This window comes from Sardina pilchardus, chromosome 1 (assembly GCF_963854185.1).
Source record: "Sardina pilchardus chromosome 1, fSarPil1.1, whole genome shotgun sequence".
NCBI lineage: Eukaryota > Metazoa > Chordata > Actinopteri > Clupeiformes > Clupeidae > Sardina > Sardina pilchardus.
The window spans coordinates 12,040,035-12,112,123 of NC_084994.1; the positions used below are offsets into that span (position 1 = coordinate 12,040,035).

Here is a 72,089-nt window from a genome sequence, read left to right on the forward strand (position 1 = left end):
TGGTGACAACTCAGACCAAACAGAATGGGTAAACAGAATGTCTGCGGGGTACTGCTGTTTTCGAAGAAATGGTAGTTTTGTAGCAAGATGTAGGCTGGGCCTCTGACCTGTCAGCTCAAAGGCAACAAACTGATCTCACAGTAAATGGCAGAGGTTGTCTATAATCAGCACAGCACAACACAGCAAGATCTCAAGTGATCTTGTACATATGATCATCAGTTTATCGTACCAAAGCATATGTCAGTGTAAATGACCACTATTGAGTAATGTATGCTGTTAATGAAATAATTCATGAAATAATTATGGGTGGTTGATACTAATGTGCTAATGTTAATGCTTTGTGTAAATGTTTAAAAAAAACTTATTTGCAAATATCTTGTATTTTGTATGTGCCTATAATTTGTATGTGATTGACCGGATTGACCAGAAATGCTGTACACCTGTGACGTTGACGTTTGTCCTTTTGGTGCCGCCGTAGTTTGCACAAGGGGAAGAGGAGCTTTTAAAAGGTAGCTGGCGGGTGTGAATGGTACGCAGCTGTGTTTGGGCCTACATGATTTTACCAGATATGTTTGTTTCACTGATGAATTGAAATAACTTGACGCCCGTTTCATGACGGAAGAAAGGACTATTGTAATTGCATTCCTTGGTGAGCGCAGCGAGGTATGATACGTTTTCATTCTTAATTGTTTGCACATACGTATGATCCATTTTGCTGTGTATTTATTAATGTTTGCAGTCCTAAATGTTTTAATATATTGACGTTTGCATTCGTGGAAATGAGTGTGTGAAATGTTTTGTATGTATGTTTTCAATGCAGTTTTCACGGTGCTAAGGTGACGATCGATGGATTAAACGTCATGCTTGTTTGGCGAACTAAATAAAGAACACCTTTATGCATCAGTCGAGACTCTCTAGCTGCGTTTCCATTACCCATTAAATTGCGCAAATTAAGAGTTGCGAAAAGAAATGTGCTTAATGGAAACACACACATTTCGAAAAAACTCACATGTTTCGATAAAAAGTTTTTGCGCTCGGGTGAGGTGGTATTTCGAGCGTATCGAAATTTGTATATTTCGCAAAACTGCAATGGAAACACTTTTTTCGCATCTGACGAGTCACGTGATCCAACAACAGGATGTTAGGAGGAACGAAATCGACGAAGAAGACTGCCGACAGGAAGTGGCACCGGGAGAATAATGTAAAACAATATTTTTTTTTTCATTAAAAGTGGCTCGTGTCATTCTAAAATGTTGAATCCACAGCTGTGAACTTGCCGACAACACTTTCTCAAAAACGCTGCATAGGCTACGCAACCGCTCAACTAGTTTTGTTTACCCATAGCAACAACGTTGCTATGCTTTACTGGTTTAACGTGATGAGAACGGTGCTGAAAGAAATCTAGATTCTAGTTTTAGAAACTAATCAACTGGGCTGATCTACGAAATATTCCACTGACATGGCTGTGACATGATTTAAGCATAGGCCTACTAGCCTACAACAAACTCCTGTGAAATATGTCATTTTTAATTTTATGTTTCTGCCCCACCAAAACGTAGCTACTCCTCCGCTGATGGCTTATAGCCTAATGACTGATAATCAGCGTGCCGTGGTGGCAATTTGAATGCATTTAGTGTAGGCTAAATCCCTATGGCTAAATCTGGGTAATGTTGATAACCAGTTTAACCACCATGTCTCCTAATGACTTACAGCACGCGAGAATACACGAGATTTTAATTTAGTTAGCCGAATGTAATGGAAACACCGCAATTGCGAAAATTGTGATATTCGACATTAAGACAATATCGACAAAGTTTTTGCGCATATTTGTAATGGAAACGCAGCTTCTTTCTTGGATCCAAGGGCTGCTATAGTGAAAACTCGACGCAACATCTGAGTCATCTGCCATGCTTCACGCCGTCTTCGTTCTGGAGGTTGCCATCGTTTGTTCCACGCATCCAGGCAAGGTCGTAAATTGGTGGAACGTTTAGCAGAGACTACAGATGCGGTGAGAGACTTTGGTTACGACAAAACAAAACAAAACAAAAAAAAAAGAGGAAAGAAAACGAACTGTTTGCCTACATGTCCACATCCTGATTGATACTAACTGGTTCTCATGTTTGTGAATGAACTGTGAAATATGAGAGGCTTACACATATGAAATGTTTAATGGTTTATTTTTACTTTTAGAGCTTAACTTGTGAAATGTGATGAAATTGTATGGTAACAAGTGTTACATCTCGAAATTTAGCCACTATAATTCTTCTTAAGCTGTCTTGAATATTTAAAATGTTCTTGGTAGCTTAGGCTACTTCATTGCTGTTTGAGTAGGCCGATCTTATAAGTGAACAGTGTTGGGTTATAGGCTACTGCCATCTTATAGCCACTGCTTTCTGAATCACTCTAAGCTAGGCCTTAATTAGTGATACAAACATGTCTGTGTCAGGAGAAAAGGAAAAGTCCACTGAGGAGAAAGATCTACCCAGAGGAAAAAATTGTTTCTCATTTGTATCTCTTCTGTTGCTCAGGAGCCAAAATTGAGATTCTCATTTAAGGATCATTTTAGGATCATTGAAGTATCATTTTTGTCTCAGTTCTTTCTCCTAAAATGGCCTTAGGAGAAATAGGTGAGACATATATTAATGAGACAAGAAGGAGCCACAAAAGAGATATTCGTTTGAGACACAGGAGAAATAGGGGAGACCTAGTGGAGATCTCCTATATGTTTGAGTGTAGTCTCATTTATAACTTGTTTCTCCTTTGGAGAAATAGGGGAGACCTAGTGGAGATCTCCTATATGTTTGAGTGTAGTCTCATTTATAACTTGTTTCTCCTTTGGAGAAATAATAGAGCAAATGAGGAGACATTGCTATGAGACACTATTGAGAAGGAGGAGTTACAATTGAGAAATCAGTTTGGGGATCAGAAAAATAGACCATTCCGTAGCATTTAAAACTTTTATTTAATGAACTATATACTACAGACACTTTTGACACTTTAAGGTGCAGACATTACAAAAAGCAATCATAAACATTTAACTAATAAATAATGACATACAGTCAAGCCCAAATGTATTGGAACACAAGCTAAAGTTGACAATATAAAATCATCTTTTGGAAATTGCTCTTAATGCTTTAAATGAAAAAATGAGGAAATATTCAACCTTTAAGGACATACATTTTCTTTGTGAATTAATAATGTATCGTAAATAAATAAATTGTTCCTTAAAATACAGGGGATATAAGTATTGGAATGCCTATGTTAACCTATGTGTTAAATTTCCATAGAGGTTAGCAGATTTGTATTTGTTTTATTTTTAAAATGCCAGTTATTTCATGTATCCAGGACACTATGTCCCCTTGGACTCTGGAATTAAAATCACCCCACATCAACACACACCCTTCACCATACCAAGAGATTAGCATGGTTTTATTTCAGTTAGCCTATTAGCTGGTTTGAATTGCATTGAGCTCAATGAGAATGAAACCAGCCAATAGGCTAACTGAAATAAATAAACTGCATGGCTCCCATGGGCCATCGTCTCCTTGTTCCCTGAGAGCCCTTAGAATCAAAATTATTTAAAGGAACACTTCACCGTTTTTTTTTTTAAATTAAACTATATTACTCCCTTAATTAAGATGAGTTGATACATACCTCTCACGTTTCAATGCGTGCACTCACTGGCTCTGGCGCGCGGCGCATCTTTGATAGCATTTAGCTAGCCCAATGCATTCATTAGGATCCAAACAGAGATGAAGTTAGAAGCGACCAAACACCTCCATGTTTTCCCTATCAAAATACAGTTACACGAGTAGTCACACGACCAAGTATGGTGAAACAAAATAAAACGTGGTGCATTTGTAAGCAGGTAAGAGGGATAACTATATTGTGTGGCGCAATAATATCCTGCACTTTCAGTTTCACTTTGGAGTGAGGATATTACTGCGCAGAGTCTAAGTGCTCCCAATGTTATTGCGCCACACGATATAGTTATCCCTCTAACCTGCTTACAAATGCACCACATTTTATTTCGTCTCACCATACTTGGTTGTGTGGCTACTCGTGTAACTGTATTTTAATAGGAAAAACATGGAGGTGTTTGGTCGCTTCTAACTTCATCTGTGTTTGGATCCTAATGAATGCATTGGGCTAGCTTAGTGCTATCAAAGTTGCGCCGCGCGCCAGAGCCAGTGAGTGCACGCATTGAAACGTGAGAGGTATGTATCAACTCGTCTTAGTTAAGGGAATAATGTAGTTTAATATGAAAAAACGGTTAAGTGTTCCTTTAATCCCAATGTAGGTAAAACCAAATGAGAATTTGTTCCATCATTATTGTAAAGATACTGTATGCATGGCAATCTAAACATCAAATCAAAACAACACACCTGTCTATATTGACTGTCTGCAGGCAAACTTGAGGCAACATCCTCATGTGTTCAAGATCGAAACTGATGTTTCAGGGGTGGAGCGATGGAGCAGCATATTGAGAAAAGACTCCTTGTTTCCTTTCTGTTTTAGCCATGTGGGAACAGAGACGTCTGCTTGACCTCAGTGGTTTAAACAGTCCATGGTCAGGGTGTGAAATGTCTTTTGGAAATAGTTTTGGGCCGTTGTTGTACTTTTCTGGTATAGATATCCTGCAGGGTAGGGAGAGGTGCTCTGATGGTACCCTTCGCAGTAAATGTCAAGTGTCTGTGAAAGAGAAAGGAAGCATACATTACAATTGACCCTGTCCATGAATATAATCAATGCAAACTACTCTGCTTGTGTGTGACACATAAAAGCAAACCCACACAAGCAGTCAGGCACAATAGTTATAAGTAATGCAGATGTGAACAACATATACTTGTATTAGAAACTTTGGGAGTGCACTTAGATATGTTCGGTATTTATTTATTTAGTTTAATAGAGAGGCCATTTGAAAGTGACCCTACACTTCTGCGCAGTAGTACTGTATGTCTGTGTGTTATCATACCTAATCGTAGCTTTGCCTGCAGATCATCCCCCATGAGTCTTGCAATAGCAGCCACTGGCTTCAGGCTGGGGCTTCTGGATGGCACCTTTAAAAAAAAATAATAATAATAAAAAAAGATTGCCTTACAATTAGTTATTGTTGATTAATCTGTAAAATCATAGAATTAAAAAAAATAAGCAAGGTAAGTCTATCAGATGTACAAATATAAACGATAATTACCTTATGGAGGCACCCTTGCCACAATCACCATCCATATTAATTATTGATATCAGTTTATTTCTGAGGGCTCTGTCAATAAAAATAAGAATAAACAAAATGATGCATGCTGTACAACAAACTGAATTGGTAAAACATGGCTAATCGCAAATTCAAGACTACTTTTAAGTAACTGCAATAATCATGATTACTTTCTGGATTAATGTATTGCATAGCACTTATGACAAACAAATTAGAGCATGCTCAATAACATACCCTATAGTCCACACCCACCACGTTGAGGGCAGCAGCCATGGTTACCATCAAGGAACAGGGAGTGTCATCAGGGTAGACCGACTTTGCCCTGGACAGTTCATAGAGCCCACTACAAAGTCATAACAGACACATGAAAGGAGGGGATAAACTAACCGTTACAGACACAAATACATGCACACATATTAGTGTTATATGCGTATGTGTGTCTATCTGGTGAGTGAACTCACTTGTGGGCTTGGAACTTCTTCCATATGGACGTGACACACATTTGGAACATTTCAAAATGCACACAGTGGTCTCAGTGGAATCAAGAGTCCAACTTGGGTTCTTGAATCCTTGATTTCTGCCTTCAGAAAAATTCCCTACTTCCATAAATTGAGAGGAAATATCTTCTCCAAACAGTAGCTGGAAGACCTGCAGCACCTACAATCACCATGACACAGACAAAACAAGAGTTAAGTCAAAACATGATCATCTGAAATAATAATACAGTGGCCAAATGTTTTAAAGATCATTTAATCGTGAAAAATGTTCTAATATACACGTCTAAATTTACTGGTTGATGTCGAAAATGCATTGTTTCACCTCTTGGAATTGTTGATTCATTAACTTGAAAAAAAGGAAAATATATCAAAATGTAATTGTGGATATTCATTAATTTAGGACCTTTCCTTACCTGATCAGAAGAGTCCATCAAACTTCATCCAGTACACCACTTGTTTCCTTGATAACCTTTATGGAAAAAAAAAATAAGGACGTTGACACATTAAAGAAAACGCCAAACGGCAAGCTAAAACCTGACCAGCGGTTATAGGCCAGCCAATCTAGCGTTTGACCCATAACTAATTGCAATAGTAATCATTCCAAGTTTTTTGTGATCCCTAGGTATATCTAATTAACATATTAAAAATCTACCTATTTATATTTAGTGGAACATAGTTTTTTTTTCAAGGTTAAAGGCAGCTATTTCCAATGCATTTTGCCATTGGGATTTACTACAGGTGAAATGGGTAAAATGTTAAACTAAAGATATCAACTTGAAACTTTCACAGTTGTTTACTCACATTATGGCAACGATTTTTGTATTGCAAGTTTTCTGAAATGTGATGCTTAGATATGCAAATGAGACCAGTTTTACTTCAATATGCAATAATTTGCATATATTTCTAGAACACTAAATCTGAACAATAGGTACAGTCAGCGTCAAAATAATTGCTGCATTTTGCTTATATATTGGATACCAAAAGCCAAAATACAATGGGAATATTAGATATCACTTCATATCACCTCAGAAATGAGGATGTCAAGTCAAGTCAAAATCAATGCGTTTCAATGGAAGTACATTATAGAACAAATGATTGTCAATGATATGGTATGATGGAAGTATCTCAATGCATCCCAAGTCACTTGATATGTTGTCTAAAGGTCAATATCTTCCTTATGTGACTTGGCATGCATTGAGATACTTCCATCATACCATATCATTGACAATCATTTGTTCTTTACTGTACTTCCATTGAAACGCATTGATTTTGACTTGACTTGATTTCCTCATTTTTGAGGTGATATGAAGTGTTATCTAATATTCCCTTTGCATAGGCTTTTGGCATCCAACATATAAGCAAAATGCAGCAATTATTTTGAAGCTGACTGTACCTATTGTTCAGATTTAGTTTTCTAGAAATATATGCAAATTATTGCATATTTAAAGGTTGGGTACGGAATTAGCAAAACGGACGGCAGAGTTTGAACATATACAACCTCAAGTCCCGCCCTCCATGCACGAGCGACAATTCAAATGCGCAGCGCGAGAGCGAGCCAGGCTAAATGAAATGCCATCCTGGCGTCTACAGCACTATGAGCTCTAGTCTCCATACAATCACTCACATCAACTTCCCCAATTACATTCTTTATTCACCTCCAAAGGGTTGTAGTACATATGGATCAGTAGCCATAGGTGTGTATATTTGAACAGAATCTGGTTTGTTCTTACCAGGGCGATTATCTCCTGAAATATCCGAGTTTAGTGCTGCCCCGTTGGTTCGCCTATTCCAGTGTTTCTTAACTGGTGGGTCGCGACCCAAAAGTGGGTCGCGGAGGTGTCCTGGGTGGGTCGCGAAGGGATGTTGAAAAATGTATGTATATTTTTTCATGCAACCACTTAACGTTGACGCCACGGAGATAGGCTACCATGGACTGGAGTTGATAAACGAATATTTCCTCCCCTCCGTTTTCAACATTTTAACATTTAACATTGTGCACACTTGTCAGTTTTCAGAAAAGTTTTCGTTGACACCCGTGTTCATGCCGTCAAGAGCATGCCAAATCTTAGTGGTGTAACAAGAAGTTCGAGCCGACGTTAGCTAATCAGAATTCCGAAAATATCAATAACATCAAAGAATCACTTCCTTGTTTCATTTCAACTGTATTTGCAAATGCAAAAAACGTAAAGGGTTGGCACCAACATTAGATTATATTTTGCAACTGCTACTCGGAATGCATCCATGATCACCAAAGCCAAATGAAAATGTAAACATTGGCCACACTTTTTGCGCAGATGCAAGTAGCCTACTTAGTTTTTCTCAGTTCACATTCATACGCGAAAAGAGTCCACGAATCTCCACTTTTCTCGGAGACCGCCGTTTGTGTGTAGGCTACACGGAAGGCACAAACGAAGGGAAAAGTCTCTGTTTTTCAAGATACCAGTGAATGTGAGAACGGGGCCTGAGTCTCTGATCAGATCTAAAAAACATCTCCAGTTCTCTCATTAATGCTCCTAAAACATATATAGGTCTAATTTGCACATTGTTCTCTGTTCTTTTCATTGTAAACTTGGCCTATAGGCCCCTCATGTTATTTGCTGTGTTCACATCCAGTTACAGTGTGATGTCAAATCTAAATGGATCTAAATGTTTAAATGTTTGTTTTGTAAATCTAAATGTTTGTATTTTGTCGATTGTAATATTTTTTGAGAAATAAAATATGTTCTTGAATATATATTTTAAAAAGTGGGTCGCGACCTAGTAACCATAGGGAATTGTGGGTCCCTTGGCCAAACCAGTTAAGAACCACTGGCCTATTCCACCGTAGCTCCAAGCTGTTAAGTTTCGATTTCATGTTTACAGCACTCTTCGTGTCATGGTAAAATTTAATTTTTGCTACATAGCTTATTTATTGCGTGGGTGATTGAGTTTCCGTAGGTATCCGCTGCCTTAGTTAGTTTGTATAGAAATGAAGTGACACATACAACAATAGGGGAACATGGACGTGCAGCAGCAGGCAGTTGGTTTCGTTTCAGCACTGACTCGCGGTCACCAGCTTTCGAAAGGGTCGCGCGCGGTGGGGAGGGGGAGTAGGAAGAGGAGTAAGACGTTAGATTGACGAACGAGCTGTGAAATGATGGTATGGGGTGAGGAATTCTATTGGCTGGAGTTTTTCGAGCCCTGCCCGTTCCGCAGATGATTGACGTGTTTAATTTCCATTTCAGTGCTTCCAACTTAGTGGCTATAAGTGGGTTAGGAATAGGTTTTCAAGTGATTTTGCAAAAATGGCCAAAAAAGCTCATTCCATACCCTACCTTTAAGTAAAACTGGTCTCATTTGCATATCTAAACATCACATTTCAGAAAACTTGCAATACAAAAAATCGTTGCCTTAATGTGAGTAAACAACTGAGAAAGTTTCAAGTTGATATCTATAGTTTAAAATGTTACCCATTAAATCCCAATGGCAAAATGCATTGGAAATTGCTACCTTTGACCTTGAAGAAACGTATGTTCCATTAAATATAAATGGGTAGATTTTTTTAAGTGATGCAGGAGGGTATAAGGATCAATAAAAAGTATGAAACATTACTATTACTTTTGCAATTAGTTTCATTTTTGGCCCTTTATTGAGCTAGATTGACTGGCCTATTATATTCCCCACGAAATTCAAATTAAGGTAGCACTAGCACTAGCAGTTAGATGGTGGGGGCGAATGCTAACTTTCAACAGAAAAGTTTGTTGCCTTTTAAACAGATTGACGGTGAGCTAACCACTAACGTTACAGTTACACTACACAGCAGGCAAGCTTCGTCGACCTACACGTCTCTTACAGAAAAGTAAAACATGACCAACACTTGTATTCACGAATTCAATCCCACTATTTAACAGAAAAAGAGTTTGGTCAGCTTTGATATCGTGTGCTAAAAGTTGCTAGTGCGCTAACCTAACGTTAACGTTAGCTATCATTAAACTAGCTGCTAGTTCTAACGTTAGCACGATAGCTAACGATACTGCGGGTATTCCCCAACCTAGTACATCCTCAGCACGAACGTTAAGTTTAAACATGGACGACGGGAATGTTTCTTAAAAAGTTACAAATGCTGGCCAACTATTTAGACAAACTACATCTTACATTTATTATCTTACCTTGGCTTTCAAACAGTCAAACAGCCGTCGTCAGGCAGCCATTGTTCTCGGGCAACTTCGGACTTCCAGGGAGAGACGTCTGCCGACGTAATGACGTCAGATGGGTACCCGAAGGACTGAACCAAGAGCCTGACTGGCTTCGGTTTCACCCTCTCTGAACGAGATTATAAACACCGTTCATGCAGTAAAAATAAACTCTGGACCAACAAAAGAATGGACACTGACAAGTGTCAACTTAAGCCTACCTTACATTGACAGACTTAGCAAAGATTTGGAAAAGATTTTTGAAAGACTAGGCCAGTCTCAGATTAGGATTTTGCAAAGACTGTGGGTCACATTTACTAGACTGCTAGGCCTAGATTCATTCAAATTATTTCCATCGCGCACTACATCAACAGGAACTCATGCGATACCCTACTCATATCAAACTATCGCGTTTCTGCAGCACTGTTTCATGTGTGACATCCCTAATAGTTATAGGGCTGTTCTGTCACAAGAATAGCCGACTAATAGTTTATAAGAAATGAAATAACAAATAATCATATAGGCTACAGCTGTCGCTTATTTTGCCCCTTCCTGTGGTGTTGGAGAGAGGTCACTATTGATTTTTAATGTTCATGTCACTATTTGCATGAGCCACGACTAAAAAGACTTCCGATAATATCAAACATGTTAAACTAGAAAAAGACTACCTCCAACGTACTTTTAATAAAGAGACATGTAGATCTAATTCATTAATAAACGTAGTTTTGCGGAACGTAGCCAAACAAGAAAACATGATATTTGCAGGTGTGTGGTTTGGATATTCAAAACCTTCCATGCTAACCTTCCATTAGGTCCTTGCTAACCATTGTGTGACACTCTTATATTATTTAATAACTCAAAAGCACCAAAATCATACATTGGCCTACATGTGTAGTAGTCTAATTACACTGTTCGTCGTGTGCAGCAAATACAACACCTGACATTGTAGACAAATCAAAGAACCTCCTTCCGTATTTGTTTGGGTATTGAATTTATGTGAGTCTATGTCTCTGCTCTGTGTGTGTGTGTGTGTGTGTGTGTGTGTGTGTGTGTGTGTGTGTGTGTGTGTGTGTGTGTGTGTGTGTGTGTGTGTGTGTGTGTGTGTGTGTGTGTGTGTGTGTGTGTGTGTGTGTGTGTGTGTGTGTGTGTGTGTGTGCAACGTGATTCTGTGAGACCAGGCTGGTGTGTGTGTGTCTACATGTGTTTGTGTGTGGTGTGTAGCTGTGTGCCTTTCTATGTCTATTGTATAAATGTCTGTGTCTGTGTCTGCTTGTGTGTGTGTGTGTGTGTGTGTGTGTGTGTGTGTGTGTGTGTGTGTGTGTGTGTGTGTGCGTGTGCGTGTGCGTGTGTGTGCGTATGAGTGTGGATGTGCGTATGAGTGTGTGTGTCTTTGTCTTTGGTGTTTGGGTGTAGCTTTGCTGTGCGTGTCTGTCTACATGTACAGTGCCTATAGAAAGTAATCATACCCTTTTGAAACAGTTGCTTTTCTTGGCTTACAGCCTGAAATCAAAACCCTTTAAATTTCAGTGGAATCAGTGGAAAAAGATTTTTTAAAAATCGGTTTTGATTTCAGGCTTTAAGACAAAGTGAGTATTTCAAAAGGGTATGATGACTTTCTATAGGCACTGTATGTGTTTGTGTCTCTGTTTGCATGTGTGTGTGTGTGTGTGTGTGTGTGTGTGTGTGTGTGTGTGTGTGTGTATTGCAGCTGTGCCAGGCCCGGCTAATCAGGAGATTTGTGAGGATTCCCGGTGGGCCGTTAACGTTTTGGGCCGGTATGAATATGTGAGCTTAAATATATTGTTTCTGAAGTTCATTTGCTGCGCCCTCGCAGCACCTCTGCAGCCTGGGCTGTGCGGTCTCGGCCCCTTACTCGCAGTTTCCCAAATATGAACAAAGTAGCACTCACAAATATGTTTCGGAAGTCGCAACTAAGTCTATTTTTGCAATCATTTACGGAAGTGAATGAGCGGCCCCTTCTCCAGTGCCACAACCATGACCATGAATGTGTGCAAGGGAGATGTGTAGGCTAATAATAATCAATTTGACTGTAAGATAATAACCCCAAATCTCAAAAGCCCTCGAAGATAAAATATCATTAAATCATTGTATTGGGTCCTCCTCATATGGAATATCTAGCACTCAGTTTCAGTGAGCAAATAGCCCTGTTAAGAGAAACCAGAGGAGCGTTCAAATCCCGCAGACACAGGACAGAAAGTGCACATTTACAGTGGTAGCCTAGCAGCTATTGTGCCTTACTCGGGTACTGTATAGGCCTATGCTATATGCAGAAATAAAATGGCCTTGGAATTGGAATTGGTGTGTTGAAGTCATACTTTTTCTCCTGAAATGTATGAATGAAATATTACCATTCCACCCAATGTATAGTCTGCCAAAGTTGTCAAAAATCTTTTATTAGCTCAGGGTAGGCCATTCCTATATAAACTCCTATCCCATCTCTCTTATAGTAGTAGGCATGTGATGTAGTGTACTTGAATGACCCACGCCCCTCAAGGGCCGCTAAAACTTGACATTTCACAGTAAAATTAAGTGTCCCACTCTGGCCCTGAGCTGTGCTGTGTGTGTGTGTGTGTGTGGCTTGCAGTTGTGTGCCTGTCTGTATTTGGGTATTGTGTTTATAGAGACTCATTTCTAATTTGAAACAAATAGGTTTGGATGAGCATGAGAGGGCTGGACAAAACAATGATTTAAAAAAAAAAAAAAAAAGATTAATCTAACAATTTTATTTTTTAGTTTGATTTCAGTTATTGATAATTTCTCCTTTAATTAACATGACAATCTATTCTGGCTAATTTAGCCTATCTAGGACTGTGTAGCCTAATACATGTTTAAGAGTCATTGCATGAGAAAACCAGGCAGAGGTGGGAAGATGGGGGTCGGCCAAATTGGCTCATACTTTGTATATGTGATAAGTATGTGGAACTATGAACAGCCATATACTTAAAACCCTCCAGCTGTTTTTTATTATGGAGTTCTGGGACCCCTCTCAGAGACCCTCAAAAATCCAACAATTCATGGCTGAAAATGACTGAAATTGCCATTTCTACCCTGATTATCCTGATAAAGATATGAACATAAGCTTTATATTTCCATAGAGCCTAGGTAGCATAGTTTTAAAGACCAAAAGGTGCACCGAGGGGTTATCTACACCACTGAAAGCAGAATTTTCCTCCCTCTAAATTTCGGTCATTTTTAAGAAGCATTATCTCGTATTCACAGTGGCTTTGGTGGATGGTTTTACTGTTGCTGGAGAAAGGAACATCTACTGATTCAAAAACAATTGTCGTCTAATTGGGCCACACATAATGTGTGCCGTGCCAGGAGGGTCTTTAGCAGGATTTGTCGTGTTTTGGCCTATGATAAACCATATTCAGATCGCCATCACATGGCCATACCATGGCATTACATCACAAACAGATGTAATGCCAGATGTTTGCGATGTAATGGCATGGTATGGCCACTCGGTGGCGATCTGAATAGTCTAGTTTCAAATGTATGACAACCAAGAACAACAATGCATGCAGAGGTCTGCACTCTTTGAGTGCTTTTCTAGTTAATTAAAGCTTTCTTTAACAATTTGTCATACAGTGACACAAAAATTGACCATAAATTACCCTATATTGAGATATTATTACCCGGTTTATTATACTCCAAAACCCGAAAAAAAAACCTGTAAAGACCCTCCTGTCACGGCGCACATTATGTGTGGCCCAATTAGACGACAATTGTTTTTGAATCAGAAGATGTTCCTCTGTCCAGCAACAGTAAAACCATCCACCAAAGCCACTGCAAATGTGAGATAATGCCTCCTAAAAATGACCAATTTTAGAGGGATGAAAATTCTGCTTTCAGTGGTGCAGATAACCCCCTAGTGCACCTTTTGGTCTTTAAAACTATTCTACCTAAGCTCTATGGAAACTTAAAGCTCATGTTCATATCTTTATCAGGATAATCAGGGTAGAAATGGCAATTTCAGTCATTTTCAGCCATGAATTGTTGGATTTTTGAGGTTCTCTGAGAGGGGCCCCAGAACTCCACAACAAAAAAGAGTTTGAGGGTTTTAAGTATATGGCTGTTCATAGTTCCACATACTTATCACATATACAAAGTATGAGCCGATTTGGCCGACCCCTATCTTCCTACCTCCTGCTGGTTTTGCCTGGTTTTCTCGTGCAGTGACTCTTAAAGTGCACACAAACACACACATACTTATGTCGACAGACACACACAGCACAGTTACACACGAACACACACACGTGGATAGACACACACAGCACAGCTACACACACATGTACAGAGTGTATAATAACACTGGTAAAAAAATCTTTTGGTAAGAAATGTGTTGAGGAATCTTTTATGGAACCGATTGAGCCAAATCTGAGATTTACCAAATAGATATAGATGAGAATTGCTTGAGTTTACAAAGAGACCTCTCTGGCGCCTCAGCCTGAGTAAAGAATGAGTCATATAAATGAGACAAAACTGAGCATTATTTAAAACATAGCTGAGATCTCATTAGTAGATTAAAGGGAGTCTACACTGAGCCTAACACGAGATTTACCAAAGAGACTTAAATGAGAATTTCTTGAGTTTACAAGGAGAGCTCTCTGGTGACTCAGCCTGAGTAAAATATGAGACATACAACATGGACAAAACTGAGCATTATTTGAGACCTATTTGAGATCTCATTTATAAATCAAAGGGAGTCTACACTGAGATAACATAACTCTTTGGCTCCCGAGACAAACCTGAGAAGCGTGAGACAAAGGCAATAATCTCATTTTTGTATCATTGTGATCTCATTATTGTCTAGGAGAAACAAATGAGAAACAAAAGAGATCTCATTCTAAGAATTTCTTTCCTCTGGGTAAGCCCTGATGAACCTTCAACAGATGAGAAATCTATAGGCCCAAAAGAAACAGCCTCTCGTGAACGAAAGCTTACAGAAAAAGGTAAACAAATGCGCAAAGAGGAAGCTAAAAAACACACAAAGGCATTCTTGAGAGCTTATGAATCTTGGAAGCAGATAGCACGAGAAGTTAGAACTAAGCTTAAGAAATTCTGTTTGAAGGAAGATCTTGATAAAATAAACCAATATATTCAGAGTGGATATGACCAAGTAAATCAAAGTTATCAACCAATTCAGCGTAATTCTCTTAGCACGCCAGAGATTCTGCAGAAATTGGATGCTTGTAACACACTGACATCAGACATATGTGACCTAGTGAGTAAACGGTTGGATGTAGGCCTAGTTCAAGAGACCTTTAAAGAAGAAGCTGAAAAGGAAAGAGTGCGAATGATTTTAAGTCGTGAAGAATATAAATCTGTCTTTGGTGGAACAAGCACTGAAACCGTTATTTCAGAAGATAATCTGTCAAACACAAGCTCTAAGGCCTCTAGCAAGCGGGCAGATGCGGAAGCAGATCTTGCAGCCAAAGTAGAACAGGCAAAGTCTATTGAAGAGATACAAGTTCAACATGCCAAACTTATTAAGCTGCAAAGTGAATGGAAACTCCATGAGTCACAAATGTTGATCGAGATGAAGCAGAAACAGGCAGAAGTGGAGCTGAAGCTAGAAGAGGAAAAAACGAAGCTAAGAATGTTGCAAGCAAGCATGGACGTGAAGGTGGCTGCAGCTCGAGTTCGAATTTACACTAAACTAGAAGGTGATGTGGAGAACATGGTGGGAGAACCTAATACAGCATCTCTTGTCAGAACCACTCCGGCTACGTATTCAAACAGACAACTAGATACAGGAGCCCCTCTGTTCCAATCGCAATCATCTTCTCAGAGTGTAACAGCCAATTTGGCTGAAGCAATCGCAAGTTCATTAAGTCTAAATCGCCTGCCTGTTCCTGAACCAACCATGTTTGCTGGTGATCCTTTGACATTTGTTGATTTCTTGATGTCGTTCACGACTCTAATTGACAGGAAACATATCTCTGCTAGTGAAAAAATGCTCTACTTGAAAAGCTACCTTTCAGGAGAGGCACGGAAAGCTGTGGAAGGATTCTTTTACCGGAGCTCTGAGGATGCATATGAAGGTGCTTGGGCAGTTTTAAAGGACAGGTATGGAAATCCATTCATCGTGCAGAAAGCGTTTCGAGACAAGCTGATGAAATGGCCTAAGATTAGTCCTAATGATTCTCTGGCACTCAGAGACTTTGCAGACTTTTTACAGAGCTGTGTAGAAGCTATGCCCCATGTCAAAGGATTGGCCATTTTAAATGATTGTGAGGAAAACCATAAACTCTTGAGAAAATTACCAGACTAGATTGTACGCAAATGGAGCCGAGTCGTAGTAGAGCAGCTTGATGCATCTGGGGAATATCCAATCTTTGAACACTTTACTAAGTTTGTGATGAAGGAAGCTCGTATAGCCTGTAATCCCATCACCTCTTCCTTCTTGAGCTCCAGCTCAGTAGATGAAAAGCTCCCCAAGAGGGCAAAGGCCCTCAGTACAAGTGCCCAAACAAAACATCAGGCATTTAACTCAGAAAGCTCACCTCCCTTTAAGCCAAAGCTGCCATGCCCTGTCTGTAATGATGAGCTGCACGGCATCGCTAGGTGCCCAGTCTTTGCTGCTAAGTCTATGGGAGATAAAAAGGCGTTCATACATCAAAATTATCTATGCTTCGGATGTTTGCGTAAGGGACACATAACTAAAGACTGTAGAACACGCCATGTTTGTGGAGTGTGTAACCGGCGTCATCCAACCTGTTTACATGAGGAGAGAGAGAAGACGTCCGGTGACAGGGGGAGAAGTCTCATTACTGGTTCCACCGAAGGACAAGTAAATCAGGAAGTCCGCAAAGTTTTGTCCCACACAGTAACTCTGAATTCTTCTGCTACTTCAAGCATCGTCCCGGTTTTCTTGTCGTCAATGAAAGAACCTCAGAAGGAAATTCTTACCTATGCTCTCCTTGATACACAGAGTGATTCATCCTTTGTCCTGGAAGATCTTGTCAGAGAGCTGGATGTAGTTACTCAACCATTGCAATTGAAGCTTAGCACAATGACCGCTGTAGACACAGTTATAGCCAGTCAAAGCGTGGGTGGTTTGCTCATTCGAAGCTTTCATTCTGAAAATTGCATACAGTTACGGCAAGCATACACGCGCGACTTTATTCCTGTTGATAAGTCTTGCATACCAACCAGGACCTCAGCGTTGCAGTGGCCTCACCTTAAACATCTTGCAAATAACTTACCATCTCTTCAAGACTGTGAGGTGGGACTGTTAATTGGCTATGATTGTCCTTCAGCTTTAGCTCCCCTTGAGGTCATCACTGGTGGTGAAAATGAACCATTCGCACAGAAGACCGAGCTGGGATGGAGTATCATAGGAGCAGCTAATCCTCACATGGATAGGCAGGGAAGTCAAAGCTTCGTACACAGAGTTGCAGTGAGAGAGATGCCAGTCCCGTCAGCCGTTGACATCTTGAAGGTTTTGGAGTCTTTGTTGACTTCAATGAGCGGAATTCTGAGGGTAAAAGTGTCTCACAAGATGATGTGCGCTTCATACAGATTCTTAGTGAAAACATCCAGCAGAAAGAGGACGGTCACTTGGAGATGCCTCTCCCATTTAAAGGCTGTAATCCCCCGTCATTGCCTAACAATAAGAAGTTGGCCATAATTCGCCTGCAGCACTTAAAGAGGAAGCTCAAGGCAAATCAACAGTTTTATGATCATTACAAGGCGTTCATGGAGGACGTGATCAACAAAGGGGACGCAGAGCCAGCCCCAGAGGTATCTGTCAGAGAGGTTGTTTGGTACATACCCCACCATGGTGTGTACCACCCGAAGAAACCTGGCAAATTGAGAGTTGTATTCGACTGTTCGGCTAAATTTTGTAGCATATCGTTGAATGATACTTTGCTGACAGGCCCCGATATGATCAATTCCTTGGTGGGAGTTCTCTGTCGTTTCAGAAAAGAGAAGGTGGCAGTCATCTGCGATATTGAAAGGATGTTCCATCAGTTCCTCGTTACACCTGAAAATCGCCGCTACTTGAGGTTTCTATGGTGGGAGCATGGAGACCTTGATTGTGAGCCTAAGGAATATCAGATGGCTGTCCATCTCTTCGGCGCCGCTTCCTCTCCAGGGTGCGCTAACTTTGGTCTGAAGTATCTTGCACAGCAATACAAGGCACAGTACCCCTCTGCAGCAGCATTTGTTGAAAATAGTTTCTATGTCGATGATGGGCTAGTGAGTGTTCCAACAGTTAAGGAGGCCTCTGAACTGATAGTTGAAGCACAAGAGTTGTGTAAAAGAGGGGGCCTACGACTCCACAAATTCAATTCGAATGAAAGTGAGGCTCTTCATTGTCTTGAGGCATCCGAAAGGGCTTCGAGGGTCGGACATCTTGCCCTCAATCCTGATTCAGCATCAGTAGAACATGCACTGGGTATTCAGTGGCTGATTGAAGATGACCGTTTTAGCTTTGATATAAACCTGAAAGACCGACCAGACACACGGCGTGGCATTCTATCAGTCATAGCTTCATTGTATGATCCTCTGGGCTTTGTAGCTCCATTTGTCCTGAGTGGAAAGTGCATTCTGCAAGAACTATGTCGTCGGAGCATTGGATGGGATGATCTACTCCCTGAGGACTTGCTTCCACGGTGGGAGGAATGGAAGACTGGTCTCCGAGGTCTTAAAGGAGTCTGGATCCCAAGATGTTATTTCCCACAAGACTTTGGCAAGGTTGTGAGGGTAGAATTGCACCACTTTGCAGACGCTAGTAGTGTAGGCTATGGTGCATGCTCTTATCTTAGATATAAGGATGTTCGGAACAAAATTCATTGCAGTTTTGTCATGGCGAAGGCTAGGGTTGCGCCATCAAAGATTACAAGCATTCCCCGTTTAGAACTTTCAGCTGCTGTGGTTGCAGCTAGATTGAGCAGCCTGCTGAAGTCAGAACTAAATATGAAGATTGACGAGGAATTCTTCTGGACAGATTCTCAAGTCACTCTAGCATACATAAACAATGAAGCAAGGAGATTCCACATCTTTGTGGCAAATCGTGTTCAGCTTATACGAGAGTACACCAATCCAAACCAGTGGCATCACGTCGATACTACAGAAAATCCAGCTGATCACGCCTCTAGGGGGCTCCATGCATCAGACATTTTAGCATCAACCTGGCTATCGGGTCCTGAATTTTTGTGGAAGGAAGAGATCAATCCGGAACCTACTTTGTCACCTGACCTATTGGTTGGTGACCCAGAGGTTAAAACTATTCAGACCTTCGCAATAAGAGTGATTGATTGTACAAACATGCTTGATCGTCTGTCTAGGTTATCCTCTTGGACAACACTTCTGAAGGTAGTGGCAAGAATTAAGAGACTGGCGTTTGGGCGAAAGTGTCAAACTGATGTTGTGACTGTCAAAGAGCGTGAGAGTGCTGCCAACATAGTGATCAACCTAGTCCAACAGCAAGCATTCAGCCGAGAAATAAAGGCACTTGAAAGGGGTGAAAGTCTTCCCTGTTCTAGTCCCCTTTTTAGTCTTGATCCCATTCTTAAAGACGGCATGCTTTGTGTTGGTGGAAGATTGAAACATTCATCACTTAGTGAAGAATTTCGGCACCCTTGCATTCTACCAAAAGACGGTCATATCACCCAGCTTGTCTTGTCACACTATCATTCTCAAGTATGCCATCAAGGTCGCAGTCAAACTCAAATGGAGCTTAGAGCGAATGGATTCTGGATCATCAGTTGCAGCAAGTTGGTGGCGAAACTGATACACATGTGTGTTCCGTGCAGGAAGCTGAGGCGTCCAGTAGAAGAACAGCGTATGGCCGAGCTTCCTAAAGAGCGTGTTGAAGCATCTGCACCGTTTACATATTGCGGAATGGACTGCTTTGGACCGTTTATCATTAAAAGGGGTAGAAAAGAGTACAAAAGGTATGGCTTGATATTTACCTGTTTCTATTCCCGAACTGTACATATTGAAATGTTAGAAGATCTATCCACCGACTCCTTTATCAATGCCTTACGGTGCCTCATCAGCCTAAGAGGAGTAGTGCGCCAACTGTACAGCGACCAAGGCAGGAACTTCATAGGAGCTAAGAATGAATTGAAAGAAGCACTCAAACGGTGTGACAACCAAATGTTTCTGTCTGAGCATCAATGTGAGTTTGTCTTCAACGCCCCGTCAGCAAGCCATGCTGGTGGAGTTTGGGAACGCCAAATACGCACTGTTCGAAGTGTGTTGGACGCTACTTTGTCTCAAAGTTTAGGCAGGCTTGATGATCCCTCCCTTAGGACACTCTTTTATGAGGCCATGGCCATTGTTAATAGCCGCCCATTGACAGTAGATGGAATAAATGATCCCAACTCTCTTGAACCTTTAACACCTAATCACCTAATCCTAATGAAATCAAAGATTGCTCTTCCACCTCCTGGAAAGTTTGAGCGAGATGATGTGTACTGTACAAAGCGATGGCACCGAGTTCAATATTTGATTGAGCAATTTTGGAGTCGGTGGAAGAGGGAGTACCTCCATAACATTTCCACACGACAGAAGTGGCACGTGGCCCGACGCAATCTCGAAGTGAATGATGTGGTCATTGTAAAGGAAGACATCCTCCCAAGAAACCAGTGGCAGTTGGGACGAGTTGTGGAAACCTTTATGGATAGTGATGGCTTAGTGCGAAAGGTGAAAATACGAGTCGGAGTGCAGAAATCAGGAAAGCATCAGTTTCCATCTAAACCTTCTGTCATAGAGAGGCCCGTTCAAAAGTTAGTGCTGCTTCTTGAAAATGAATGGCCATAAAATATACATTTACATATATACATGCATAGACATATACACCCATCATATTAGCATAACTATGCTTATTTTGCACAATGGTCCAATGTTGGAATAGTAAATGGTCTTTTTTAGAGATCTTAAGAATCATGTATGATTTATTTGGTGTTTTTTCATGACATGATTGGTGGGAGTGTAAATGACCACTATTGAGTAATGTATGCTGTTAATGAAATAATTCATGAAATAATTATGGGTGGTTGATACTAATGTGCTAATGTTAATGCTTTGTGTAAATGTTTAAAAAACTTATTTGCAAATATCTTGTATTTTGTATGTGCCTATAATTTGTATGTGATTGACCGGATTGACCAGAAATGCTGTACACCTGTGACGTTGACGTTTGTCCTTTTGGTGCCGCCGTAGTTTGCACAAGGGGAAGAGGAGCTTTTAAAAGGTAGCTGGCGGGTGTGAATGGTACGCAGCTGTGTTTGGGCCTACATGATTTTACCAGATATGTTTGTTTCACTGATGAATTGAAATAACTTGACGCCCGTTTCATGACGGAAGAAAGGACTATTGTAATTGCATTCCTTGGTGAGCGCAGCGAGGTACGATACGTTTTCATTCTTAATTGTTTTCACATACGTGTGATCCATTTTGCTGTGTATTTATTAATGTTTGCAGTCCTAAATGTTTTAATATATTGACGTTTGCATTCGTGGAAATGAGTGTGTGAAATGTTTTGTATGTATGTTTTCAATGCAGTTTTCACGGTGCTAAGGTGACGATGGATTAAACGTCATGCTTGTTTGGCGAACTAAATAAAGAACACCTTTATGCATCAGTCGAGACTCTCTTTCTTGGATCCAAGGGCTGCTACAGTCAGTATGACAACAATAAGGGGGAAACAGGATTACAGTATTATTTTTTCTTAACACCACTGCATATGTTCAAAACTGTAGGTAAGCTGTAAATTGGTGGTGATTTGGACACCCTCAATATGCATGATCAACAGTAATGGCATGACTGTCCACTTGGTCCAATTCCATAATTAACCTGTTGAGGAGTGAATTCTTTAATGGCCTATGCAGACTACACGATTTCAGCCCAATTTGGCCACGATTGTCCATTGTCGTGTCCGAATATTCAAATTTGGGAACAACGCTCGAAGGGGCAGAAAAGTCCCTGAGGGTAATTGCTGCATCATAGTATGGAACTTTTTTTGAAAACATTCTGATTGGATATTTGTGATTGTACTCCTCAACAGGTTAATGAAAATGCTGAACAAAAAAAGTCCCCTGTATATATAGGGGCCATTTTCCAAATGAAGTTGCACTTAAGATTGTCTTTTCTTTGTTTCTTTTCACCATTCTTACAATCTCGAGACAATTAATTCATTCTTTCACTTCATTTAACACTAGAAGCGCCGCGCCGTTCTGACCCACTTATACCTAGAAGCGCCGCGCCCCGGTCATTTGACCGCTTTGACGACCTACTAGAAGCGCCGTGCTGTTGTGAACTACTTAAAGCGCGGCGAGGCGGTCAAATGACCGCTGAGTCCTTAGACTGGGAGGCTTTTACTTACACATAATCAGTGCTTAATTTGAGCCGGAACAAGCCGGAACAAGATCCGGAACCTCCAACGTTGGATCCGGCAGCTATTCAAGGCTTAATTTGGGATCCGGAACCTGGCCTTACTTTCCTTCTCAAACTATGTTGAAATCGCATCTTTCACAGCCCAATTAAAAAAATTTCCCGGAGGAAAAACCCCCTGACCCCCGGGAAATGAAAGGGTCAGCCGAGGTATAGCCCCTTTATCTTTTGAACACCTATAGCGACGCGCCTGGTGCTGTCGCATTTGTAGAACATTCGAATTTGTGGAGGGACAGGCTATGAAACGTCTTGCCCTCAACCGTAGGCTACACCGCGCTAATGACGTATTTAGCAGTCAAAATCCAAAACATGTACAGTATAGCAGGGAGAAATCGTTGGACATTCTTCATTATTTTGTTATTCAGCACCCCTGGTCAAAAAGAGGTTCCCGCGCGCCTGGTTCGTTCGGACCTTTTGGCCGCGGTCAACACTGTCCCCATCTCAAGTGCATGAGCGGGGTTTTTCGCAGATTAACTTGATTTGCGCAGCAAATAGAGCATCTCTTTTCCCCTCTACCATCTCCTCGCAACTTTCTATTGGCCTTGTCGGCCCACTGCTTAAGCTACCCGGTTCAATCCCATTCCCTACGTGAAATCATGGATTGCCATGGATCTGAGGAGTAGGGAAATAGATGGATACTGTATGGGCTGTTTTGGACAAATAAGATATATGTGTAAGTAAAATGAAGTCTTAATTATTCTCTGCTGGTACTCTCAATATATTGTGTTGCGTTAACGTGTGTTTGGAGAGTTAACGGGCGAGCTTTGAGTGAGTATTGTGTGCTTGTTTGGAGTTCATCCTTTTACTCTGAGCGTTGTCCGTTGTGGTTAAAATAACCTTGGCTAGCTTACTGTCTTGCAGGCGAAATAAAGCCTTAAACATGCGAATCTGCACTCTGTCTCCGCACTCGGTAACTGGGTTAATTGTAGGCTAGTGCACACAGAATCCTTGTGCGTCGTCGTCCCGCGTACCCTTTATTTATTTATTTATTTATTTATTTATTAATTTTTGAGTCGCCGGATCCACCCATCATCTGCGTTCCGGCACCTCCCACTTTACAAATTAAGCACTGCACATAATGATCGCTAGATGGCGCTTCGTGCACGAATGAAATCGTTTGGTCATAAATTCAGTTTGCACTAAACCATGTGTCATTCATGTCAGACCGTGTTGTTGTTTGTTTCATTATGACATACAGCACGTTTGAGTTATCTGTTCATGTATTTGTGTTGATTTGTGTTGTTTGAGGTAAAAACTTTGGAAGAGTTCTTGAACAAACCTTAAGCAAACTTGACTTTCAACTAAAATGCTCTAAAAGTGAATGTGGCTAGTTCTAATTCACTCCCCAAATTCACTTCTATTCATTTAATAGGTAGCCTATATGTTCGCGCCGCCGAAAATGATCGGACCTGGTCACCTGGAACAAAGAGCCTAACAGTCTGGTTTCAATTACACAGTAGCCAGGATTTCATGCCGCATTTTACAGGCTACCGTGGCTACTTTCTAAAACAACTTTCATTCATTTAGGGAGAAGCATCTAGGCTAGCTACCTCGGAGGGAGGGAGATAGAGAGAGCTATGCTGAACAGGCATAGGCGTGAGAAGTAGCATAATTGAAAACTAGAAATGCAATTCCAAGGAATTACCAGTGCATGAAAATGCAAAAATAGATAGATAATGTAGATATGGTTACTAAGGTGTAGCTAGGGTAAACATGGTGGTTGCATAATTTACAGAGAGTTGATAGTGTGAAGGTAGACGTTTTAAAGATGAAACGTTCCAGTTCTAACTTAACTAATGATTTCTATTCATGTTAAAATGTTGATTAGCTAACTTAGCTAATGATTTCTAGCAGTTACGCTAAAAATGCTTATTATGCTAGCAATGCTAACTTTACTAACAATGCTAACCAGGTTGATTAGCTAACTTAACCGATGATTTCTAGCAGTAATGCTAAAAATGCTAACTATGCTAACAATGCTAAATTTGCTAACAATGCTAACCAGGTTGATTAGCTAACTTAGTTGATGATTTTTTGCAGTTATACTAAAAATGCTAACAATGCTAACCATGCTAACTAGCTAACTTGCTAGTGAGGACTTTTATTTTGAAACATTTGTTGCTAGGGTATCCATGGTGGCCACTATCAGGAAACAAGAAGTTACTGCAGTATAATCATGTTGGTTGCTATGGAAACGGTCATAAACACTTAATTTTAATGGTTGCTATGTTGGTTGCTAGGTACATGGAGGTTTCATGTAGTTGACTGGAGGCATAGTGGATGATAACTGACAGTTGGAATGGTTGAACAGTTCAATAGTTGAGTAGTTTTTAATGGTTAAATGATTTAATAGTGTATTATTGCAGTGAGGACCTTTATTTTGAAACAGTTGTGGACAGAGGACGTAGTGAAACAGGATCTGTAGTCTTAATGAGATTGTATGCTTAAAGCCTGAGACAGAAGGTGCCTCTCATATAGCGTTTACGCGTCCTCTCTCGCTCCTCACTGATCTACATGAAGAATGATGGAGCGGCAACAATGGGATAGTCTAGCCCTTCTTCTATCTTTCTTTATGTAGATCATTGTGGATCGAGGAGCGAGGGAGGACATATAAACGCTGCTTGAGAGGGACCCACAGTAAATACTTTAAAAGTTGTATGTAGATAGTCTAATTAATGTTGATTTAGAACTAACGACTGGCTTTTGGCCATAGCAACCATCCATTTAGAACTAGTAACGGCAGTTTTGTCCTGCAAGTAGAAAGTTGATATGTGGCGGAAAGTAGTCCCTGCAGTCAAGACAGTTTTAGCGATGTTAACGGACGCAACGGTGGAATAAAACTATGTTCTACAGGTTATGAATACAAACGGGAGATAAGCGGGATAACGGCCTTCGAGGTCGACCGGTTCGATGGAAATAATGGCACGGCGGAGGTAACTCCGTCTCCGTGCTTCGCACGTCGCCGGAGTTCTAGACCTCCACCTAGCCATTATTTCCATCGAACCGGTCACCTCGTCGGCCGTTATCCCTTACTTATTTACTATAGGGTTCTAGAATGAATAAAACAGTGTGTTTGAAATAATGGAATTTGTGCTCTCTCATAAAGCTGGATCGATGGGACATGGGGAGGGTGGGTCTGTTGATCAGGGGGGAGGGGGTGTGGCGCCACAAGTAGTTCAAGCAGACGTAAGACTTTCATGTACTTCGATCATGGGGGAGGGGGCGTGGCACTGTGCCAATGCCACGCCCCCTCCCCCCTGAGAAACAAAGTCTCACTCCTTGCAAACTTCAAAACTTGAGAGCCCTGGGCTACAGGTTTGGGTGCAAATAAGAAAATGCCTCCATTCCACTATTTAGGCTACACCCGGGTGCAAATAATCACTCCGAAATATGTTTTCTCACTCTGTGAAAAGAAAATCTACAAATTGTGCGTCCTTGTCCTTTATATTGATGAGGAAACAAGCGGAGGTTAGGCTATACCTATGAGCAGGGATGTGTGGGCGCGATCCAGATCCAGATCCGGCCGCCTTGTTTTGTTTTCGATCGATGCTCTCTGTGTGCACGAGTACAAATCGGTTTTGCACATAGCCAGGTGGAATAATTGGTGCAAAAGTATTCGTCCCCGGAAAACAGCGACGGAAACTCGCAGATGTAGACTCAAGCACTTGTATCAATTCACTTGTAGTCGTGCAAGACTTTTATTAATGAGAAAATATTTCACAGATGCACAACTTCTGTTGCATTAGTTCACATTTGGGTTTACAAATGCACGAATGTTGTGCATGTTCTCAGACTATGAAACACGGATGTGCGAATGTGTTTTGCCCCAATCGTTGCAGTGTAAGTGGGGCAAAAGTCTCGAGGGGATGAGGCCAGGAACTTGTGATGCACAGGTGAGAATTCGTGTATCTGTAAAACGGTTTTGTGAACTTGTAAAACGGATTCGTGAACCCGTAGCCCTATTTTGTGTTAACAAGGTATGAAAAAAATATGTACAACTTCAAATGTACGGTTACACATTTGTGACTTTAGTGTGCGAATGCGAAATCTGCAGTTAAATGTGCTCGTGACTTTTGCCCCAATTATACCTTCATAGGTTTGAGGTAACAGTCTTCATAGTAAGGAAGAAACAGTTGCAGCAACGAATGGTAGTACTTTTCTGGGTTTTTCGTTGGAGAAAATCTGGGATACCTCACAATAGCAGGTTCAGTTTGAGTCCTTCGTCTCACAAAGCCACAGTTGTTGTTGAGCCGTACAATGTCATGTGAATCTCTTTCAGTCGGCACCTGTGACATTGGTATAACTCTGTATTCAGAACAAAAACTGGCCAGGCATAGATCCTCAAATTGTCCATTCTGGGGTCTGCTCTTATACCTTTCAATCACATTGGTCATCCAAATGCTACTTTCCTCATCACACTGTTGGAACTGAGCTTTAGCTTGGAGTACATGCAAAGGCAAACTCATCCTAACAGGATTATCACCAACTGGAATAAACTGTACGTCACGAGAACATTCTTTCAAGTGCATGTGTGTTAATCTATACACCGCTTCTTGGGCTGAAACTTCTCTGTTGTGTAGGTATACACTTCCAAGCTGTTTGAATGCTGCTTTTGCATCCAGATTGCCGTTCATTGACTCGTCTTGGGCACGTTGTAAGAGCAAACCCATTTCTTGTTCTGCTTTTGTGATGTACGACAGTATGTAGACCACAACTGAAAAGGCATCTGTAACATACTGAATATCCATGTTGCCTTGCCAAGCACGGAGTAAGTCTTTGTTGTACTGGTTCACCCAAATGTCTCCAGGATTTCGTTTCAGGACAACGCTTTTCTTTTTGGAACATATGTTGTACGCCTTTTCATACAAACCTTGATCTATTCCAAGAGACTCAAAAAATGCATCGGCTGTATCAAAAGTCATGTCAGGCATGGTCAACGCAGTTTTAACATTCTTTATTATTGTACTCGCACTTGTATTGTCATCATTGCCACTCAAGTCCTCACAGTTACCGCCTCTTGTGATGAAAGTACAGCTTGATGGTGGTCGTGGGAAGTTGAACCTACACACTGTGTTTTTCTTGCGGCAAGTCTTAGAGTGTCTTGTGCTGTGCCTCTGTACGCTGCTCACAACCTCGTAAAATTCTGCATCTGTTTCTGGTGGAATCTCACAGGTGATGTATCTATCTATGAACTGTGCCACGTCATCATCACTCTCTTTATCAATCTTGGGAGCATTTTCAACCCAAAAAAGACAGTGTACATGAGGAGAACCACGCTGTTAGAATTCAACACGATAAAAGTAGTCCTTTATTTTGCCTGTGGGTTCTGCTGGTGACATGATTACATCACGGAGAAAGCAATGCCATCGGTAATCAAACATTCTTGCTGCGGTCACAGGGTTTCTACGTATGAGTCCACATTTGTCAGACCAGTCAAGATCGTCAACGGATGTTTGTTTACCTTCTATTCTTAGAATAGAGTTCAGCATTTCAGGCCATCTCAAATCTGCAGAGCTAAAAGATGCAAAGAACGTGGGTATGGAGAGTTGTCTTATCATGGCAAATAAATCTTTCTGAACTGACATCCAGTATGGAGGTGTGCCACGAATTCCTCGTAAGAACTTGTATCCTTCGTCATTGCGCAATATTTTACCCAACGAGTCTGAGTTCAACAACATGTCTGGTGATGCGTCTTTCAGAGAGAAGTTGCCGCCACCTTTGCGTAATGCTACTGATACACCAGATACAACTTGATGCACCTCTGATATGTATTGTGCGTAAAAAATAAAGTCTGTGTTCTGTGCAAAACGCCCATCAGCATTCAGAATGTGTGTGTTCAGATAACGTGACAGAGTTATTTTGGACTCTCTTTCATCATGGAATGTAGGACCACCAGATGGATACAAAACAGGGAAACATTTTGCCTCGTTGGTTTTATCGGACAGCAACCTCACTGGACTGTTACCTTCACCTGGAGCCACATTAAAGGGATAGTTCGGGTTTTAAGACACGAAGTTATATGGGTTCCCTGTCAGCAACGTTGTGCATCAGCACTGACTTGCCCCCCGACAGCGTCCTGTGAGCCGAGATCCAGCCGGTTTTTGATCGTTTTTGATGCCGGACTATTTTCTTCAGCAAGTTTCTGGGGTCACGAAAGTAAAGTGTTTTTCTTCTCAAAACCATATGTGTTCAACAGAGTGATATATTTGCACCACAAAAACGTTGTCCAGCTGTCAGTAGCGCGCAGTGATAGGAATCGCGAAAAATAAGTAAGTGATAACGAGGTTTGAATTTTTCCTGGACAACGTTTTTGTGGTGCAAATATATCACTCTTTTGAACGCATATGGTTTTGAGAAGAAAAACACTTTACTTTCGTGACCCCAGAAACTTGCCGGACTACTTTCTTCAGCATCAAAAACCGGCTGGATCTCGGCTCACAGGACGCTGTTGCGGGGTAAGTCAGTGCTGATGCACAACGTTGCTGACGGGGAACCCATATAACTTCGTGTCTTAAAACCCGAACTATCCCTTTAAGTATATCCTGAAAATTCTGATCAATGATCTCTGAACCAAGATCGACCGGTTGTAATGATGTATCTGACAAAAGCCCATTCTGGTCTTTGATATAAGTCACATCTTCCTCTGCTTGCTCTTCAGGAACATTTTCATCATCACTGTTATCAAGGTATTTTCCTCATGCTGGTCAGTGCCATTCAGAGAGTTTACCCATTCGTCATTCATAGTCACATCACCGTACCATTTATTGTTTGCCATCAAATACCTCAGTGCATTTCTGACACGATCAGTGTGGACATACATGTATTCGTAATGACCTTTATATGTCAACTTACGTTTCAATTTCACTCTAATCATCTTGTCATCACATTCATTTCTTGGAAGTATATTTGTCACATTTGAGTTATTTACAGGAACAGATACGCAAGGACCATGGCAAGCTCTCTGGCGGCCTCGAGGCAAACACAACAGCTTCATGAAGGGAATGTGACGTGCAATGAGATGTTGTTCCAAAGAGTTCAGACATTTAAGTTCTGCTGGAATATGATCCAAATGCATGTTGTTGGTAACACTCTGTTCGGGAAGTTTTCCTCCAAGTATTTTATGGTGACATGTATGGCAAATCCATAATTTGCTTGATGGACTGTCAGACAAATGACATTTCTGCACACATTCAACATCACACACATGTAAATATTGCAATGTTATGCATCTATTAGCCAATGCAGCCACTTCTGCTCTTTTGCTTTCATAGCAATGTCTTTTGCACTCAACGACCTGCTTCCTGAAGAGTAAACGATGACAGACTGCACATTTAAACTCAGGACCACGGCTGACCTCTTGACGAAAATGACCAATAGCCAAATTAATATTTTCCTGTTTCTTCTGCCATGTTGAATAATTCTCACAGCCTTTTTTAATTTTATTTACACGGATGTTTTCATTTTCTTGATACTTCCTCATATTATGCTCTTTGATTTTGCTCTGGAATCCAATGTTTTTCTCGTATTTTGTACGACTGTAGTTACGGACAAGAGCCTGAAATTTCTTATTGGTGTTATATTTGGCCTTAGAATAATTACGGACAAGATTCTGGAATGGCCTGTTTGACTTATATTTGGCTTTGGAGTAATCATGCACACGGGTCTGAAAGGTCTTGTTTGACTTATATTTGACTTTGGAGTAATCACGCACACAGGTCTGAAAGGTCTTGTTTGACTTATATTTGACTTTGGAGTAATCACGGACACGGGTCTGAAAGATCTTGTTTGACTTATATTTGACTTTGGAGTAATGACGCACACGGGTCTGAAAGGTCTTGTTTGACTTATATTTCACTTTGGAGTAATCACGGACACGGGTCTGAAAGGTCTTGTTTGACTCATATTTGACTTTGGAGTAATGACGCACACGGATCTGAAAGGTCTTGTTTGACTTATATTTCGCTTTGGAGTAATCACGCACATAGGTCTGAAAGGCCTTGTTCATCTTATATTTGACACTAGCATACTTGCGTACCATTGCTTGAAAGGCAGCACTTTTCCTATATGTCATTTTAGAGTAGTCACACCTCGATTTCTTGTATTCAGGATCAGAGATATATTTATTCTGAACACACGCAAGCTTTCTCTTTCTGTAATTATTGTCATTGTATCGAAGGCGCTCTTTTTTTGCTTTCACATTTTCTGCTTCATCTTTCAACTTTCTTTTTTGTGTTGACCTAGTGGCATCAATCTTTACAAGCTGGCAAAATCCTGTACATCTTACTGTATCTTTGTGTTTAACACATGTTATGACTTCGTAATGATTTCCAGTGTGATTCAAATAAATGCACGTGTCTCTATACGAGAGTGAGTCTGGTCTGTGCATATTCCATCTCCCATTATTTAAAGTGATTATCGTTGTTTGTAATAAATCAGCAGCGGCAAAAATATCTATCTCAGTTGCCCATGAACCACATAGTAAATCCTTGATTTAGTCACGTAGTCCTGCACAGATGTGTATTTATCCCTCAGATATCTTTCAAATTTAGTGTTGTTTTTCTGGAGGTGTTGCACCACAGCACGTCTTATTTTCAAATGCTTGTCTTCATTGTGACAAATACTGAAGGCTAGGCTACGGTAAAAGCAATTCCCATCCGGTTTTATATTTTTGATTTTACAAGGACAGCCAATGTCATCGAGATCTGTTGTTGCCATTAGGCCTATATCAAGGTTTTCATTTTGAAGATGTAAACATGTACAGTGCATCCTGGTCCTGACGAGTTAAAGGTTTGAAAGCCTGTTTGTGTACTCTTGTATCACTTATGATGACATCATCAGTTGCCTGTAAATTACGGTCTAGTTTGTGTGTTTCTACATCGACAAGAATGACATCGTCAGTTGCCTGCAATTTAGGCTTTAGACACGGTTTGTGCGTTTCTACGTCAACAAGAATGACATCGTCACTTGCCTGCAATTTACGCTTTAGACACGGTTTGAGTGTTTCTATGTCGACAAGAATGACATCGTCTGTAATCTTATTGAATGAATGACACTGGTTATCTTGATTGGTCGCAGGTTTCTGTACATTAGACTGACGTTTTATCTTATTTAATGCACAATCTCGGTTCAGATTTACACAAGCTTCTTGCACATGCCTGGAAACATTTTGTTTCACATTCTTACCCGGCACTCTTTTCAAAACATCACTGTAGAGTGGTCTGCTGTTTACATTTGAACGAGCATTTGCGTCTGGTTTTGTCTGCGACTGTTCTGTGCAGTTTGTGACATTTCCTACAACCTTTGAGGACTTGTATGACCCACTCACAATGTGTTGCTGTTGATACACTTCAGGCCTACCTTTCGCAGTATCACTGTAGTGTGGACAGCAGTTCGTAGAGCTCGATCTGGCTGGATCAGTCATCTGTCCGCTTGCATGGATTATTACTGAGACTCCAGTCACCTCAAAACGTGGTGCATTTACACCAAAGGATCGTGCAAAGTCATAGACAAATGTGAACAGGGACTGTACTGACCTGAAGTATGCAACACAACTTACCCTCTCACCTTTCTGGTTGACACTTCTGTTTGCATGTGAATCTACAAAGGCAAACCTTGCTCCAGCATTCACTATAGCACATGTATTTGCACAAATGGTTAACAAACAAGCATCATTGCTAAACAGTGCCCGCTGCAGCGCTACATCAAAAGGCATAGCAACATCACGTAAATCATCATCATAGTCATCAATCTGAATAAAACCAGTGTAAGATTCATCAAAGTTTATAGCAAAATCACAATTCCACACTTCATATTGCCTGGGCAATTCAGACACAGCAATATAGCCCCTTCCATGATCTCTGATTTTACCCTGTGCACTCATTGACCTGTACAGAACAGTTCCCTTAATCAAAACATCATCAATATCTCCAGTTTCCCAGCTCCAAACATTCTTTATCTTGGACTTCAAAACAGCAGTCAAACTAATGGCACCACACTGCTTGTTGCGCACATTTCCAAACCGTAAATGGCCTTGATGAATGGACCCCATCAGCACAGCTTTCTCTGGAAAGTCAACAGATTGAATCAAACAATCATTAGTAGCATTAGGCGTCACACAATTTGACATTGGGTTTGCAGAGTCATGACACATATTCAGAGACTGCAAGTTTGGCAGTGTTTGAGCAGAGTTTTGAGCAGTACGTGAGCAGTACGTGACAATACGCGGCCCGAAGGCAATGCATTCGCTTTTTTTGTAAGAGGTGGCAATAGCAAAACCTCTGCATTCGCCTTTTTTTCACGAGGTGGCAATAGCAAAACCTCTGCATTCGCCTTTTTTTCACGAGGTGGCAATAGCAAAACCCCGGTAGCTTGGTCCTCTGCAGTCAGCTCTGTCTCAGAGCTGGCATCTACAACAAAACACATTACAGAAAGGGAAATATAATTATAACATGGTCATTTGATATACAGCAAACATCAAGTGCAACAACAAATATCCCAACATAATTGACCATGCCTTTCCACTTTTATGAAAACATGCACTGGCATTTGTTATAGTTATGGCATTTGGCAGACACTTTTATTTGAAAATATAACACCAATTAATGTAATACTGTAATAACTCAATAATAGATGTTGATACAAGTATAAATATTAATACAACATACACTATGTGGCAACAGTTAAAGATACAGTTTGTGACAAACAATCATAAAATTAAGATCGTTGATCAATCCTCTACATTGCTGTGGCGTTGGGTGATTTGTCAGGAACAACTCCTCAAAACAACAAAACAAAACACTACCACACTGTAAAACCGAACACTACAAGTAAAATAGTTTTTTTGATTTGAAAACACTCAAAAATGAAAAATAGCTCATTGTACTTTAATCGTCTGTGTTACTTGAACAAATATTTACTTTTAAGTTGACAGCACTCGTTCGCTTTAAGTAATTTGAAAAAATAGAATGCGTGGGAACAGATTTGTAGGCGGATCTTCTGCCATGGATCTTGTGCACGTCAAGCGAAGCGACGCATAACGGTCGACCACCAGAGAAGACACGAAAAGAATGGGGCACAGGAGAAGATACAACGGGACAACGAGAAGAGAAAACCGCAATTAAACGTAAGTGGAGAAATTAAGTGGTGCATTTTGACCCTAACGTACGACCTTTACCATATTGCTAAAGCCAAAAGTTTGAAAATATTTGACTGCTACGTAAATGTATCCAGTTAGCTGCTACTAGCTAGCAGCTAAGAATGTTGCTTCTGTATGCCAGCACTTGATTGATCAGCTAACTTAACGCTAGCAATCTCCAATGTGACTAAAAACATGGAATAATTTACCCCGTTAGTACTGTTTAACACAATGACTTTGAAGTGCAAGCTATGTGGTGCGTTGCTTAATAACAGGGCACAGGTTCTGACCGGCAACATTAGCGCTTAGCATGCTAGCGTTTAGCATGCTAGCGACGTTACGTCCGTCCGTTAGTCCACTTCCATGCCGTTATGATGACCTGTGTGTGCACATTTCATTCAGTAAATGCGTTTACTGTAAGATTAAGGTGATCAGATTTTTGGGACATAATCCTTGGACATTTTCTGTTTAGAACCGTAAAGACCTAAAATGCTTTGCTAGAAATTATTCAAATTATTAGTGCTGTTACCTAGACTATATAATTTTAACCATGCACACTCAGCTGGAATAGTTATGATGACACAACAGCAATGAGTTGAGTTCACAACCTCAAAGCATATTTGAGCTCAGAAATGGGCCAAAATACTGTATGCTACATTTCAGCACTCCATGAAATCCTACTGTAGCCTAGTGCAGTGTTTTTCAACCTTTTTTGAGCCAAGGCACACTTTTTTCATTGAGAAAATCCTGAGGCACACCACCAGCCGAAAATGTTAAATAAATTGAAATTTTATTGAAAATGAAATTAAATAAAAATCTGTAGCCCGCAATAACGATATCAAGTCATTCTTGTCAAAGTGTCTTGAATGGGAATCAAATGAACACAAAGAAAATTATTTCTATAAACTCTTTTTTAGACCACTTAGGTGAAATTGGATAATTTCCCACGGCACACCTAACAATGTGTCACGGCACACTAGTGTGCCACGGCACAGTGGTTGAAAAACACTGGCCTAGTGGTCACCTGTGTGTAGATAATCTAAAATAAGATAGTTGTCTTGGTCATCTTAGTAATGGCTATCTAGGTCTATACATGCTATATCTTCCTATTTTAGGACAGTGGGGGCTACCCATATCTAAAGAAAGTATGATGTTATAATAGATGTATAGTATAATGTGTAATAAGATTAAAGAATACTTTGGTTTCAGAAGCTGTACTAACTATCAAAGAAAGGTAGCCTAATCCCTACTGCATTTCAAATTGTTATTATTACTGGCTTGACTATATGACTGTTTGTTTTCACATGCAGGGATCCTCGGATGTAAATATCCAACGTGCTGTGGCACTCCGTGGCCTTCCTTTCTACCTCCATGAAGATGATGGCACTTTTATAAAGACATGGGATGTAAGTAAGCATGTTGTCTATTATTGACATGACCGTTAAAGGTAATGGCTATCTAGGTCTATACATGCTATATCTTCCTATTTCAGGACAGTCCGGCTACCCATATCTAAAGAAAGTATGATGTTATAATAGATGCATTGTATAATGTTTATTAAGATTAAAGAATGCTTTGGTTTCAGAAGCTGTAACTATCAAAGAAAGGTAATCCTACTGCATTTTGAATTATTATTACTGGCTTGACTACATGACTTCTTTTCACATGCAGGGATCCTCGGATGTAAATATCCCACACACTGTGGCACTCAGTGGCCTTCCTTTCTACCTCCATGAAGATGATGGCCCTTTTATAAAGACATGGGATGTAAGTAAGTTGTCTATTATTGACATGACTGTTAAAGGGGTAGTTTTTGGACATAGGACCTCATTTCCAAGTTAGCCAATGTGAATCAGAACAATGAGAAAATTGGGTACAGCATAGAGCAAATACTGGTCCAGCAGCTTAAACTAAACTGAATTGAAGCTAAAGCCAAAATGTCCTGGTAGGTTATCAATAGCTGCCGAGCCACTATTTAGTCTCTGTTGCATCAAATTTTGTCATTTTTATTCTTATGGACAGAAGTGATCTCGAAGAACAGGGCTATGGGTCGAGCAACACTGGAGTTACATTTCAAGCTTTTGTTTTTTTCACCAGGAAACTCCAGAGACGTTACTTAGTATTATTTCAAGTAATTATTTCAATAATGCAACTGCCCTGGAAAAGTTTGAGGAGAAAATGTTAAACTTAATAGTGCAATAGACATAGTAGCCCTTAACTTGTAATCCCTATTAGATATTAAATTAACACACAGTTGTTCTTTGTTAATTTTTTCAGGTCTCTCAATCGGAGTTCAAGATGAGGAAACCCAGCCCGATTTGTCGCCGATTGGATCTTGCTCTGCAGGCTGGAATCCTGCACATTTATCTCTTCTGCTTCCGTTCCACTTTTGCTGGAACCAATCGCATCCTGGCTTATCCATCAGACGCACCAGGATCGTGGTCTGATTGGTTGAAGGACTATCCAAGCGTACAGAGACATTTGAACTATGCAAATTCATCACGCCTCTTGTCCAGTAGAAATACAGCGCAGACTCCCCAGACAAATGTTCAATCTCAAAAGACTGAGCTTGGTGATAGCCAAGCTACGAACTCCAATGTTTTTGTAATGTATTCATTAATTGTTCCCTGAACATATTCAATGATTTGTTGATGGTTGACGTTATTGTCCAATGTTTTTTTATAATTATTATTTTAATACTATCATCTCCTACCATCGTCTATCTCATTTCTCAAATTAGAGGTGGATAAACTGTTTATTTGAATTTAGCCTCACTACAGCCTTGATCTGAACTCCAATCTGTACTTGTTTTCATGGTTTACATTAAAAGATTAAGTCGAATTTCAGTGGCCTATGTTCTTCCAAGTCCTAAAGTTGAAACTAATCAAAATGAGCAAGTTTGTTCAACTTTCTGATAATTTAAACTTTTAAGTTAAGTTTAATTAAAATAATTGGTTGATGCTAAATTAAATATTTTATGTTGATATTAATGAATCCAAGTAAGCTGAGCTTAATTTTATTAATTACTGCAAACTCAACGAGTGGATGTTTCTTCAACTTAAAAAAGACTTGTTGAACACTCTCAAAATTCGCAAGTGGAGACTAATTAAAAAAGTCAAGTTTCTTTGACTTAGCAAAACCAAGTTACCATTACTTAAATTTTTTTGTGTAATCTGTTTCACCAAATTTTTTGAGTTCAACTAACTTGTCGGGTTTTACAGTGCAATAAATAACCTATTATGTGACAAGGAAGTTTAAACAAACATATTTAAAGACAACAGATTCAATAGTTGTTTTTTTTAAAACAGTCCAAACTGTCAGCACACGAAGTACCAGCAGACAAGTCATTCGACCACTGAGGTAGCATAAAGGAGACAAGTCTAGACCTAGACTGGATCATTGAGCAACACAAAAGTTGTTTATTGGAGAAATGCAGAGGTCTAGAAGGGGGTGTAAGGCTAGATCATGTCATTCAAGATAGAATGGAGCTGATCCAGTAAAAACCCTATACCAATATCAAGGTTTAGAATTTGATTCTGGTTTCAAAGGAAGCCAATGCAGACACACCAACAGAGTCAACTCAAGACATTAGAAAAGATTTCAACTGTTTGCATGCCAACAATGCAGCCATGACACCGTCTAACTGTAGAGCACTATAAACAGTACACCATGCTGAGTCCATTCCTAACATGGCTGCGCTTTTCTGCAGTAAGATTCCTATAATGCAAGTGCTTGTGGTACAAAAATGTTCTCATTACAAAGTGCAATGCCTTTTCTGGTAAAAAAAAAACAAAACACTGCATCAATCCTGAGGTCAAATCACCATTTTACTGTCATATGTGATTAGCTGGGCAGCCAACAAAAACCCACCTACCACTGATCATGACCTTGCGATATCTGACCATATTAGTGTTGAATACTCCCAATTTCAACTCTCACACTTGAGTCTCTAAATTCTACGGAAAAATATGCTTATGTTGTGAGACAACGCATACATGATTCCACCTTTTGCGAAGGCACTTACATGGACCTGAACTCAACCATCATACTACATAGATGAAATGAACAATTATAGTCCTACTGATAATGAACTCAATGAATTGCACTCAACTGCCAGAGAGTACATTTACTCATGAGTTGATGTTCAACAATCATATAATGCAGATATCAAAGCACTAATAACAAGCAAAAATCTGAACAATCTCATCTGTACTGAACCATCTCAAAAATGTTCTGAGAATAAAACTCCAGTATGTGTATGTGTGTTAGCACATCTACTTGAAAGGAAGGAAGACACCTTGTACTCCTTCACAACCCTGCATACATGACCTTATCTCCATGGTTGCACACAGCCTGCCTTCCCCTAAACATTCAAGCCAATGTAAAAACTACTCCAATTGCTTGTAAATAGAAATTGGAAGCAACATTTAAACTGTGATCAAAATGACATGTTTCCTATAAACACAACCATTATACATCAGAACAAAATAAAAAATTCAACTGCCTGACCTCAGTGGACCTCAAGCTGGCCTGTCTCTTTTTGGCCGCCTGGGAACGCTTGCTTAAACGTGGCATCTGCAAAATACATACAACACATCAGAAACAGTCAAGTCAGACAAGCTACATTTCCTTAAGCTTCTCATACAGTTACACTGCACTAATTTCTAAAAAACAGGTAACAATGTACATATTTACATCATAAATACTCTTAACTTCTTTATACATTCAAAAGTAAAAATACACATAACTTAAAGCAATAGTTCGGAATTTTGGACATAGGACCTCATTTCCAACTCAGTCTGGGTGATATAGGTTGGTGAAGACCATTTTCAGTGAATTTCTGCCCTTCCTATGAGTTGCAGCGTTCATCTCGTGCTAATCTGGTGCCAGATCTATCAACACGGACATGTATATCGATAGTCCGACGATTTAATTGACTTGTCTCGGGTGTGCGGTGGAGTGAGTAAGACTGTTGTTGATGTCAGACTGATGTTACCGTAGAAATGTGTTAGCTCAAAACCAGCGTTAGTGTGGCGCCATAGAAGTTTGTGGCTCTTGTTAAAGTACTTTGTTTCTTGTTTTCAGACCCCCCCATTCTTATTTTTGGTCTTTTATAGTTGACTCACAATATGCAGTACCGAAAAGTGTCACGTAGTCCGTGAGCCAGAGGGGTTGGTCGTTACCGAAAAGGTGGCAAAGGCTACCATACCTTTCCTGAAAGCTTGGAATCTCAGCTTTCCAGTGATGTATGATGGCCATCTGACAAGAGCTGTTTTGAGTTACAATGGTTTATTGAAACGTCGTTTGATTAATTTCGCCAATCACTTTCATTTTAATGATTAAATGAGACGGATATGCGGAGCATTTCTCTCCCTCTCCGTTGACCAAAACGTTGCTCTGGCATCTCTGCTGGACTGACTGAGTTATAGGCTACGTCGAGTGAGAGAGCTGTGAGGTAGGCTGTAAACATTCGAAAACTCGGGCGGTCTATGTTGCCCCCTTGCGGTTGCAGTTTTCCCGATGCTTCGGGAGTCCCGATGTGCGGGAATGAAAGGAGCATTCTCAACCCGTACCATCTGTATGACACATAATGTAAACTATAGGTTGAAGAAATAATGCGTATAAATCAAGCAGAACACTGACCAATCTGATCATGATATTGGACATATAGGAATATTTTATTTTGTTATGTTTGGTATCATTTTCAAGGGGAGACTCTGGGCTTTCATTTAAATCCTTTTGTGAACATTTTGGATTAGTACAGCCAACCCTGGAGCTCTTCAAACCTTTAATCACACACATTTTCCTGCCATTTCCGCTTAAAGCCTACCTTACATTGCCAGACTTTGCAAAGATTTGGAAAAGATTTTTGAAAGACTACAGTCTCAGACCCTCTCACATCTAAAGACAATTCATTGAGTTTTTAGTCACAGACTAGTCACAGGCCAGTCTCAGATTAGGATTTTGCAAAGACTGTGGTCACTATTTACAAGACTGCTGCTAGATTCCTTCAAATTATTTCCATCGTGCACTAGGCTATACGTCATCATCAACAGGAACTCACATGATAGGCTACTCATATCAAAGTAATTTTTTTCGCGTTTCTGCAGCATTGTTTGATAGTGTGACATCACTAACAGATATAGAGTTGTTCTGTCACGTAGAATAGCCGACTAATAAATTATAAGAAATGAAATAACAAATAATCATAGGCTACAGCTGTAGCCTATTTTGCCCCTTCCGTTTTCGTGTTCGTCGACCGAGGTCACTATTGGTTTTTAATGTTCACGTCACTATTTGCATGAGCCACGACTGAAAAGACTTACGATAATATCAAACATGTTTGATATTGTCGTAACGGCAAAACTAGAAAAAGACTGACTCCGACGGACTTAAAACCGCTAAGATTGGCACCTTACACTAAACGATTTAGATGACGGGAGCGCGCCGAGATTCTGGAAAAGTAGTCGGCGACTGTTAAAACAGACCAAAATCGTGCAATGTAAGCCAGCCTTAAGTCATCTTTTGTCTTTTAATCCTGTGGCACCAGGGAGCATCAGAGAAACACAATCCAAACACTGAAATACTGGCATGACCCTAAGGATTCAGGAAATTTATAATTTACCCATACTATCTGATTTGGAGGGGGTGATTTTCAGTCTTATATCAGACATGGCGTTTGAGGAAATAATATTATAAATTAAGCAGAAAACATAACAATTAACAAATGAGACATGGATTCCTATATTATGAGATGTGATAAACGCAATTATGACATTGCCATTACTGTAAAAGGTCAAGGTCATGACCTTTAGGCATGGTCAATGACATTTTATGAAATTTTTGCACAGATTGCATCATTCAAGGCCACAACACTAATGAAACTCCTCATCGGAATCCTCATCAGAGGAATACGATTGTTCAGCAAAGTCATCCTTCGGGTTTTTGCACAGGGAAAGTTGTTGGCAATGGCAACACACTGACATGATGGAGTGACACAGTCCCTCTTGCATGAGCAGGACAGCAACTCAAGTACTGCTTGTGGACCAATGGAGACATTGAACCAGTCTATGGAGAGCTGCAAGTCACCATCTTGGTCCACTTTAGACCACCCATGCTCAACTGGGGAAGGAACTTCAGGGTTGTTCTCGATGTATCTTCTCCAGATAGCACCTTGATGGTTAGCTCTGAGACCGTGCTTCCTGAGAGAATCTGAGCATGGAGGTAAATGCCTGATTCTGGACTTGGAGCTGTAGGCCTACATTTGACATTGTGAACTCCTGTAAGGCTGCATATGTGGCACATAGAGTATAATACTGTACTCTTATTAGTTATATAGTAGGCTAAGTGTTTATGTTTAACCTATAGCCTTTAAGTATGTTGCAGACACTCCCTATTTAGTATACCCTAACATTCCAGCCACGCGACCACCTGTAAGTTTAAAGCTGTGGGTTCGAACGGAGTTCTTCAGTTTAAATCTGAGACTCAAGTAAAACACTTTGCTGAACCATACGGAACTCTTATATTCTTTCAGGTGAGTTCACATATGAATGTGTATCAGAACAATGTAACAGTCTATCTTGTTCGGTATTGGAACTGTAATTTTGTCACTCATAGTAAATATGTTGCAAGTGGTTGTTAATGTAGCGATTTGTTAAAACCGGAACATTAACGTTAGATTGCTAGTGCTAGCATGCCCTGAACATCGGTAGCCTAATCCCTTTGCCAAATTGAGTGTGAGTGGTCAGGTGTTAACACTTGTCTCCACTATTACATAGAAATGTAATAATGGCAACAACAGGGCAGTAAAATGAAATGTTATCGCCTACTGTTTCTGAACCGTCCTTGATGACGGTAAAATGTCAACTGTCCGAGTGAAACAGCTGACTAGCAGCTGAGCGATTTAGTTTATCGTTGCCATGGCAGCGGGCAGTTCATTGGTCGTTTGCACATAAATAAAGACGATCGTAGTAATAGAGATTTAGACGTTGTATTTATATGTTGTTGTTATTGCTATCATTATTATTATAATTGCACTATATAGCCTAAGTCATACTGTTATTTATATATTGTATATTGTACAAGTATTGAACTTGTCATGTATTGAATTTGTAAGTTTAAATCTGAGACTCAAGTAAAACACTTTGCTGAACCATACGGAACTCTTATATTCTTTCAGAATATCCACACTCATTAAATATGTCACCAAATGGAGTAAATACTTCATAAGTGTAACATATTTTGGCGAGCCAAGCCCAGGAGTGATCCACGTCAGCAGAGGATCTACTCCAGTGAGACGACCCAGAGTCTTTTGATCACCATCCCGTCAGCAGTTTATCTACGGTCTGTTCAAGGCAGAAGTATGGAGTTGTTACTGACTGAAGTCACTGCCACCTTGTACCAACTGGATCACCCACTCATTATCAGAGTCTGTGAGTATGTGAAATGTGCTTTGCCTGCCGAGGGGGGGTTCACCAGCAAAACAAAAAGAGGGCTGAATAGACTCATTGAAGATAAATTGGAGGAAATGGGAGAAGAGGAAGGCGATGAAGGACGTGTCTGTGTGTACCTGGAAGGCCTACTTTCATTCATGGAAGAGATGAGAGAGGAGAAAAGAGGTCCACTGAAGAGCACTTCACCTGATCAAAGCTTTCTCATTCCCATTCACAAAGACTCTTCAGCACATGAGCGCCACCCGACAGAAAGATTACCACCCCTCAGTCGTCATGCAACGGAGGAGGTAAGAAACAGCACTCCTTGTCACACACCTTTGCCTGAGGTCATGCTACGGAGAGAGTTTAAGATCATGGGACAGATAGGCGAGGGAGGACAGAGAGATAAGCTGTCCTACACCAGTCTAGTCCACCAGATTGACGCAGGCCTCCGGAAAGGACACTCAGACCAGGAAGTAATTGAAGCAGTAATCAGAGCAATCAGCCCAGGTCTCCATCTCAGGGATATGCTTGAAATCAAGAGCAATTTGACGCTTTCTACTCTGAAAACCATCCTGAAGGGTCACTTCAAGGAGGAGAGCACCTCTGATATCTACCACAGACTAATAAACCTTTCACAGGAGTCGAAGGAGTCTGCTCAGACCTTCCTGTTCCGTGCCATTGAGCTGAAGGAGAGGCTGCTGTGGAAGTCCAATGATGGAGATGCAGATGACTACTACGACCCCAATATGGTACAGAGGAGGTTCCTCCGGGCGGTCGAAACTGGTCTTTTGAGTGACTCCATTAAATTTCAGCTGAGGCCTTTCCTGACTGACAGTAAGGTGAATGATGAGACGCTCATTGATAAGCTGAATGAGGCGGCCAGTCTGGAAGGAGAGAGACAGAAGAAGCTGAGAAAATCTGCCAATGGTAGAGAAGCACGTCTGTGTGAAATCCAGGCAGATACCTCCAGTGCAGCTCCAGCAGCCACGAAAAGCTCCTCCTCAGTGACTGCAAAGGAGCCACAGGCTCAGCCAAAGCCAGCTCCATCCCAAGACTCTGCCACCCATCTAATGCTAGAGCAGCTCAGGGCTGATATGTATGATATGAGGCAAGTGTTCTTCGCAGCCATGGAAGCCACCACCCAGCGCTCACAGAGACCACCCACATATCAGCCAGCAGCAAGAGAGAGACCAGAGGCCAGGCAAAGACCCAGGGGCTGTGCAGCATGTCAACAGGCACAGAGAGGAGATTTCTGTGATCATTGCTTCCGCTGTGGGGAATCTGGCCATGTCTCTCGAGGGTGTCGGAAATTACGACAGACGGGAAACGAGAATGGGCTACTGAGAGGAGACCGCCAGTAGCTCCAGGCTCCAGGTCCCACCACAGAGCTGAAAAGGAGGGAGGTGAGAGAACACTGCAGATAAACAGCATTCACCCCTCCGTGCCACCACCAACGCCCATGCACGTAAGCTACATGAAGCCACACAGAAGAACTAAGCTAGTGAGCCTCATTGGAAAACAGTGCCTGGTGAGCTGCAGGATAGATGACATCACTGTGGAAGCTTTGTGGGACAGTGGAGCACAGGCCACTGTCATCAATGATGCCTGGAGGGCTGAACATCTCCCCCACACCATTCTCAGGCCCATTAAAGAACTCCTGGGACCAGACACATTGACTGGGTTAGCAGCAAACAGGACTGAGATCCCTTTCTGTGGCTGGATTGAAGTGGATTTCAGGTTGTGCAATCCAGAGGGAGAAACAGAGGCCCTTGCTGTACCCGTCCTTGTGTCAGATGACCCCGGCATGGCAGAGCGACCTATAATAGGATACAATGTCATCGAGGAAGTGGTCAAAGCACAGAGCCCTGGCTCCAGAGTGGACCCTGCAGCAATCCAGACTGTCAGTACCACATTTTCCATCAGGCCCAGGATAGCCAGAATGGTGGTGAAGCTAATACAGACTCCAGACCAACATGAAAGTGTGGCAGTGGTGACTACAGGCCGCAGACGAATCCACCTGTCTGCTAACGAGGTGACAACCATTTCTGTGCCTGCCTGTTTGGGAGCCAGATTCAGGGGTCATGAAGTCCTCTTCAGTCCCAGTGACCTGCATCCACTCCCAGATGGCCTGGAAGTTACAGAGGGCCTGATAAGGACAGACGCTGTCAGAGGAAGGGATCTCATCCAAATTCCCATTGCCAACACCACTAATCACTCCATTGTTCTAGACCAGCGCACCATCCTTGGCCACCTGGATACAGTGAAGGCTGTGTATGCTGCCACGCTCCCTCCCGATGAACCGGAAGGCTCAGCCTCCATGTCCACTCACCATGTCACCTGTTCTGCCGTCAGCCTGAGCCCTGGAAGCAGAGGAATGCAGAGTGAGGGAGGAAACACCAGCTGTGGAAAAACACACAGACCAAAGTGGCACCCTCCAGTTGATCTGGAGCACCTGTCTGAGCATCAGAGGGAAGCAGCGAGAAAGGTCTTGTATGATGAGTGTGAAGCATTTGGGTATGACGAGAACGACATTGGCAGTATACCAACACTGAACATGCACATCACACTCCATGACCCTGCTCCTGTCCAGAGGACGTACATGTCCATCCCCAAGCCACTCCACACAGAGGTGAAGGAGTATCTCCAGGACCTTCTGAACAAAGGTTGGATCACCCCCTCTAGGTCCCCGTACTCTTCCCCTGTGGTATGTGTGAGGAAGAAAGATGGAAGTCTTCGTCTGTGCTGTGACTACAGGGAGCTGAACAGCAAATCAGTGCCAGACCGTCACCCCATCCCTCGCATACAAGACATGCTGGACTCCCTGAGTGGCAGTTCCTGGTTCTCTGTCCTCGACCAAGGCAAAGCATACCACCAAGGGTTCCTGGATCTGGTGAGTCGCCCGCTGACTGCCTTCATCACACCTTGGGGCCTCTATGAGTGGACGAGAATTCCATTTGGCCTTAGCTCCGCCCCAGCCGAGTTCCAGAGGAGCATGGAGGAGTGCTTAGCCGGTCTCAGGGACACAGTATGTCAGCCGTACCTTGATGACAACCTGGTCCATAGCCCCTCTTTTGAAACTCACTTGGAGCATGTGAGAATGGTGTTGAAAAGGTACAAGCAGCATGGTGTTAAACTAACTCCCCGCAAATGTGAGCTCTTCAAGAGGAATGTGAGGTTCCTAGGGCGAATGGTCAGTGAAGATGGGTATACCATGGACCCAAAGGACATAGCTCCTGTACAGGCACTAAAGGAGAGGAGGCCAGCAACTGTAGGACAGCTGAGACAGATCCTAGGTTTTGTCTCATACTACAGGCCATACATTAAGGACTTCTCAAAGGTTGCAAAGCCTCTGTATGCCCTCCTCTCTGGAGACACACCAGGCCCAGGCTCACCCAACCCACCAGCAGCCGCAGTATCCAGGGGAAGAGGGAAGAAAACAACAAAGAATTTCAGCCAAAAGTCTTCTCGCACCCCTATTAATTGGACGGCGCACCACCAGTCTGTGTTGGACCAGTTGATTGACTGTCTGTTATCTCCTCCAATCCTAGGTTATCCAGATATGACACAGCCATTTGTCATGCACTGTGATGCCTCACAAGATGGCCTTGGAGCGGTCCTTTATCAGAGACAAGGTGGGAAAATGGTGGTAATTGCATATGGCTCCAGGACTCTTACACCTCCTGAGAAAAATTACCACATGCACTCAGGCAAGCTGGAGTTTTTGGCCATGAAGTGGGCCATTTGTGTGAGGTTCAGAGATTACCTGTACCATGCCCCATCTTTTGTGGTGTACACTGACAACAACCCGCTCACCTATGTTCTCACCACTGCGAAGCTGAACGGAGCGGAGCTGGCCGACTTCAACTTCACCATTAAATACCGGCCTGGGAAATTCCAATGCAGATGCAGACGGGCTGTCACGCATGCCTTTGGACATCAACAGCTTCATGGGTCAGTGCACAGAGGAGATTCAGACAGATGCCATCAGCGCCACCATGACTGGAGTCACAGTGGGGAGAGAAGAACCTACATGGGAGAGTGTGTATGTCCAGGCTCTGACGCTTGTCCCCGATGCACCCTCCGACACCTTAGGTCCTCCCCTAACTCCTGAAGAACTCAGGGAAGCCCAGGAGAAAGATCCAGTTGTGGGCAGAACCCTCTTGTACATCCATCGTAATCAGAGGCCAGCAAAGCATGAGCTGTATGTGGAAGACTCCGATGTTTGCACCCTGTTAAGACAGTGGCCGAAGCTTTACCTCAATAGTGAAGGGGTATTACACAGGAGGACAGTGGAGAAAGACCAACTTGTTCTACCCCGTGTTTTCCACCCTCTCATATTCCAAGAGCTACATCAGAAGATGGGACATCTGGGGGTGGAAAGAACATTGAGCCTCATCAGAGAAAGATTCTTCTGGCCAAGAATGCATGTTGATGTTGAAGAGTTTGTCACCAAGAAATGTGAGTGCCTCAAAAAGAAAAAGCCACAGCGACAAACAAGAGCCCCACTCGAATCCATTAAGACTTCCTACCCATTTGAGATGGTGTCTGTTGACTTTCTTCATCTGGAGACCTGTAAGCATGGATTTGAGTACATCCTGGTGGTAATGGACCACTTCACCCGATTTGCACAGGCCTACCCGACTAAAAACAAGCATGGCAAGACAGTTGCAGACAAGCTGTTCAACGACTTCATCCTCCGATTTGGTTTTCCATGTAAAATCCACCATGACATGGGAAAGGAGTTTGACAACCAACTCCTCAAGAGGTTGAAAGAACTGTGTGATATACGGGGGTCTCACACCAGCCCTTATCATCCGGAGGGGAACGGCCAGGTGGAGAGGTTTAACAGGACACTGCTGGGCATGTTGAGAACCCTGACAGAGGAGGAGAAAGCTGACTGGAAGACCTCTTTGCCCAAAGTTGTCCATGCTTACAACTGCACCCGCTCAGAAGCAACGGGCTATTCCCCCTATTTTCTCCTGTTTGGCAGATCCCCCAGGCCTGAAGAAGATCCCACTGCGGATTGAAACGTTGCCTTTTATGAAGTAAATAAAGTGTATTTTTGGAGCCTACCCAGTGTGCGGACCAATCCAGTCTATTAGATCCCCCAGACTCCCTATTGATCTACTGTTCAATCTTGGAGACTGTGAAAAACGGGTTGGACACAAGGACTATGTGGCAAAGTGGCAAGAGAGGATGAGAGAGGCATATTCCATCGCCAGTCAAACAGCAACGAAGGGGGCAGCTCGAGGCAAGTTGAACTATGACAAAAAGATCTACGGTCATGAATTGCAACCTGGTGACAGAGTCCTGGTCAGGAACTTATCTGAGCGCGGGGGCCCCGGGAAGCTCAGATCATACTGGGAAGACAAGGTCCACATAGTAACTCGAAGAAAGACTCCTGATGGTCCCGTCTATGAGGTGACTGCAGAGAATGGTAAAGGAGGCATGAGAGTGCTTCATCGTAACCTTCTCTTACCCTGTGACCACTTACCTGTGGAGGAGCCGGTTGAGTCTGTAGCCCCTGGTGTGCACCGTAAAAAGCCAATAAGGAGGCCAACAAATCCTCCCCTCACAACAAGGCAGACAGAGCACAGTGACTCAGACTCAGAATGTGACTCAGAGCTGGAGTATGGACTCAGATACCCCTTGCGGAGCCGTCGCTCAGTCATCCGGAGAGAAGAGGAGTCCTTGCTGGATCCAGATGCTGACCCCTTTGAGCCCTTGACCCCTGACCCCAGGCCCTTGTCCCCTGCCCCCAGGCCCTTATCCCCTGCCCCTGGGCCCCTGCTGCCCATGTCACATGTCCCTGACTCTGTACCACACTCACCTATCCCCATGGTCTGTCATGCACCACACTCACCTATCCCCATGGTCTGTCATGTTCCTGAGCATCACAGGTCCCCACCCCAATCTACTGGTGCAGATAGTGTAGGGCTGGAGGAGCATCCAAAAGAGGCACAGGTCCCACACCACCTGTCCCCTGCCGTGGTTGACCACGGTGCCATGGCATCCTTACCCTACCTGTACCCACGAAGACACAGGTACCCTCCGCAGAGACTGACTTACACTGTGCCAGGTGTGCCTAGTGACAGTGACATAGGTGTGGGAGAGATCAATGTTGTGCCCCATTGGCATAGCCTCCAAGCTCCTCTAATGCTTTGGAGGCCTTGGTAGTTGTTGTTTTCAGTGCATTTGCTATCTTAGTGTGTGTTCTATATGTGTGTGCAGTCCTTTCAAGGACAGCCCTGAATGTCAGGAGACATTTTTAAAAGTGGGGGAGAGTGTGGCACATAGAGTATAATACTGTACTCTTATTAGTTATATAGTAGGCTAAGTGTTTATGTTTAATCTATAGCCTTTAAGTATGTTGCAGACACTCCCTATTTAGTATACCCTAACATTCCAGCCACGCGACCACCTGTAAGTTTAAAGCTGTGGGTTCGAACGGAGTTCTTCAGTTTAAATCTGAGACTCAAGTAAAACACTTTGCTGAACCATACGGAACTCTTATATTCTTTCAGGTGGGTTCACATATGAATGTGTATCAGAACAATGTAACAGTCTATCTTGTTCGGTATTGGAACTGTAATTTTGTCACTCATAGTAAATATGTTGCGAGTGGTTGTTAATGTAGCGATTTGTTAAAACCGGAACATTAACGTTAGATTGCTAGTGCTAGCATGCCCTGAACATCGGTAGCCTAATCCCTTTGCCAAATTGAGTGTGAGTGGTCAGGTGTTAACACTTCGCTACCCTAGAATAATAAGGTTCTATCTGACATTTTTGTCAAAATTGAGTTATTTACATATTCTTACTCTGGTAGAAGTTGTGAACATTATTTAAGATGTTTTTTAGAAATAAAATAAATTTTGGGTGTTTTATTCAGAAAACAAAAAGGTTCTATCTACAAAGTTACACTCAGACTTGGAATTATAAGGTTCTATCTATGTGGCCCAATCATCTTTTGGAATGTTTACAGAAGGACCAATCAAATACTGTCTCTTTACGGTGCCAGGTCTTTTTCACCCCAGTATTTAGCAGATCTAAAGCCAAAGCCTGATCTACCCGCAATTTAAGAGTTTGTGATTTCAACGATGAACTAAATAAGAACAGGTGAGTGCGCTTCTTAAAACTGCTTTAATTTCTGTTCTAGTTGAGGATATTGTCATTCCTGTGAAGTATTAGAAGCTAGCTGAGGAGATAGTGCTACTCATTGCCAAATAGCTAGGCTATAATACCAGGCTATTGATAGAGTGCTAATGTTAATTTAGTAGCTTATCTGTAATTTAGCCATCATTTTAAGGCAAGCCTCAACCTAAGATGGGATTTTGTTGAAATAATATCTTTCTTCATCATGCTTCATACTTTTGGATTCTTTTGACGAGAACTCTTAAAAATAGCTCATGCTAGCTAACGTTAGCTAGCGTTAGCTAATGTTAGCTAGCATCAGCTATCAGTAACTAATATGATACAAATCAAGTTGGAAATTAAGTTTATGTTTGCCAAGGAGATGATTGGATATGACTGAATGTCCATGTGCTATTGCATATTTAAGCACTTTGGTGTAATGCTGCTGTAATGTGCTATTATACATTGACTTGACATGAGTATATTTTATACTAGCTAGCGCCAGCCATAACAAATCTATTTTGAACTGATGTTTGCCAAGATTTTGTTTGGATTTGACTGTATTTGTTGCTGTAATGGTGTTGTAATGTTTGTAGAGGAATATGCCAGGCAGAGAGGGGATGAAAAGAAAGATCACCTGCAGGAGGGACTGAAGCAAGTAAAAAGGTAACCTTTTTCTCTGTGTGTGTGCGTGCGTGCGTGCGTGCGTGCGTGTGTTGGGGTGTGTGTGTGTGTGGTGTGTGTGTGTGGGGGGGGGGGGGTATACATGGGCCTAAAAGGACTTTAATGTTATGCTTTCTATTGACAACAATGGTATTTAATCAGAAATGTTCCTACAGGTTGGTATTGTTGAGCATTTCTGTGATGGTGGCGGACGAGGTAAGACCTGTGGAGGAGGAGTTGAGGACCCTTAAAGAGGAGTTGTGGTCTCTAGACAATTGTTTTGATATGATCCTTATTGATATGAGGAAATTATTGTTCAATAAGCCTTAATGTTAGATTGTCAACATGAGCTAGTTGTGTGTTGAATAAGTGAACAGTATGTGATGAAGGCTAAGTGAATATAGTGATACTACTGTATGTATATATTTTATTGCATTAGATCATTCTTATTGCAAGTAACATCATCTGAAATGAGCTCCATTTTAAGTAACCAGTCTTGGGTTTGAAATACCTTGTTGATAAGCAAACCATTTTTGATCAGTTTTTATCTCAATGAGTACTCGTGTCCTTCTGGCAGGGCTATGTCTCCTGGCTATGTGTAATGTTGTATGACACAGTTTACATTTAAATTCTTAAAATATGAACTGATAAACTATCAAAATAAAGACTGATTTTAAATATTCATTCAACTTGTTTTGCTTTTCTATTGAAAATGCTTGAAAGATGAAAGTAAAATGATGCACTGGATAAATAGTGTGTTATAGCAGTAAGTGCATAAATGCATGCCAATTTAAAATATTATTAATAAAAATACACTTTTTATTACATTAACCAAACATTCCAACAGTATTTATAAGTAAACTGTTAGAATACATCAATAATCATTGTTCCTTTTTCAGTTTTTGAAGATAGAACCTTCAGAGCTACAAGGTTCTATCTACAATTGACCTGTTTCAAAAACCCTAATTTACAATTCATGTAGAATTTTGATATCTCAGATGTAGAATACATGTATGGTGTATGTAACTCTGGTGCTATAAAGAAATCTGCTCCATTTGTCAGTTTTGCTATTTGCAATGCTAAAACTTTAAACCTCAATATCTCAAAACTGACCTGAACGCAGATAGAACCTTATTATTCTGAGGTAGCGACTTGTCTCCACTATTACATAGAAATGTAATAATGGCAACAACAGGGCAGTAAAAGGAAATGTTATCGCCTACTGTTTCTGAACCGTCCTTGATGACGGTAAAATGTCAACTGTCCGAGTGAAACAGCTGACTAGCAGCTGAGCGATTTAGTTTATCGTTGCCATGGCAGCGGGCAGTTCATTGGTCGTTTGCACATAAATAAAGACGATCGTAGTAATAGAGATTTAGACGTTGTATTTATATGTTGTTGTTATTGCTATCATTATTATTATAATTGCACTATATAGCCTAAGTCATACTGTTATTTATATATTGTATATTGTACAAGTATTGAACTTGTCATGTATTGAATTTGTAAGTTTAAATCTGAGACTCAAGTAAAACACTTTGCTGAACCATACGGAACTCTTATATTCTTTCAGAATATCCACACTCATTAAATATGTCACCAAATGGAGTAAATACTTCATAAGTGTAACATATACAACTCAGGTGTCATTGCCAGTCTGCCCCAACCTTCTGAAAGGTCTCACAGAAGTTTTCATTCTTCTGAAGAAGTTTTAGGGCTGACACTTTACCACAGCCAGCAAATGCACTTACAATGTCGCAGCCTGTGTATACGTGTAAACCAGGCAAAGCCTGACACACCTGTGAACCCAGACCACAAGTGAGTTGTGAGATGTTTATGTAGCTGGTGCGATTCTTTGTCCCTGTCCTCAGGAACAGGCCACATGTGAGTGTGGCACTGGTAGCCATGCTCACAAGGATGACAGGTTTGTGATCAGTCCTTGAAGCATGGCAAGCATGGAGTAGCATATAGGTTTCAGCCTCTTTATGAGTGGACGACAGGTCTGCTACCTTGTGCACTCCCTGTTGGGTCACCTTGTAATCTTTGGTTGTAGTGTACAGAACCTTTTCACCGAAAAATCTTGTTCTAGACTGTTCTTTGCCCCAATCCTTGAGCAAGAAGGTAAGGTTTGTTTTGTTGCTTTGTAGGAATTTCTTACATTGTTGAACTGTGCCATGCAGTGATCTGTTTGACGTCTGTGCCGGAGTCTGCACCCCTGGCCACTCTCTCCAAGTGTTTGATAGAAGCCTCATTATATACTGTACACTATATTGCCCAAAGTATTTGCTCACCTACCTTGACTTACATATGAACTTCAGTCACATCCCATCCTTAATCCATAGGGTTTATTATGACATCGGTCGACTCTGCAGCTATAACAGCTTCAACTCTTCTAGGAAGGTTTAGGAGTGTGTTTATGGGATTTTTTGACCATTCTTTCAGAAGCGCATTTGTGAGGTCACACACTGTGGTTGGACGAGGCGTCTGGCTCTCAGGATCCGCTCTAATTCATCCCAAAGGTGTTCTATTGGGTTGAGGTCAGGACTCTGTCCAGGCCAGTCATGTTGGAACAGGAAGTGGCCATCCCCAAACATCCCACAAAGTTGGGAGCATGGAATTGTCCAAAATCTCTTAGTTAATTCTGAAGCATTCAGAGTTCCTTTCACTGGAACTAAGGGACCAAGCCCTGCTCGGGGGTGGCCCCTTCCTGTTCCAACATGACTGTGCACCAGTGCACAAAGCAAGGTCCATAAAAGTATGGATGGCAGAGTTTGGTGTGGATGAACTTGACTGGCCTGCACAGAGTCCTGACCTCAACTCGTATGTGAGTCAAGGCAGGTGAGCGAATACTTTTGGCAATATAGTGTACATAAAAAACAATGTCAACACGGGTGCTGTGACTTGCTTCAGCTTGCACAGCGGACAAGGCATAGTCTGCAATATCAGCAAATGTCTTGCCATCACCGTTCAACTTCTGAACAAGTGCCATGCCATCTATTACACAGGTGAGCTGTCTACTCTGTGCAGTCAGTAGGCTACCATCTGAGCAAATATTCGATTATCAGCTTTGAGGATATCTTCTTTATTCCCAGTTGTGCATGTCTTTGCCTTTCCCTGCATTTAGGAGAACGTTTTCAGTTTCATTTTGGAGAGTGGTGCATGGAACTGCTTTGCAGGAGGATTATTCTCAACACGCTTAGCAGAGAAGGTTCTGTAGGCATTATTGCCAATGGTGTGTGCATTCAGGAGGTCTTCAGCAACATCTGCTGGTGTTGTACTTCCAGTAGACAGAGAAATGAGGGACTCACCACCTGCAAATGGACTTATCCAACTAGAATCCATCAGATCCACAGTGCTTGTAATGTGTTCATCTTTGGCAATTCTGCTTTGTCCAAGGTCCTTGTGAGAATAGTCACTTTGTTGGAGTCCCAGGGAGCTTTTCAATGTAGACAGGTAAGTGCTTTTGTACTCAGCAGAAATGTAATATCTTGAGACAGCTGCTGGGCCTTCAAGCTGAACCCTTTTGTGCCTCAAGCTGTCTGAGTGTCCCTCTAGGGCCTGGTCAATCAGAACCCTGCCAAATGTGTTTGTTGCACTCAGCTAGGCCGAAAAGCCTGGAGAAGATGTAAAGATCTGATTTCTCATGTTCAATGTGGCTCATCTCTGAGTAGTAAGCAGTGAGTGACCTTGCACAATTCAGATTATCATAGGCAAAGGTCCAGGGGATGATTGATCGAATGCTAGCCATGTGCAATGCCCAGTTTCCTTCACATGATGCCCTCATAAGGTTTAGTACAACCTCCACCATGTCAATATATGACATCCAAAAGCTGGCCAGTAGACCTTGCTGAGACCTGAGATGCTGCAGGAATTCACAGAAGTACTGATGGACCTTTCTGAAGACTGTACAGTCAAGTGATTCTTCTACAGTGGTTGATGATATAACCTCAGAAAAGACACTCAAGTCTAGGCGCAGGATATCTAGGAGACCGTGGGCATCAGGATGGTTATTTGTGAGCCACTGGTGAAACTGATTTCAGACTAGCTTAGGGAGGGATTCATACATGATTTTATGGAATCTCAGAGATCTATTGTACTAACACCACTTGCAGATCCCTCGGCCACAGCTCCAGATTCAATGCATATTCCTTAGGCCTGCAGCCTGGAAGCACTTCCCAATCACTCCCAAGAACATACAGATGGTGTGGAAGACTCCAAGTCTTGGCACAATGTTGTGAAACCTGTCTCTATGTGCCCACAGAATTTCTGTAACTTTACAGTAGAGAGCCTGATAAAAGGCAACTGACATGCTAATGCTTAAGGAAGTTTTTTTTTACTTTGAAGGAGAAGCTCATGAACAGTTGCCATCAGTCTGGCCGGGGCATTGATGGTTGGCAGATAGCTGAAAACACTGGGAATAACATCCACAGAGTTTGATGCTAAGATGTTGTAACCTGTCCAGCTAGGGACGCTTTGATTTGTGACAGAGTGCAGTCTGCAACCATAAGGAGTTCTTCAAAGCATCAGCACAGATATCTGTCTTGACCTCAACATAGGATCTAGTTGGAGGACCACACCTAGGACTTAACATCCGAGGCTGCACTGCTATACCATTGACCCTATGGGATGTTCCACGGCCTGTAAGTGGCTCTTCCAGCCTGTCAATATTGTCCCAGGCTAGAGCTGTGGGCACATATGGCTTCACTTGGTCTGGAGTAACCCCACCATCCTGTCCTAGCTTGTGCACGCATAATGAGATGTCAATTTCCTCTAGCATACTGTAGGGTACACAATGACTAAATCTATTAGTATTAGGAATATTCTGATGAGATTGACATTACCAGTAAGCGACTTCACAGCATAAGTCAAAAGGATATGCTTGGAAGTCTTCACTTTGCCATGAGATATGACATACACTACAGTAGATCCATGCCAAATGAGTCTCTTAGTCGTTGTTCCTTCTCATCAGTGCTTGGTCAAATACAAGATAGCAATGACTTCACAGAAGAAGGCACAGAGGAATCGGAGTCCAACTCTGTTGGTAGAGTTCACCATGGCTGGTCGTAATTGAGATGCTTCACATCTCGATGGATTTGTTTTACAACAACCCGTCATGAAGCTCCAACGCCAACGGTTGGTTTTTCAAGATTGATAATCCTCTTCCTAAGGGCCATATTCTCTCTCAATATATACATGTCAAGTTTGAACATTTCTCCAAATTAGCGCCTATTTTTAGCCTGGCTAGCACCTACCACTTCTCAAATGAGACTTGGTCTGGCAGCCAGATGTAAATTTTTTTGTATTTGAAAAAATGCCCAGATCCGTTCATTGGGCACCACGGATGTCTATCAAATGCGTCTGTGCATAGCTCATCATCATCATCTTGCTTTCCCCCCTGTTCTGTGATTGGTCCCCTATCTCAGGCTGCCTTAGCAGCATGAATGATATCACAGCGCAAGGCAGGACGGGAACACCCAGGCTAGCCTATTTCAGAAATTAATCCTCATTTGCATATTATGTCATTCTTTTTAAGAAAACCTGCAATACAAGCAATACTTGTCTTAATCTTTGTGATAAACTGGGAAAGTTTTGTGGTGATATATATATTAAAAAAAAAAAACCCTATTTACCAGTATTTTCTTGCCTGAGAACAAGGCATTCATTTTATAATGTAAATATGTATTAAAATTGTATAAAATATGTATTAAGGACCTTTTGAACTATCTAAAAATGCAGAATAACAACTTTTTTAAAAAATATTTACCTCAGACTTTCAACTCGACATATCAACAAATTAGCCTAGGGATAATAGTACACTACTGTTTCTGTCTTTGAAAAAACGGCATGTCTGATATAAGTCTGAAAATCACCCCCTCCAAATCAGAAAATATGGGTAAATTATACATTTTCTGAACCCTTAGGGTCATGCCAGTATTTCAGTGTTTGGATTTTTTGTTTCTCTGATGCTCCCTGGTGCCACAGGATTAAAAGACAAAAGATGACCTAGGCGGAAATGGCAGGAAAATGTGTGTGATTAAAGGTTTGAAGAGCTCCAGGGTTGGCTGTACTTATCCAAAATGTTCACTAAATGATTTAAATGAAAGCCCAGAGTCTCCCCTTTAAAATGATACCAAACATAACAAAATAAAATATTCCTATGTGTCCAATATCATGATCAGATAGGTCAGTGTTCTGCTTGATTTATACGCATTATTTCTTCAACCTATAATTTACATTATGTGTCATAACTCAAAACAGCTACTCTTGTCAGATGGCCATCATACATCACTGGAAAGCTGAGATTCCAAGCTTTCAGGAAAGGTATGGTAGCCTTTGCCACCTTTTCGGTAACGGTTTCCATAATTTGAGGCCCTGGCTCACAGTCTAACGGGGTGGCGCTGTGGGATAATGCTGGTACTAGATAGCCACTAGCCAGCAAGGTCTCGGTTAGATATTGAAAGCCAACGAGACAAACGAGTTTTCAAGCCACTCACGTACTTTTGTTTTGGCGCTTTATGTGATTTCAGGTGAGTCAGAAATAACAGAAAGTATATATGTAATTCATTGGTTAGCAATTCGTGTAATGTTTGAGTAGATGACACACTGTAAAATGTTTTCACTTGTTAAATACATGTTTATTTGTAATGGATGCTAGCTAGCTAACCCAGTCTGCTCGACTAACTAGCTGTTATAGCCTGATGTGAACGAGTAGGCTGGCTGGGAGATCTGCGGGCGAATGAGAACGTTAACAAATGTGCTGTTTTGAATGCGAGTTAATGTTTATGTGAAGCAGTACAGATGGTACGGGTTGAGAATGCTCCTTTCATTCCCGCACATCGGGACTCCCGAAGCATCGGGGAAACTGCAACCGCAAGGGGGCAACATAGACCGCCCGAGTTTTCGAATGTTTACAGCCTACCTCACAGCTCTCTCACTCGACGTAGCCTATAACTCAGTCAGTCCAGCAGAGATGCCAGAGCAACGTTTTGGTCAACGGAGAGGGAGAGAAATGCTCCGCATATCCGTCTCATTTAATCATTAAAATGAAAGTGATTGGCGAAATTAATCAAACGACGTTTCAATTAACCATTGTTGAAATGAATGAAAATGGTTTTAGAAACCTATAGGCCTATCAGAAGGACTATTTCCTTCAATTCAACCTGAAATAGGCTACTCGAAAGGCAACCTTAGATTAATTCATGAATTCATTACGGTTAGGCCTACAAGACCGCATTTCCGTGAATAGGCTATTATTGTCAACGTCAAGGCGAAGACGAAAGAGATGGACAAGATGGACATTTTGGCAACATTTACATGCTAGGAATACTTAGAAATGTGTAAGCTATTTTAAAACGGAGGCTTGTTCATTTTAACCGGCGACGTTTCAAGTACATTTCCCGAATAAAGCCTATTGAAGTTCACATCCAGCTGTGGCGCAAGTGGTTGATGCATAGGTATCGTATGCCAGCGACCGGGGTTCGAAACCTAGTCGAAGAACCTCTCTGGAACCCATCAAAAGAAAATGCATCGATTTATTAAAAGAAACGAAAGACTTCCTGTTTTGAGATTCTTTTTATGTTTGCGATGTCTGCTGAAAAGAAAAGTTAATATGTTAATTCGTGGTTCAGCGCGCACTCACACACATTTTTACATTGACATAGTGTCGGGCTCAAGTGTCGTGTCGTCCTCAGTGCCGCATATAGGCTATAATGTAGTGACCTGGTTAGACGAGTGTGGGGGAGGGGGAATGATCGCACAAGACAATAATGCTCTTCATGAAATGGATCTCACAGGCGGCTGTCTGTTTTTAAATGTAGCCTAGCCTACTACACCACTTGCGAAATCGGACGTGGCACATAGCCTAATTATTAGGCTACTGGATAGCAAATCCATAGACTTTGTTCATCCTATATCCTTAAAATGAAAGTGATGACTGGCGAAATTAATCAAACGACGTTTCAATAAACCATTGTTGAAATGAATGAAAATGGTTTTAGAAACCTATAGGCCTATCAGAAGGAAATAGCCTTCAATTCAACCTGAAATAGGCTACTCGAAAGGCAACCTTAGATTTCATTCATTAGGCTACGGTTACAAGACCGCATTTCCGTGAATAGGCTATTATTGTCAACGTCAAGGTGAAGACGAAAGAGATGGACAAGATGGACATTTTGGCAACATTTACATGCTAGGAATAGCCTACTTAGAAATGTGTAGGCCTAAGCTATTTTAAAACGGAGGCTTGTTCATTTTAACCGGCGACGTTCAAGTACGGCGACGTTCAAGTACATATGCCAAATAAACCCTTTCGAAACTCATCTCCAGTTGTGGCGCATGTGGTTGAAGCATAGGTATCGTACGCCAGCGACCGGGGTTCGTAACCCAGTCGTAGAACCTCTCCGGAACCCGTCAAAACAAAATGAATCGGTTTATTAAAAGGAATGAAAGATTTTCTGTTTTGAGATTCTTTTTATGTTTGCGATGTCTGCTGAAAAGAAAAGTTAATATGTTAATTCGTGGTTCAGCGCGCACTCACACACATTTTTACATTGACATAGTGTCGGGCTCAAGTGTCGTCCTCAGTGCCGCATAGGCTATAGGCTATAATGTAGTGAACTGGTTAGACGAGTGTGGGGGAGGGGGAATGATCGCACAAGACAATAATGCTCTTCATGAAATGGATCTCACAGGCGGCTGTCTGTTTTTAAATCTAGCCTAGCCTACTACACCACTTGCGAAATCGGACGTGGCACATAGCCTAATTATTAGGCTACTGGATAGCAAATCCATAGACTTTGTTCATCCTATATCCTTGGCGGAGATAATAATTAGGCATATCAAATTAAAAGCACACTACGACAGGTATACTTGTGTGATCACGCAACACAAGAGAGCATTTAGCGATGGGACAGTTGTGAATGAGTGCTTAACACCCTGGAGTCTAAATACCCCCGGGGGATTTGAAAAACTGTTCCAAACACACATCTCAATCTCTGCTTTTATCATATTATAGAGACACCATTAGAAGCCTTTAATCAACTCGTTTTCAAATATATAGCCTATGTTTTAAGAGAATATGGCAATGATAATGGCACTTTCTAAAAACAATAAATTCGTAGGATTTGTCCTCTCACCTGCAGCAGGCCCATTCAAAAGCCCATCCACCTAATTTGCATTTGAAAGAGCCAATCACTAAAGTGACACATTTAGTCTAGCCTACTTTATTAGTTTTTTTTGACCCCTCTAATAAATTGCCTATAGTCCTACTACGATAATGGAGGAAGGGCTGCCTAACTGTTCCCCCTAAGAGTTTTTTCATAAGATAAAATGTTTACTCTATTTAAGTTTAGGATTTGGTAGACAAGACAACCTCGGAAAAGTTCTTCAGATAAACAATGTTTTATTGAATTAAAGGAAAGAAAATGTATCGCCAGGGTTTCGGGGCTTGCGAAGGCATTCGTTGATCTTATCGATGCAGTCCTTGCGGCCACTTCTCCCCATCGTAGGAAACTTTCTGCTTAGTGTTGACAAAGGTCTTGACGTTGTGTGGCAGTGCTTGCTTGCCCTTCGATCCATCCCAGTTGGTGGTTTTGCACCAGGCTCTAGTGCTCCTTTGTGGTGATAGCTCTGAAGAGCAGGCATCCGTATACCAGTGATGCGCGGGCTGATCCAAATCGAGCGGGCGACCGCGGTCACCCGCGGTCACCCGCGGTTATGGGTCAAGAAAAAATATTTTTAATGATATGCGGGTCATGTTTGGTCGGGTCGGTAAAAAAAATAAATTGTCATTTATATCGTACATAATTGTCTTTAGAAGAAAAAGACATAAGTTGCAGCATTCCCACTGAAACGCGATTATATCCCCCACATTTTGTCACGAACATGTAGAAATGCACTTGTTGTTTCTGCGTAGACAGACCCTCGGCTACACTTGACATGCAGTTGTGTTCTGTTCTCAGAGCATATGCTTTCTCTGTCTATGATCTGCAGCTTTTATCTCGAACTGCTGGCCTCTACAGAAAGTGGCAGAATCGTCTACTGAGCAGCGAAGTTGCCGATGCAATGCGTGTTTCTCAAGTCTGATAATTTCCAGCAAGATCGAATGGTATTATGGAAAGAAAAATAAACTAAAAGTTTCCCAAATCAGGAAATATTTCTTAATTTAATGTCATCAAGGCATATAGCCTATACAATTGGTATGAGCATGCAATATGTGCGTCCTTGCGCAACTTATAGGCCTAGTGGCTGGTTGGAAAGCCCCACGTCTGCTCTTCCCCACGTCGTGCAATAAAGGTTTCATCTCGCTGCAATTTATAATCGCGGAGCAATGGACTTTTGGTCCATTGATGAAGACGTTAATAAAGAGTTTCTTAATAATATTCTATGCCTGCATTTCATGCTTGGGAGAGCTTCAAGGCATTCATGTGAGGAACGGCTGAAACAGAATTTGTATAGGAAAATCCTAGGCTAATTATGTTCAATGTTGAGTCAATAAACAGCCACATTTTTGGATGAATGCTGACACGGAACAAAAAAAGGTAGACTAAATGCATGTTTGAGCAATTATAGGCTATATATAATTAGGCAATATAGGCTATATTATTGTTTTACATGCATATGAGATACCAATTTTGCATAGCTCAATGACGCTACGACTAAGTTAGACTAGGCTACTTTTTACAATAAGCGGGTCGGGAAGCGGGTCGGGTCCTGTATTTCAATATTTTTTTTTTGCGGTCCGAGTTGCGGTCGGGTTAGTTGTAAACGGCGGGGCGGGGCGGGGCGTTCAGACACGTACCCGCGCATCACTGGTATCTACCAACGTTGCCGCGACTCTGTTGGTGAATTCGAGCATGTTGTTCTAATCTGGGCCAACAGCAAGCAAAGTCACGTCATCGTGCTGAGAAGGAACTTGAATGCTGTTGTCGAATGTGGCAGAGAATACAGAAGAAGACTTTAACTATTACTTATATATTTCTTATAACGAAACGCGAAGAAAAAATACGAGGACTGACCATCTCGCCTCTCCGCGTTTCCCCCAATATCATGGCGACAAAGAGAAATACATATGATTTGACATTTTAATGTTTGTAGCGCGCCAGTTTACCCAGTGTGTGTGCATTGAGTAGTTCCTTAAAATACGGAACAAAGAGCGTCCCGTAGGCTATCTGTTTAATACAGAAGAAGACTTTAACTATTACTTATATATTTCTTATAACGAAACGCGAAGAAAAAATACGAGGACTGACCATCTCGCCTCTCCGCGTTTCCCCCAATATCATGGCGACAAAGAGAAATAAATATGATTTGACATTTTAATGTTTGTAGCGCGCCAGTTTACCCAGTGTGTGTGAATTGAGCAGTTCCTTAAAATACGGAACAAAGAGCGTCCCGTAGGCTATCTGTTTAATACAGAAGAAGACTTTAACTATTACTTATATATTTCTTATAACGAAACACGAAGAACAAATACGAGGACTGACCATCTCGCCTCTCCGCGTTTCCCCCAATATCATGGCGACAAAGAGAAATAAATATGATTTGACATTTTAATGTTTGTAGCGCGCCAGTTTACCCAGTGTGTGTGCATTGAGTAGTTCCTTAAAATAGCCTACGGAACAAAGAGCGTCCCGTAGGCTATCTGTTTAATACGGAAGAAGACTTTAACTATTACTTATCAGTGATGCGCGGGTACGTGTCTGAACGCCCCGCCCCGCCCCGCCGTTTACAACTAACCCGACCGCAACTCGGACCGCAAAAAAAAAATATTGAAATACAGGACCCGACCCGCTTCCCGACCCGCTTATTGTAAAAAGTAGCCTAGTCTAACTTAGTCGTAGCGTCATTGAGCTATGCAAAATTGGTATCTCATATGCATGTAAAACAATAATATAGCCTATATTGCCTAATTATATATAGCCTATAATTGCTCAAACATGCATTTAGTCTACCTTTTTTTGTTCCGTGTCAGCATTCATCCAAAAATGTGGCTGTTTATTGACTCAACATTGAACATAATTAGCCTAGGATTTTCCTATACAAATTCTGTTTCAGCCGTTCCTCACATGAATGCCTTGAAGCTCTCCCAAGCATGAAATGCAGGCATAGAATATTATTAAGAAACTCTTTATTAACGTCTTCATCAATGGACCAAAAGTCCATTGCTCCGCGATTATAAATTGCAGCGAGATGAAACCTTTATTGCACGACGTGGGGAAGAGCAGACGTGGGGCTTTCCAACGAGCCACTAGGCCTATAAGTTGCGCAAGGACGCACATATTGCATGCTCATACCAATTGTATAGGCTATATGCCTTGATGACATTAAATTAAGAAATATTTCCTGATTTGGGAAACTTTTAGTTTATTTTTCTTTCCATAATACCATTCGATCTTGCTGGAAATTATCAGACTTGAGAAACACGCATTGCATCGGCAACTTCGCTGCTCAGTAGACGATTCTGCCACTTTCTGTAGAGGCCAGCAGTTCGAGATAAAAGCTGCAGATCATAGACAGAGAAAGCATATGCTCTGAGAACAGAACACAACTGCATGTCAAGTGTAGCCGAGGGTCTGTCTACGCAGAAACAACAAGTGCATTTCTACATGTTCGTGACAAAATGTGGGGGATAGAATCGCGTTTCAGTGGGAATGCTGCAACTTATGTCTTTTTCTTCTAAAGACAATTATGTACGATATAAATGACAATTTATTTTTTTTACCGACCCGACCAAACATGACCCGCATATCATTAAAAATATTTTTTCTTGACCCATAACCGCGGGTGACCGCGGGTGACCGCGGTCGCCCGCTCGATTTGGATCAACCCGCGCATCACTGTTACTTATATTTCTTATAACGCTGGCTGTAGGCGATTTCTATAACCATTTTCATTCATTTCAACAATGGTTCATTGAAGTGTCGTTTGAATAATTTCGCCAGTCATCACCTTCATTTTAATGATTCAGTGAGATTAAGGAGTCGACTATTGACGGATATGCGGTCTTCATCATTAAATGCAGTTGAAACTTTCTGCCACCTGGTGGTTGTTTGGGTACATTGCCTTAGCCTCGAAAAAAATCGGCTTGACGCACTGCGGGATCTCTTCGGGAGTCCCGCGGGAGAAGGTGCATTCTCAACCCGTACCCACTGTAGGTCTCGGTTAGATATTGAAAGCCAACGAGACAAACGAGTTTTCAAGCCACTCACGTACTTTTGTTTTGGTGCTTTATGTGATTTCAGAGCAAACTTTAAAACAATAAAATACGTTGCACTGAAGAACATTGCCTCTTCTTTGCGTGTGCAACATTAGCAAAGGGGGACGCTGCAACTGAAGGATGGGGCTAGCTGCTAAACGCGATAAAAACAGTCTCCACCGACCTATATCACCTCGGTAAAGTTGGAAATGAGGTCCTATGTCCAAAATTCCGAACTATTCCTTTAAAAGCAAGAGCAATGCATACTTGAGTATCTCAAGTTTGCAACTAAAATCATAAACATTAACGTAAGCAGCTATCGTTCACTGTGTCACATTAATATGTTAACACATTTAACAAAAGTTGCCCCCCAGAATCACATCAGCTAAAAATAATTATGTTCATGTGTTTATTCCGTTACACCCATAGGGTTATAACTCGCTAAAAACTAAACATACAGAGATATCGATATCGACGTTGAAAACACTCGACACTCACGTCGTTTACTGTCTATGCACTCACCTCAGGTTAGTAGAGCAAAAAGAAAGATGGCGGTTGGATTTCTTTTAGGTCTATGGAATTATCATAATAAAAGTCCCTACTTCATTTGCCCTTCAGCTAAAAATGTACAGACACATTTGATGGTCACACAACATAGGCTTACAGGTAAATAGTAATAAACCACAACATCTTACAAATATGACCATGACACATATTTACTATCATAAAAAAAAACCTGCATTGCAAGTTTTCTGAAACCTTACATTCAGATTCAACAAATTAGGCAATATCTGCATAAAAACTGTGCTACGTCAAATTTGCAAGAAAAAAACAAACGAAATGTGAATAGGATGGAGTCACACCATTGATGAACCAAACAGGCAACGTCAACATGTTGTCTCACACACTACGGCTTACAACACAACAATTCTTTCACAAAAAATATACGTTTGAGAATGTTTTGTATTTTATTCAACATGCAAACAAATGCTGCATTGCCTTTAAGATCACATAGTAAGGATTCCTAAATAATGAAAGCATAGCTTTTATATTCATCCATGTGTGTTAGCCTCTAACTCCTTGACTGTCAATCTGGTTACTGTAACTAACAAACACAACAAAACAAATGCCATCAAAAACAAAGACAACAAAACTATGCCAGCACATAAACCAGCAAACGGAACTTATATTGAACGCAATATTTTAATATTGATTAAATCATTTAATAAATGCATTATAATTGATCATTGATTATATATAATAATAGGGTTAATATGACAACAAGAAACATATCAGTGTTCATACAACTACACAGTCAGACATAGTATACCTCATGTATCAAAGAATACTTAATGAAAATGACCATAATAACCAACACACCAGCCAAATACGTCTCTGCTGCCACCTCCATTTCACAGGCTCAATCAACCAGTGTCAAACTCACAACGTAAACCACTGTTTAAATCTAAAATTATTTAAATAATAAACAAATAATGAAGTAATACACATTTTTTTGTAAAACATTAACATCAACATACTTGCATAATATTATTTTTCGCTCAAACTATATTAAAAAAGCATAAAATAGCCATTAAAAAGCAAACACAACAGTCTTGATTCTTCATACATAACCTACAAATATACAGTACAATCAACCAAGCTGATGAACAGAAAATGTTCAATGCGCAGCAAAAACAAAATCCATCTTTCAACCCAAGTGTCTTAACTGAGTCAAAGCCATCGATATGGCTTTGAACTGAGTATGCAATCTATGAAAGCCTGTTTTTCTTGGACAGTAGGTGACAACGCAGGGCCAGTTTAATCTCAACGTCAACACATTGGCTCGAAAAAAGCAAGACATCACACCTTAAGGCACCAACAGCTAAATTTTGGTCAATGGCTACGTTCCTAAAACATTACCCAAATCCCTTCAAGACAAAACACGACACAATCGCTTAAGTGCACTGAACTTTTTATTGAAGAAATATCACACAATCAACAATAAGTACCACACCTATTAAGCAACAAACACCCTAAATCACCCAGATGAATATAAAAAGCACCACAGAACAGAAAAATACTAATAACACAACTTGAGCCTTTTACTCAACATTTAAAAAATAAATCAAACAATAAGCAACAGTAAATAACATCAATAAAACAAGAAACCATGCATCATACTGATGAAGGATATCAAACAATAGAACAATAACACACAACTTTAATCACTACACTCATCATCGACCATCTCTTCGAGCACCTTCATCTCTTCAGACACAGGTATGGCAGACCCATCTCTTGAGTCATCAACATGACTGGCCCTCTCCTGGTCAGTGGATGAGGACTGTTGAACCAAAGCGCCTGTGCCCAAATCGTCAGCTCCCGTGGCCGTGGCCCTCTCCTGGTCAGTGGATGAGGACTGTTGAACCAAAGTGCCTGTGCCCAAATCGTCAGCTCCCGTGGCCGTGGCCCTCTCCTGGTCAGTGGATGAGGACTGTTGAACCAAAGCGCCTGTGCCCAAATCGTCAGCTCCCGTGGCCGTGGCCCTCTCCTGGTCAGTGGATGAGGACTGTTGAACCAAAGCGCCTGTGCCCAAATCGTCAGCTCCCGTGGCCGTGGCCCTCTCCTGGTCAGTGGATGAGGACTGTTGAACCAAAGCGCCTGTGCCCAAATCGTCAGCTCCCGTGGCCGTGGCCCTCTCCTGGTCAGTGGATGAGGAGTGTTGAACCAAAGCGCCTGTGCCCAAATCGTCAGCTCCCGTGGCCGTGGCCCTCTCCTGGTTAGTGGATGAGGACTGTTGAACCAAAGCGCCTGTGCCCAAATCGTCAGCTCCCGTGGCCGTGGCCCTCTTCTGGTCAGTGGATGAGGAGTGTTGAACCAAAGCGCCTGTGCCCAAATCGTCAGCTCCCGTGGCCGTGGCCCTCTCCTGGTCAGTGGATGAGGAGTGTTGAACCAAAGAGCCTGTGCCCAAATCGTCAGCTCCCGCGGCCGTGTCCCTCTCCTGGTCAGTGGATGAGGACTGTTGAACCAAAGCGCCTGTGCCCAAATCGTCAGCTCCCGCGGCCGTGGCCCTCTTCTGGTCAGTGGATGAGGACTGTTGAACCAAAGCGCCTGTGCCCAAATCGTCAGCTCCCGTGGCCGTGGCCCTCTCCTGGTTAGTGGATGAGGACTGTTGAACCAAAGCGCCTGTGCCCAAATCGTCAGCTCCCGTGGCCGTGGCCCTCTTCTGGTCAGTGGATGAGGAGTGTTGAACCAAAGCGCCTGTGCCCAAATCGTCAGCTCCCGTGGCCGTGGCCCTCTCCTGGTCAATGGATGAGGAGTGTTGAACCAAAGAGCCTGTGCCCAAATCGTCAGCTCCCGCGGCCGTGGCCCTCTCCTGGTCAGTGGATGAGGACTGTTGAACCAAAGCGCCTGTGCCCAAATCGTCAGCTCCCGTGGCCGTGGCCCTCTCCTGGTCAGTGGATGAGGACTGTTGAACCAAAGCGCCTGTGCCCAAATCGTCAGCTCCCGTGGCCGTGGCCCTCTCCTGGTCAGTGGATGAGGACTGTTGAACCAAAGCGCCTGTGCCCAAATCGTCAGCTCCCGTGGCCGTGGCCCTCTCCTGGTCAGTGGATGAGGACTGTTGAACCAAAGCGCCTGTGCCCAAATCGTCAGCTCCCGTGGCCGTGGCCCTCTCCTGGTTAGTGGATGAGGACTGTTGAACCAAAGCGCCTGTGCCCAAATCGTCAGCTCCCGTGGCCGTGGCCCTCTTCTGGTCAGTGGATGAGGAGTGTTGAACCAAAGCGCCTGTGCCCAAATCGTCAGCTCCCGTGGCCGTGGCCCTCTCCTGGTTAGTGGATGAGGACTGTTGAACCAAAGCGCCTGTGCCCAAATCGTCAGCTCCCGTGGCCGTGGCCCTCTTCTGGTCAGTGGATGAGGAGTGTTGAACCAAAGCGCCTGTGCCCAAATCGTCAGCTCCCGTGGCCGTGGCCCTCTCCTGGTCAGTGGATGAGGAGTGTTGAACCAAAGAGCCTGTGCCCAAATCGTCAGCTCCCGCGGCCGTGGCCCTCTCCTGGTCAGTGGATGAGGACTGTTGAACCAAAGCGCCTGTGCCCAAATCGTCAGCTCCCGCGGCCGTGGCCCTCTCCTGGTCAGTGGATGAGGACTGTTGAACCAAAGCGCCTGTGCCCAAATCGTCAGCTCCCGTGGCCGTGGCCCTCTCCTGGTCAGTGGATGAGGACTGTTGAACCAAAGCGCCTGTGCCCAAATCGTCAGCTCCCGTGGCCGTGGCCCTCTCCTCTTCAGTGGATGGGGACTGTTGAACCAAAGCGCCTGTGCCCAAATCGTCAGCTCCCGTGGCCGTGGCCCTCTCCTGGTCAGTGGATGGGGACTGTTGAACCAAAGCGCCTGTGCCCAAATCGTCAGCTCCCGTGGCCGTGGCCCTCTCCTGGTTAGTGGATGAGGACTGTTGAACCAAAGCGCCTGTGCCCAAATCGTCAGCTCCCGTGGCCGTGGCCCTCTTCTGGTCAGTGGATGAGGACTGTTGAACCAAAGCTCCTGTGCCCAAATCGTCAGCTCCCGTGGCCGTGGCCCTCTCCTGGTCAGTGGATGACCCCAGCACCCTGACGTTGATTGTGCCCACCTGTCAAAACACCAAAAGATATGCAAACAGAAGCATCATTAAGATTCAGTCTGAGTCTCCCGTCAAGTCACTTTCTGTTGGCCCCAGCCGTGGCACCTGCACCCCCCCCCCCCCCCAAAAAAAAAACCCCTTTCTATTTTAACAAAAATAATACTAATTAGCAAAACAATGACACTTACTCGCTGCATGGGTCCCAGGGCCAACACTTGGGCCACAGTCAACACTTCAGCGCTGGTCGGATTCCTCCTGGGAAACTCCAGGTCCTCCGCCACCTGAACACTACTGTTACTGGATACAAGGACGTCAAATCCACCAGGGTTGCCAAAGCCTGTGAAAACAAAACGACAACAGATACAACCTGATTACGACAGTGCTCAAGTTGTTGAAAAACAACCAGACGAAGGTCAGACACATACGTACTAATGCTTTTTCTCACTCCAACAAGACGAACCGCCTGCCTATTGTCTGCCGCTTGGACAAACTCGTCCCTCTTCTCGGATGCAAAAACCACAACCCTGTTAAAATCCTCCCGCCCAGTCTGGAGGGTGGCTTCGAAATATCGCACATTCTGCCGTGAGATTTTAATGGGCGATACACCATGTACGTGGCCAACAACACTTTCCTCTTCGGTCCGAGGCTTCTTAGTCTGGCTGGCCATCCTACTCAGGCGTTTCGTCAAAATGCTTGGTTGATTGTCAATGATGAAATGTCAATCTTTTAACAAGAGAAAACCATGAATCAGTTTTAAGACATTGTCAGCAGGGATAGAAACACACACCAGTCAAAAGAAAAAACGTGCAACTGTGTCCCTCAATCAAATTGCCACATCTTAACTTCTTCTAGCTTTCTTGCTTTCTTTCAGAACAATGCCAGGGCTACAATTCCTATCCACAGGCAAGTCTATTCCCATAAGTAAAACCATAATGTAAACCAAACCAAGAGATCAGTGGTCATAAAACCAAACAATTTCGAAATGCATAAAACCAATTGTCAAATTAAAGTTAGGCTCTTGGTGGCAGTATACACCAAAGAGTTGTAATAATCTGCCTATAAACTTAAGAAGAATAAGAAGTTAGGCTACATTTCATTGATGAAGTAATTGAAAAATGAAGCCATAGGAGATTAGGCAACCCACACCAGTCCGAACTATTGTTTGGCGTCTGCCACCTGCGTAGACAGCCAACACAAAACAATAATTTAATCCGGTGTGGTACAACACAATTGTTCGTGACATTGCGCAAAATGGCAAAAAAAGAATAGCCCTCCAAGTTCAACATCGTGTTAGCCATAACCTAACATAAATTACTCGTCCGCGACGTTAACCCTGGTGGCTAAATGCACGTTGCCAAATCAGATCAATTTAACTTAAGCTAACATTACACCCTCTGTTCAACATCAGTTAACATACTACGATGTTAGAAATTGCACATGCTTGCCTGCCTTCAAACATGTGCGTAGCCATGTTAACGTTAGCCCGAATCAGCATGGCGTGAAGCGTCGAGCATGCTAGCACACAAAGTAATCTTAATTCGACGATACAACGCATTTTCATGAGATAACAACCAGGTCTCAACATATTGCCTGCTTCAATCTGATGATTACATTCTGTAAGTATTAACGTTACTAATTCATCTTAGCACAATTACCACCCGTCTTTGACTAGGCTACCTAACTTTACGTTAGCAGTTATCGTTCACTGTGTCACTCTAAAATATTAACACATTTAACAAAAGTTGCACCCCAGAATCACATCAGCTAAAAACGATTATGTTTATGTGTTTATTCCGTTACACCCATAGGGTTATAACTCGCTAAAAACTAAACATACTAACATATCGAGTCATTTTCTCGAGACGTCAAAAACACTCGACCCTTACCTCAAATCAGTAGAGCACAAGAGAACAAGGTGGCGTCTGTCACGAACGGTATTTATATGAGATGTGAATCATCATAATAAAAGTCCCTAATTCACTTGCCCTTCAACTAATATCAAAAGTATACACATTTGATGGTCACCCAACATAAACCTACAGGTAAATAATAATAAATCACAACAGCTTACCAGGTCCGTATATGATTCGTTCATTTCATATTCAATTAAGAATCCAAGATCAAAAAATAAAAAAATGACTTGTTAATTAATTGTTTATGAATGTGATACGATAAAGCAAATAACGGTTTGTTTTCGATTTTGTGGTCAGATCAAAAGTAGAACATTTAACAAACGGACTTAGGGCCAAAACTGATTTTGATATATTTATTTTTTTCCGATTTTCCGCTGTGACCCCGGAAATTATTGACTTCCATTGTCAGCTGCTGCTTCTGTCAGACCAGGGGTGCGTTTCTCGAAAGCATCGTAGGCCTACGATGATCGTAAAGTCCCTCTTACGACCGTCTTAAGGTTTGCCGACTGTTTCCCGAAACCATCGTAGCTTAAGAGCATCGTGAAAACACTCGTAGATCTACGAGTGTTCCAGAGTTCTCGTTGCTGACTAAGAGCGTCGTAACGCTATGCCTCAGTGGAGTCACCAGCAGGATATGCAGGGGGATTACAACTAAGATCATAATGATCTAATTTACGTTACCATTCTTTATTGTATTTACTTGTGATGATTCAGATTTTAGCGTGCAAAATAGCATTCATTCAATGGACATAATGATGTTATCGAAACCGGACAAAAATAGCCTACAAACAATTAGGAAACGAGACGTCGCCAGAAAAGTTTGCCATTATCTTTTTGTGTAGCCTTTTATTTATTTATTTTTTATTAGGCTTATGAGGTAAAAACAGAGAAAGGAATATGTGGCTATAGTCTGTGCTGCGTCAAAATGTAAGCCTAGGCTATGTTATTTAAGCCTACACATTTCCTCATTTTCTTATCAACCTCTTTATTCAAACGTGACACCTCTAAACATTATTGCACAGGCAGCACACCGTGCTCTCACAAGTAGGTTAGCAAAGAACTGTCATGAACGATATAGGAGTAAGCTAGCCGAAGCCTAATATGTTACATAGCCTATATAACAAACATAAAAACGGGGCAACAATCTAATGTTAAATAATAGAAAGTATGTAGGCCTATGACTGTGTGTGGTATATGGCCTAGGCTACGCTTACATGCAGATGTCAAAGGTTTTCTATTCTCGTATTGATGTGTATTAATGTATAGATCCGAAGTTCAGATGGTAGGCTTAGCTGTGACGTGTAGTCATCTGACATCACCATCAATCAAATTAGGGGATATTTCAGGACTTTTCTCGTGGACAGCTCCCTTAAAGGGATATTCCGCCATTTTTGGAAATACGCTCATTTTCCACCTCCCCTCGAGCAAAACAATCGATATTTACCTTGTTCCCGTTCATCCAGCCATTCTGTGAGTCTGGCGATACAACTTTTAGCTTCAGCCTAGCATAGATCACTGAATCGGATTAGACCATTAGCTTCTCGCCTGCTAGCTTCATGTTTAAAAGTGACTAAGATTTCTGATAATTTTCCCATTTAAAACGCGTCTCCTCTCAAGTTAGAAAGTGCAATAAGACCAACTGAAAATGAAACCTGGCGTTTTTCTAGGCTGATTCGACATGGAACTACACTCTCATCTGGCGTAATAATCAAGGCAACTTGCAAACGTACCATAGGCGCAGTGATATCGTACGCAGCATCTGAAAATAGTCCCCATAGACATCAAGCAGTAGTAGTGCCAGTAGCTGCAAGTTGCCTTGATTATTACGCCAGATGAGAATGTAGTTCCATGTCAAATCAGCCTAGAAAAACGGCAGGGTTCATTTTCAGTTGGTCTTATTGCACTTTCTAACTTGAGAGGACACACGTTTTAAATGGGAAAATTACCAGAAATATTAGTCACTTTTAAACATGAAGCTAGCAGGCGAGAAGCTAATGGTCTAATCCGATTCAATGATCTATGCTAGGCTGAAGCTAAAAGTTGTATCGCCAGACTCACAGAATGGCTGGATGAACGGGAACAAGGTAAATATCGATTGTTTTGCTCGAGGGAAGGTGGAAAATTAGCGTATTTCCAAAAATGGCGGAATATCCCTTTAAGAGCATCGTAAGATCAGTGCACGCGCGTTCACGCTACGAGCATGTTCGGGAAACAGTCGGCAAATCCTAACGATCGATCTTAAGATGAATCGTAGAAAACCCTCGTAAGAGTGTCTATCCATCGTTATCGGGAAACGCACCCCAGTCCGAATATAACTTTACCATAGGCTACACAATTTAACCTTAGGTTAGCCTAGGCCAGTGGTTGTCAAACTGGGGTACGCGTATCAAAATCATATATCAAAATCATATCAAAATCATATGCCTTTCCAAACGATTTTTATATCCCACGGAGGTAACTTAACTTCCGCATTTGCACTGCACATTAAAAACGTATTTTCTCCGCATTAACTAAATATTGGAGAGTGGAGACAGAGATGGTAAAGTAGAGCTTTACAGCAGCCTGTTGCAGCGCTGATTACAGCTCGGCGTCATAATAAATGTTGCTATTTGTCGCACGTAAACTACGACTATTTGACAAATACAATTGCAATCGATGGATAAATGGCTGAAACGCAACGGGTTCATGCAGCGACA

At 41.9% G+C, this 72,089-nt stretch overlaps 1 protein-coding gene and 2 long non-coding RNA genes across 3 annotated transcripts; 2 read left to right on the plus strand and 1 right to left on the minus strand.

Annotated features, from left to right (window-relative positions):
- Positions 1–5,036: 5,036 nt before the first annotated feature.
- On the minus strand, positions 5,037–10,312 carry LOC134061861 (uncharacterized). The gene is made up of 6 exons (XR_009935398.1): positions 9,858–10,312; positions 6,123–6,178; positions 5,674–5,869; positions 5,447–5,555; positions 5,195–5,263; positions 5,037–5,060 (listed from the first exon to the last, which is right to left on the minus strand). It is a non-coding gene; the product is annotated as an uncharacterized LOC134061861 (long non-coding RNA).
- A 5,129-nt stretch (positions 10,313–15,441) lies between these two features.
- On the plus strand, positions 15,442–36,159 carry LOC134076406 (uncharacterized). The gene is made up of 6 exons (XM_062531454.1): positions 15,442–15,585; positions 17,427–19,115; positions 33,274–33,432; positions 34,755–34,850; positions 35,116–35,211; positions 35,722–36,159. The coding sequence occupies exons 1-6, from the start codon at positions 15,442–15,444 to the stop codon at positions 36,073–36,075; spliced, it is 2,538 nt and encodes an 845-aa protein (XP_062387438.1). The 3' UTR covers positions 36,076–36,159.
- A 12,760-nt stretch (positions 36,160–48,919) lies between these two features.
- Positions 48,920–49,918, plus strand: LOC134062259 (uncharacterized). Its single transcript, XR_009935425.1, has 3 exons — positions 48,920–48,995; positions 49,607–49,676; positions 49,850–49,918. It is a non-coding gene; the product is annotated as an uncharacterized LOC134062259 (long non-coding RNA).
- The last annotated feature ends 22,171 nt before the right edge of the window (positions 49,919–72,089 follow it).

What these genes read in the sequence shown, in the direction of transcription:
- LOC134076406 (XM_062531454.1), top strand. Translation starts at nt 15,442, where the DNA reads ATGAAGCAGAAACAGGCAGAAGTGGAGCTGAAGCTAGAAGAGGAAAAA. An exon ending in AAGGTGATGTGGAGAACATG is followed by an intron (nt 15,586 to 17,426) that starts GTGGGAGAACCT and finishes CGCTTCATACAG; the next exon opens with ATTCTTAGTGAAAACATCCA. An exon ending in CTTTTATAAAGACATGGGAT is followed by an intron (nt 35,212 to 35,721) that starts GTAAGTAAGTTG and finishes TAATTTTTTCAG; the next exon opens with GTCTCTCAATCGGAGTTCAA.